This window comes from Delphinus delphis, chromosome 5 (assembly GCF_949987515.2).
Source record: "Delphinus delphis chromosome 5, mDelDel1.2, whole genome shotgun sequence".
In the NCBI taxonomy this organism is placed as follows: Eukaryota; Metazoa; Chordata; class Mammalia; order Artiodactyla; family Delphinidae; genus Delphinus; species Delphinus delphis.
Window position 1 is genome coordinate 125,068,360 of NC_082687.1, and position 72,089 is coordinate 125,140,448.

A 72,089-nucleotide genomic window follows, 5' to 3' on the forward strand; every position below is an offset into this window, starting at 1 on the left:
AGTATCCACTTACGAGAAAAAACTCTTAGCAAGGAAAAGAGGATAATATTAGCTTTTTTATATCAACGCAGAAGTATTTTCTTTAACGTTAAGCACAAGACAAGGATGCTCACCGCTATAGCTTATGTTCACCATTGTACTGAAGAGCTTAGGCAACATAATTAAGAAAAAAGAAGTAGTATTAAAAATGAAGAAAAAATTTGGTTATTTCCCAGGCCATATGGTTCTATATACAGAAAATCCAAGAAACTCTACAAATATTAGAATTTTTGAGAATACAGCAGGATTGATGGATACATTGATCAATATACATAAATCAACGTAATCCCTATGTTGTAGCAGCAGCTGGGCATACCTACCATGTATTGGCTTTTTTGGTTCCAGGCATTGTGGCTATGCTCACATTATTTAATAATAAAAACAGCCTCATAGGTGTATTTGTCGTCTTCCTTTTAACAGGTTTTGAACATGGGACTTGGATAGTTAAGTAACTTGCCGAAGGTCCTACTGCTAGTAACTTAGGTGAGGCTGGGACTACAACCCAAGTCTATGTGACCCCAAACCTAGCCAGGAGGTATTCTCATTTACTCCCAGTAAATGTAGAGAATGTAATGATAATAATCCCTTGCGCCTGATCCCAAATCTTTCTTTTTACTCTGATATTTTGTGTTTTTTTAATAGGAAAATTACTCTCACACCCTCAAGTTGTACACACAACATGGAGAAATAAATGGTCCTAGGAGAATTTCAGGATATTCTGGACAAAATCCGGACGGTGGCGGGCCTAAAAGGATGGTGGCCGCAGGGGCAACTGAGGAGAGCGGGGAGAAGCCGGGAGCCGCCCAGCAGCACTGGGGCCCGGGGTCTGTTGGGAGCAGCGGCACCCAGTCCCCTCGCTGCTCACGCACTGCCTGCTGGGAGGCGAGGCCGCGACACCCGCCGCGTCGGAGAGGACAGAGGACGGCGTCGACGGGTGTCACCAACTTCTCCGGTGTGCTTGTGAGACGGAAGAGCGGTGTGATTCTTTAACGTAGAAAGACCAGAGCCAAAACATTACATTGCGGTTTCCACAGTACCGCCCTTGAAAATGGATTTCACATTCCTCATAGCAACAGCAGCAGGAGCTATAGCCACCCTTGCTGCTGCGGCTGTTGCAGCATTGATAGTGGTAAGAAGTCTACGTTCTTTTAGAAAGTGGACAAATAAGGACAATGAGCGTACGGAAAAACCTCGTAAAAAAGTCTCTTTCATGAGACCAACCAACGGGAAACAGGAAAGACCTGAGGAATCGGGCGAGAAGCAACAGGAATCACACAAGAAATTGGACGAGAGTGTACAGGAAACCCGGGAAGAACTGAACGACAACGGACAGGACCACGAAGCACCGAATGACAAGGAACAGGAACCCCAGGAAGAAGTGAACAAGGAAGAAACTCACAAAGAAACGAATGAGAAGGAACAGGACAGCCAAACTTCAGGCAGACACAGATGCTGATCAAATGAAGAAAGCAGACAGCTGGGGCAGCGGAGGCTCCTTTTCTGCGGACGAAAGGGCAGAGGCTGGAGGCCACGCACAGGCTTGCTTGGTGTCACGGCGACACACAGGCGTAAGGTTGCTTTCCTGTAAAACTGGTTTTCAGAGGTAAGGGTTAGTGGATGAGACTGCACCTTTTAGGATATGAGGGAAGTTAAACGAAGGGAAAGTTGTCAGTGTGTTGTTTCTTGATATAAGTTTTTTTTGGTATTTCAAGCCCTGGTGAGGCGGGGAAAAAAAAAAAGTCCCATTGGCTTTCATACCAGACACCGTCACTTGTGAGGAGAAAAGGACTCCTTCCCCCACGCCCCCGCCCGGGATCGGCGGTGCCCCGTAGGGCGAGGCGAGGCCGCTGTCGGCCGCACAATGGGAGCCACCTCACAGGGGCGGGCGCGACGCGGCAGGGCTGCGGGCGGGCCGGCCGGCGGCACGTGGGCACTTCGGGGCGGCGAGGCCGGCGGGGGTTGGGGGGGGGGAGCCAAGGCTGCGGGCGGGCCCTCGGGGGAAAGAGCGAGGAGGTGGTTGCCGGGTCATCAACCGCCACGCTGCGCGCCCGACACCGGGCAGGCCTGGGCAGTGTCCTGCCCCTGCGACCGGCCGCCCCCGGTTGCCAAAACAATCGGAAGGGGTCCTTCCGAACACGTGGGCAAACCGCCGGCGGCCGCTCTCACCTATACCAGCCGCAGTGCGCCCCACTGCCGCGCGGTGGCGACCGAGCTAGCTAGTTCTGCTTACCCTCCTCCTCTCCTGCCCGATCCTCCCCGCTCCCCCTTCTCCTCCCTCCCACTCCCGGCGGCCTCAGCCGCCTCCATTTTCCAGATCTTTCTCGAACCCGCAGCTCCTCGGGCAGCCGTTGCCCGAGTGCTGACGGAAGCGGCCGAAGTCGAGGCCGGGAGCAGCCTCGGGCGCGGAGGGGGAGCCGGCGCGCCTCCCCAGCGACCGAACGCGCAGGCGCAGACCCAAGTAACTGCCGGTTGGAGGCGGCCGAACCGCAGTGGAGAGAGACCTGGCTGGAGGAGGCTGCGGCGCGGGCGGCCTCCACCTCCTCCAGGGTTCCCCGACGCGCTGCCCTCGTTTTAATGCGCAGCGACTTCGGGTCATCTCTCCTTTGCTTCTCGTAGGAGTCGCAGTTCCAGGAACAACAGCCTAGAAGAGGACGCGGTCCCCGCACAGAGGGCTTCAGCACCATCCCCCCGACCATTAGGCGGCGGGATGTCTGTGGTCGGCATTGACCTCGGCTTTCTCAACTGCTACATCGCGGTAGCGAGGAGTGGCGGCATCGAAACCATCGCCAATGAGTACAGCGACAGGTGTACCCCGTAAGTGCCTTGTCTGGTCATAACCCTAGGAAACGTCTCCTCCCGACCCTTACGCTTGTCCCGCCCGCTGGTTTCTTCTGATGCGCGGAACTCTGAGATGACAGGTGCAGTGCATCAACTGCGATCTCTAGGGACCGCGGGTTGGCGCGCCCAGGTGGGACTCGCTCCGCACAGCTGCTTTTCCTTCAAGGACAAGGGACTTAACTCGGAAAGCTGGCCCATCTCTCCTTTCTGTACCCACGCCCCCTCTCCCCGCCCCCCCCCCCACGCCACCCACCACGCCTCTGTCCGCCGGCGGCCCTGCTTTAGTTTTCGGGAAAGGGATTGGAGTGGTACCACCACGATGTCCGGAACACTGGAGAAAGATCTTTGGTTACCCCTAGTGGGGCTTGTGTGGGATTATTGGCCGCGGGCGGGCATCGCCGCTCGCTCAGTAGAAAAACTGTTTATTCTTTTTTCCCTTCCTGCTTTCCCCATCTGTCAGCGTGACAGCTTTCTCTCAAAAAAAGTAGGAAATGAAAGCTTAGACTGCAGATATCAGAAGATGAGTTGCAAGTTCATCTGACCCAGAAAACCTTTTTTGTTTGTTTTTAAAGAAGAGATTGAGATATTCACGTTTTTATCTCAGTGTCCTTGAGAATTCGAGGTAATCGGATCGGTTTCCAGGGGCGTAGGTTAATGGTACATTAATAGGGAGAGAATCAGGGATGGGAGTCGTTGGCCTCAAGTATTGGTAATGTTCATCCATTAAAGGAAAGTGGGGGAGTTAGAACCTACCAAAAGCATATTTCTACAGAATGAACCGTTGGAGAGTCAGAGGCCGCTGCCCTGTATAAGCATGACTGTGAAGTGATTCCATTACAACACTTAACGAAACACTTAGGAGGAGTGGCATTATGTCATGGAAACATGTTTCCATAGTTCCATTGTTTCTCTGATCTGGGAAGTTAGCAAAGAATAGAATTAAGTAAGACAGGGTATGAAAAACTAGCTTCTTATTGTAGACTCCTGTTACCGGTAATTTTATGAGGAAACCAACTGTCCATATCTTATTTCCTATGGAGAGGCAACTAAACATGTTAATTTGACCCTTCTGAATGGTCCAAAATACAATACTTTAAATATAAGACTAATCTTGTCAGTGTTAAGCTAAGCCTTTAAATAATTATATTACTACACTTTTATGAGTAATTTAAATTATGTCAAGGAGATGTTGACGATAGCTTACTTGAATCATTTTGTGCTTTGGTTTCTTTCCAAGAATATTCTATAAGGTTTTATACCACGTTTTTCTGGATTATATGCATTACATTTCTTTTACGGAAATTTTGGATCGTTGTATTCTCAAATGTGAGCATAGGTCAGTTAATTTTCATAGTACTGTTAGAACTCTTCTTTTTACATCTTTTTCTGGCTTTTATGCACAATGAGAAGGTGAAGTAGTAATTGTGAACTATTTATGACTTCATCTCTACAACGTTTTGTTTTAAGCCACAGCAGATATGGGCTTCTGCCAGAAAAGGACTAGGAAATTCCACTCTGCTCTTTCAGCAGAGTAAAGGTTAATGGGGGCAGTCTTTGGCTTCAGGGACTTAGCCTATGGAGAAAAAGTGAGAGGTAGGATGGACGTTCCCCTTATCTTTAAAGCCTTATCCTAAAAGGTCATAAACGAGAATTGTAAAATAGATACTGCATTTCCAGGCTCAGAAATCTTAGTAGTGGGTCCATGACTCTTTAAATTTAAAGAGCCTGGCCAAACTTTCAAAGAGAGTTATTTAGAAATTATGCTGCTTATTTAAGTCTTCTAAAAGTCTCTTAGTTAATATTCTTAAGCACACTGGCAAATTCTGTGTGGCTGAGAGTTAATGATCTTTCTGATTGTAAGAGAGTCACTTCTAATATCTAGATTTAATGAGCCTAATCCAAAGTAGAAAGTTCTAAAGGTGGAAGGACTGTATTCCTAGCTTGTATCAGCAACTCTTCCCTTCTTTCTGTGGCTGTGTACTGTCATTTATCTCAGAAATATGTCTTTTATTGTTACTGAACTAATACTTCACTGTAGTCCAGTGTTCTTATACTGTATATTTGCTTTGCAGGGCTTACATTTTTGAGTGAAAACATAGCCCTTTCTGATCCCTAGACATTTATTCGTTAAATGCCTGTCTTGCAAAAAGCATAACTATTAGAGGACCTGTAACTTTTCTAATACACCACAGTGTTTAATAATACACAAAAACTAGCATTTCAAAAAAAATTTTTTTCCATATTCCAGTTGCTGACATCAAGGTAATATGACACAGGTATTTCTGAGATGCAAATACATTATAAAAAGATCCTGTGAGGACTTCCTGGGTAGGCCAGTGTTTAAGACTCCGAGCTTCCACTGCTGGGGGCACGGGTTCGATCCCTGGTCAGGGAACTAATATCCCACGTGACCTGAGGCGAATAGAATAGAATAGATTAAAATAGGATAAAATATTGATAAAAAGGTCCTGTGGAAAAGAGGTAGGAAATGTTTGATTTAGTTGGTTTCAACATCCATACTTTTTCACATTTGTTTCATTCTTTAACAAACTTGATTATGGATTCATGGGAGAATCCCACGTATAAACAAAGAACAATTTAATGAAAAAGATAATTCCTTAAGTTTGGTGTACAATTAAGGGACCAAGGGCAAGTAGTTAAACCTGTTTTTCAGATTCACCTTCTGTAAAGTTGGGAGTGCTTGTACTAGCCTCTCTTATCTCGTGCATAAATTGAAGAGGAAGAAAGAAATTAACATGCATAAATTGAATAAAATATTAACTTATTTTTTCTGAATATTTTCTTATTTAAAATTATTATGCAAATAGTACATGTTTATTGTAGAAATATAGGCATGTTAAAAGATGAAAATGAAAATTATAATTTTTCCATCCAGAAATAAAACTTCCAGATGGTTTTCTCTGTTTGTATTTCAAGGGTAGATTATATTTTATATTCTATTTGGTGTCCTCTTTATATATAAAATATATTTCTATACTATTAGTTTTAGTGTCTGTATAATCATTCCTTAATTTAATTCATCCCTTATTGGATATTCAGGTTGTTTATATTTTCTTTTTATAAGCAGTGTTGCGATAACTATCTTTATAACTAAATTTTTGACCCTTAATTCCTTCAAATAAGTTCCTAGAAGTAGAATTACTGAGTGTGTACATTCTTAAGGCCTTAGATATGTTTGTATTGCTTGATTAGGTATAGATGTAGGGATTGGAATTTCCATGCTAGACTCAGTTATATCAAAGTGATTAGTTTCACACATGGGAAAAGAAAACTGCAGCCAGAAATCCTCATTCATTATCAGATTAAAGCATGTGGTCAGCTAAAACATGCTGCCTGCCTGTATTGATAATAGTGATGTCTAGGTGCTAAGCATTGTGTTTGCGCTGTCACACATATCACACCAGTTCTATGAGTTTGATAATACTAGCTATCTTTTTCCGTAAGAAGCCTTAAGCAAAGTTAAGTATCTTGGCCAAGAACTAGTAAGCCGTGAACTGGATTCAGTTTCAGGCTGCTTTGACCCCTGAACCCCAATGTCCTTACATTATCCATTGGCATATGGATGGTATCTATATATTGGGTTCATGGGGGTGTCATGGGACAAATTGTTTGGGCAGTTACTGTAGAGAGAAGGATCTTTAATATCAGTCAAGTCATCTATTTTTGGCTATTTTTTTAAGAAGTATTATCTTGTTTTAAAATGTTTTAATATGCTTTTAAGTTATTTTAAGAACATGTAAAAATCTTGTTTCAATTTAGAAATTCATTAAAAAATATGTACACAAAATAAGTTAGTGTAAACCTATGGAGGAAAGTATTGTGGAAAGACTATAAACTATTAACAATGGATATTTCTTGACAGTAGAATTATAGAGTGTGCTTTTAATACATAGTCTGTAATGTTTTGAATTTTTATGAACTTATTTTACAGTAAGGAAAATGGATCTTTTAATCAAACTATTATTTCAAGACATTTTTGTTAGGTGTACGTATTTGTTTTGTCATCAACATTCTGTAGGATCCGACTTACTGTTCAATTCTCTGTTTTTCTGTCTTCATTACTTTTTCCCTATTTCTTTTCCAGTGTATGTATAATCTGAAAATAGGCGAAAATATTATTTATACACTACACCTCAAATATGTGAGATGTCCTCTTCAATGCACAAAAGTAGAAATCACTTACCTTGGGGTATTGAAAATAAAAATTTTTGTACACAGAAAATGACAAAACTACAGACATTAACAGTGGCTCGTTGGGTAGGAGGACTTTTTATGATAATAGCAGTTTGGAGTAGGAGAATATTTTTGCAGTTTTTTTAATTAAATATTCTTTGTACTATATGAAATGGTTTTGTTTGTATGTTTTACTATTAGCTTACATTAACTTTGATTTAAAATATTTTAAATACTGAAGAATTACATAAAGTAAATCTCCTTTTTCTCTTCCCAGACACCTCCTAAACTTTAGTGTGTTTCTATACATTTGCAAGTATATGTATATAACTGGGATTTTTTTTTTAACATAGAATTACATTATACATATTTTGCAATTGCTTTTTTCAAAATATACTGTGGACATCTCAGACTTGCTCATATGACTCTAATTTATCTCATCTTTTTAATGGTTGTACAGCATTCCGTTTATCTATACACTACCATTAGTGTACATTTCAAAATAATTTGCTGTTGACAAACGAAGTTCAATGAACAGCTTTCCCACACCCTTCTTTTTTTAAAAAATGAAATTGTGCCTAAAGGAGTGGGTGGGCAGGTATCTCACACTTAAGCACGGCCAAAGCTAGAACTATAAAATCTTTTAGTATGAATATTATGCACGAAACAAAATGAATCTCCAGTCATTGCCTTGAATTTGTGGGTGACAAATTCTGAAAAGTTTCTAGAAGTCAAGGAATGATAGGTACAAATTACATAATATCTATTACGAGTTGAAGGTGTTTCATGTCATTGGTAGTCTTTTTAGTATGTGATCACTAAAATACAAATTAATGACCATAGCCATGTTCTAATAAAACTTAATTTGCAAAAATAAGTGGCAAGGGGTAATTTGCAAACCTCTGTTCTAGGCAGTCATAATCAAAAGACTTAAAATTACTGTGCATGGATATTTGTCTTTGAACTGATGAATTTTAAGTAAGATAGTCAGCTTTTAAAATAATATATCTAATCTAATAATTAATCTAAATAAACAATATGTCTCATTTAATGTATCTAATCAGCTTTTTAATTATTGTGTCTACCTATATAAATGTCTGTGATTTCTGTTAATGGGTTCAAGTTATAAACTAATTTGTGAATTATGCTTACTAGAAGCGTTTGGAAACTATTAAAGGAATTTTTATTATTTTTATCTGTTAAAATGTTTTATGCATTGTCCATATTGAAAGATTTAAAAGTTTATATTATTACTAAATCATATATGCCTAGAAGTTTTATACTTTTAAGTAGCAAGCTAAAAAGGAAATGGCAACAATCAGTCCTTTTGAGAACATTCCTCCCCCACCCCTTCTAGGGCAACTTTTTTCCAGATAGTTAATTTTGAGAAATAATAACTAGATGTTTTCTTTACTGTCAAACTCTCAGATCCCTTAATTTGTTTATAGGCATTGAAACACTCTAAGAATGTTGTCTCCAAGTTATTTGAACCACTAAGGAATCATTTTGTACAGAACACTATTTGGGAAATGATGCAGTAGTTCTCAGCTGGAGAAGATGTTGTCCGCTAGAGCGTATCTGACAATATCTGAAGATATTTTGGTTGTCACACGGGGAGGGGGAAAGGAGGAGTGCTACTGGCTTCCAGCAGGTAGAGGCCAGAGATGCTCCTGAAATCCTCTAGTGCACAAAATAGCCCCACTCCCTCAAAAAAAATTAGCCCAAAATGTCAGCAGTACCAAGGTTGAGAAACCCTGCTCTATAGACATCTTGGCAACCATATCAGCGGTTGACAATTTGATTCAGAGCCAAATTGGCCATGCAAGGAGCGGACCTTTTGATTTAAACTAATTGATTGTCCTCTCATATCATTAATTCAGCTATTGTATTTCTTAGCATCTACTCAATGATAGCCAAAGAGGCTATAAATAGTAATTATGGTCTCATGGGACTGGCAAGGGAAAGCAGAGATTTCTAAAAATAGGGCTATTTTTAAAGTGTAAATGGTAAGATCAGGAGGTTTTGAATCCTTTGCTTTATAAAGAAGCAAACAAATTTAGTGTTGCCCTCTTAGGTGAGAAGTTTCATAGTCTATTGGCAGTATGTGTTTTCTCCAACCTAACCATGCCTTGGCTTTATAAAAATAGGCTTTATAAGAGAGACAGAAAGTTAATCTTAGATTTTAAGGGAAAATACAAGTACATCTTTCTTAAAGTAATATCCTGTCATTTGATTTTTATGCCCCTCCTCTACTAAAAGTGATATAGGACATTCAGAAGCTTTGCTTATTTGTTTAGAGTTTTGTGGCATTCTTTGAGAATCTAAGACTACCACTGTGGTGGCAACATCAGACTGGATATAATATATTTAAGCTGCATTGTGAACTCTCCTTTTTTTTTTCTTTTAGGTATAAAATGGAATTTCTAAATAGTAGTTGAAATAATATATAAAAAGTATAATATAATTGGATTATGTGATACATAGTTGGATAAACTGTTGAGTATCCTTTTCTATAAGAACTTTTATATCAACCTAATATGTGTGTAATTTCCTTGGTATTACTAAAGGTCAGGTAAAAGTGTTGAAAGAGAATAGGTATTTAACTTATTTTGATTTTTCTGAGAATCCTTGATAGGTATTTATTTAATGGCTGTGTTCTAGAATCTTTTTGAAAAAAAAAATCGAAGGAAGGAATTCGAAGAACTTTAGTGTGTGAGGACAATTTTCTCTGTATTGAAACTGGGTATTTCCAAGTTATAACATTAAATTTTTAAACTTTAAAAGTTGTCTGCTTTTAACCTAAAAGAATATCTGATAATGATAACTGTTTAGCTTTCCTTGTGAAGTGATACAGGTGCAAAACGTATTTCAGTGAATACAGCACTTAATAAATGATAGTTGAATCAATCTTATTTGGAACTAAGTGTTCTAACAAGTTAAACTCTTGAGAATCAACCTAAGAATAAGATTTTCTGTGCATTGAAATGTTGGTAGCCTCGTATTGAAAAAAGTATTCAGAAGTGTATCCAAATAATGGAGTTGAGAGTAAGATGGACTATAAACAGGCTAAGAGATGGCAAGTCCATGTTTTCTCTGATGAGTTTTAGGGTGGAATGCCAACCATCCGCGTGGATTGCTATATCAGGTATGCAGATATCTACTCTGGCAAAGACTGTGTTGAATCAAGGAGTTATTTGCAAGAGAAATGAAGATGTCACCTGAACCACTGATTCTTACTATATCCTGTTTTGGCCAGATCACAATTAAAAGTAACTTCCATTTCGTTCATCTGTTCATCACATTTAACATTTTAGTCCTACATATATATCTGCTTGGATGTCTCAAAGGTACCTCAATCTCAACATGTCCAAAATAGAACTTGTGAAGGTCCATCCCCAAACGTGTCTCTCTTACAGTGTTTTCTGTCCCATTGCATGGCACCACTATCTACCCTCTTACACAAACTGGACTAGACATTATTCTTGATACCTCTTCCTATTATGTATTCCAGCACTGTTCAATAAAAATAAATATAATGTATGTGAGCCACATACATAATTTTAAATGTTCTAGTAGTTACATTAAAAAGCTAAGAAACAGGCAGAGTTTTAATATACTTGATTAAATCACTATATTCAGAATCTTATTTCAACATGTAATCAGTGTTTTAAAATTAATGGGATATTGTAACATTTCTTTTTAAATTTTAAATCTTCAAAATCCAGAGTGTATTTCACACTTAAAATAAATACATCCAATTCAGATTAACTGCGCTGGAGCTCCAGTGTCACAGTTGGTTAGCGCGAGGTACTTATACAGCCTAGCTGCGTTTCATGTGCCTGATAGCCACGTGTGTCTGGTGGCTGCCGGATTGCACCGCGAAGACCTAGTTCATCACAAAGTCCTTTGAGTTTTAGCTCCTAAAATCTCTTAATTCCTTTTCCTTCTGTCTCAGCTGCTACTGTACTGATAGAGATTATTGATAACTTCTAGCCTTCCTCCCATTCCTGTAGTCAAAATGATCTCCACCAGGGCTTCCCTGGTGGCACAGTGGTTGAGAGTCCGCCTGCCGATGCAGGGGACACGGGTTCGTGCCCTGGTCCGGGAAGATCCCACATGCTGTGGAGCAGCTAGGCCCGTGAGCCATGGCCACTGAGCCTGCGCGTCCGGAGCCTGTTCTCTGCAACGGGAGAGGCCACAACAGTGAGAGGCCTGCGAACCACCCCCCCCCAAAAAAAAAACGATCTCCACCAAACACTCCCCTAATTGAATCCATCATCATTTACTCTTCCTTCAAATCTCATCACTTTCTCCGATAAGCCATTCCCGATCCTCTTTTAGGTCAATTCGTGCTGTTGCACCATGTGTACCCGTTTTTGTACCACCTAGTTTACTTTCACCTGTGACTCTATAGCAATATAAGTTCCAAGGGAGCCAAACGATGTCTGACTTTTTTCCCCTTATTATTATAGCTTTAGTACCCAACAGAGTGCCAGGCATGTAGTAGTTACTCAGTATTCATCTGTTAAATTGACTGAATGAACTTAACTGCTTGCCTTCCCTGAAAAATCCTGTGTCCCCAGTATAACAATATCTTGTTCAGCCCTTGAAAAGCACTGTTCTGGGATCTTTTTTTTTTTTCCACTTTGTATTATACGTAAGCATGGAGTGTTCATTCTATTATTCAAAAGCCTTTAATGAACTCTCATAACCTACTGAAATATATTTCAAATTTATAATATATCATTTGAGACACTGTATAATCTGGCCCTCTGATGTATCTACCAAAATGTCCTATGAAACTAGCAAAGTTGTATTCTTCCTAGTCTCCAAGTGAGCATTAACCTTAGGAGTCATCTTCCCTTTCTTTCAGCAAGTACCTTGGTTATGTACCAGATGTCTAGACCAGTGCTATCCAGAACTTTCTATTCTACAGTGTATGTTCTATGTATTTTCTGTTCTCTGCATATCCAGTAGCCATATGTAGCTGTTAAGCACTTGGCTCTTGAGCCCTTGAAATGTGACTAATGCTGAGGAACTGAATTTTTAATTTTAGTCAATTTAAATTTTACTAGCTACATGTGGCTAGTGGCTACCATATTGGATAGTGCAGATCAAGGCAATGGGACATACATTATCTACCTACATGGCGTTCACATCCTACTGTGGAGATAGTAAAAAAATAAATTGTATCAGATGGTGATACATTATGGAGAAGAATAAAATTGGGGAAACAGGAGATGTATGTATTGGGGAGGAGCAAGAATGTTATTTATATAAGATAGAGAAGGTATCTCGGATAAGCTGACATTTGAGCCAGAGACATGAAAGAAGTGAGAGCTCATGGCATGTGTTCCAGAAAGAGAGAACAGTGTGTACAAAGCCCCTGATGCAGAAATGTGCTTGCCCTCTTCCAGAAATAGCAAGGAGACCTGTGTACCTAGATTGAAGTTCCAGAGTAGAGCAGCTAAGAACCAAACCATGAAGGGCTTTATTGGCTGTTGGGGAGATAGGACACCATTGAAGTGTTTTTAGCAGAGGAGTTTGTCTTTAAGAGGATCACTCAGGCTGTCATGTTGAAAATAGACATATACTGGGAATGTCCTTTTCCACAAAACAGATACATATTAAAATGTTTTCTTTCAAGTCTTAATTCAGAAATCACATCTTTCACCTGCTTTTCTAAACCTTATTATCTAGAAGTGATTATTCTCTTTTTTTGCTAGTATCATTCATAATTTTATTTTATATGTTGATTTTCTTTTGATAGACTATATTCTCCAAGCATAGTGATTGTAGCTAGTATACACACAATGCCTGTAAATATTTTTTGATTGAATGAATAATTACCTGTAATTACAACTGAAACCATGGAAACATTTTCTCGAATCACAACATGAAATTTTTTTTGAAAGTTTTTTTGATAAAAATGTTACTCTACACTTGTTTTTATAAGCCGAATTACATTTGCAGTAATAAAAGCAACAATCATATTGTTCAAAGCATTTACCTATACTCACTCACTTAATCTTCACACAACTCTGTGAGTAGGTATTATTATCAACACTATCTTGATGGGAAGCTGAGGCAAATAATGGTTAGGTAATTTCTACAAGGTTACTCAGCTGTTAATGGGCAGGGCCAGGATTTAGATCCAAGGAGCCTGGCCTTAACTAAATACAGTTAGTCTTTTTAGTAAGTCATAGACCAGTAGAATTTGAAAAACAATTTTGGGACCAATACAGTGTTGCCAAGTATTAGCACATTAAGAAAAATTCTAACCTTTATTCTGACCACTATTCTGTTACTCAAGAAAGTTTAAAAATATGTAAAATTCTGATTTCAGTAACCTATTTTTTTGAGTAATACATAATTATATTCATTCCTTTAATTCATTTTTATATAGAGAGAAGCAGAGTAATAGCACATTAGTATAAAAATACCTTGAGAACAAACTTTTTGTTTTTTTCCTGTTTAGAGCCTGTATATCTTTGGGATCAAGAACGCGAGCCATTGGAAATGCAGCTAAGAGCCAGGTAAATTGTTCCTGTAGATGTTTTGACTTACAGGCAGAGTTAACTTCATATTGGTAACTAAGCTCCCATTTTATGTACTTGAGAGTGAAAAAAGAGAATAAAGAAGATGACTGGTCCTTATATCTTTGTATCTTACTAAATATGTTTTGCTTTGGGTTGTAAAATATTTCTTGAATTTTATTTTAAAAAAATCTTAGTTGTGAAGTCAGAGTATGCTACCAAATGGCGTCAGTTTTTCCTTGTATGGTCACTTTCTATGAGGGATATCCTCCTATCTAGAATATATACTTCTACAACAAGTGAATGATGTCTTTGTAAAAGAAGGTGGGAAAAAATGGAGAAACTAATATGCAGAGTAATCCTCTGTGGCTACTATTTTACTACTACTTTACATGGAATCTGTTTAAGTATTTATATTTCTAGGCTCCTAAAATCCGTTTGCATAAAACATTCACTTTTAACATTCCATGCTATAGGTTCATCTTCCTTGGACTTTGTTTATTACCATGAACCAAAACCCTTAACAATTACTTCTTACATTTTAATATATACCTGAGTCTTCTTTATTACAAAATAAGTCTGTTTAATGGGGCATTTTTCCTCATGACTTTTTGTACTCAATTATTCAATTGACTCATTTATCCACGAATTTTTGCTTAAGATTTTTTTTATGAAGATTGTCTTACAGTTGGCCTGTGTATGAATGTATTTTTTTCTTTCTTTTCCATTTTCATATTACATATAAACAAATGTTGTTTGTGCCAAAAGGACCCCTTCACTAAAGTTTACATCTCGTATTCTGGCTGATCTTCTTCTTCTTCTTCTTTTTTAATTTTCCTTATTTTGGGGGGCTGCGTTGGGTCTTAGTTGCGGCACACAGGATCTTCGATGAGGCATGCGGGATCTTTTCGTTGCGGTGCTCAGGCTTCTCTCTAGTTGCAGCTTGCGGGCTTCTCTCTAGTTGTGGCATGCCAGCTTTCTCTCTCTAGTTGTTGTGCATGGGCTCTCTGGCTCCAGAGCGTCTGGGCTCTGTAGTTTGCGGCACATGGGCTCTCTCGTTGAGGCGCGCAAGTTCAACAGTTGTGGCGTGTAGGCTTAGTTGCCCCGTGGCATGTGGGATCTTAGTTTCCTGACCAGGGATCGAAGTTGTGTCCCCTGCATTGGAAGGCGGATTCTTTAACCACTGGACCACCAGGGAAGTCCGCTGGCTGATGTTCTAAGTGTATCGTAGACCTCAGACTCTCTGAAGAAAGCAAACTATGAGTTACTTCTCCAAAAAAGCTAAAGAGATCAACATGGTAATTCAGCATCCCAGTAGTTTTCATCTCATAATTGAAGATCAAGATCTACTTGACTTTAAAGATCACTGAGAGGGAAACAACTGGATCTCAATAATATTCTATAGTTTGAACTACATGTTCTAGTTAAAGAAAAAAATTACTTTGCCAAAATACAAGCTATTTACAAATTAAGACACTTTAACTTAGCATCATGTTACATGGAAGGAGTTTTAATTTACTAGCCTAGGAGCAGTTTTCAGCAGTGGAAGCAACATAGTACCACAAAGAATAAGATATTGAGAGTAAAAGAAGAACATGGCAATAAAAAACATAGTTTAAATAAAAACACAAATGAAAGTGGAAAGAAAGAAATCAAAGATACTAATTTATTAGCCCAAAAGTGTTGAAGAAAGCCAGAAATGAGTTGTAGATAGATTTTCATTGTATTATTTGAAAAGTTTTAAAGTTTTCTTTTTTGAATCTAACATTCCTAAGGTAGGAGCAGAGTTGGAGGGGCAATAGTGTAATTTTTCTATCAATTAGAAACCAGAAGAATGAATGATTGTGTGTGATTCTGAACTTGGATATGTAGGATAAGGAGACTTGGTGATTCTCAAGTATTAGCATAGTGTTTATTTTGCATTAATTAAGTAATTGATAAATAAAAGTGTTTACTGCCAACAGATAATCACGAATGTAAGAAATACAATTCATGGTTTCAAAAAGCTTCATGGGCGATCATTTGATGATCCTGTTGTGCAAACTGAAAGGATCAGGCTTCCCTATGAGCTGCAGAAGATGTCTAATGGAAGTGCAGGAGTTAAGGTAAGCTTATATTCCCAGAATGCAAACATATGTTCAAATTAAAGAAACCAAATATGATAATATTGCCTGTTTTTAAATATTTAAAAATTTTTTAATTTAACTCCTTTCCTCTGGATGCAGTACCTTTATACCAAAAATACAGGCAGTTTTCGTAATATGCTTTAGTGAATGCAAAAAACGAATCTGATTTAGAATAATAATCTTTTTAATCCAAATACTTTTATTGTCAAGAAAAAAGGATTATTATTTGGAGAACTTTCAGAGGTGAACCACTTTTAAGGAATAAAGGCAGATGTGATTTAGAAAAATAGACCCCAAAAGTATGTTAATTTCTATAATGAGCTTTCTCTAATTTAGAAGAATCTTATAACATATTACAGAAGTATTAAAGCAAACTCTTCTTCCAAGTAAGAGATGGATTCTGGATTTTTACTTCTACATCCTGAGACAGAAAGTTATAGATTGGTTAACAAAAACTAACAGAATACCCCAAACCACAGAGTTACTATATGGCTCAGCAATTCTACTCTTAGGTATATACACAAGAGAATTGAACCATATGTGCACACAAAAATTTGTACACTAATGTTCATAATAGCATTATTTATAATAGCCAGAAAGTGGAAACAACCCAAGCGTCCATCAGCTGATGAGTGGATAAACAAAATATGGTATAGTTATTCAATGGAATATATTATTTGGCCATAAAAAGGAGTGAAGTACTGATATGTGCTACAACATGGATGAACCTTGAAAACATGCTAACTGGAAATAAGGCAGATATAAAAGGCCGCATATTGTATGATTCCATTTTTATGGCTATCCAGAATCAGGCAAATCAATAGACATGGAAAACAGATGTGTGGTTGCTAGGAGTTAAGGGTAAGGGGGAATGGGTGAATCTACTACTACTACTGCTAATGGGTCACTCTTTTTAGGGTGATGAAAACGTACTACAGTTAATGGTAATCAGTGTACAGCTTTGAATAGACTAAAAACCACTGAATTATATACTTCAGAAGGATAAACTTTATGTGATATGAATTATATCTCAAAGTTAAAAATTTTAATAGCTGATTTTAAACTTGATATATATTTCCATGTTTAGAAGAGGGTTCTGACTACAGGATGGATGATGAGTTGTAGTAAGGAGACATGAGACTTACAGTAGTTCAAAAAAGACACCATGAGAGATTAAAGACAAGTTGAAAAATGGTGAAATTTGTGGATCAGGAGGTGAAATTTGTGGATCAGGAGTTTCTGACTAGGAAGCTGGATGGGTCATGATAGCAATAAATGAGATAAAAAATAATATTCACATGTCCTTTAGATATGATAACTTCTGGTTAATGACTCTTTGTGGAGCAGTTTTATTCTAAACTACTTAAATTCTTTTGCTTTTATTCTTTCAAAAGAAAATTAAAAATTATGCTTTGTGAGTAGTTTGATAAAAACAAAATAAATTATTTTTACAGAAAGCCAAAACCTAATTTTTTTGACATATAACATTGTATTAATTCAGGTGTACAACATAATGATTCAATATATGTATACATTCAGAATGATCACAGTAAGTCTAGTTAACATCCATCACTGCACAATTTTTTTCCCCTGTGATGAGAACTTTTACCGTCTACTCCATAACTTTCTCTATCTTTTTTTGCCCTCTAGTTTTGGTGGCCATGTCTTATGAAAGAATGCACTAGAAGTAAAGTCTTCTCTTGTTGCAGAGCACGAACTCTAGGCATGCGGGCTTCAGTAGTTGTGGCACGCAGCCTCAGTAGTTGTGGCACATGGGCTTAGTTGCTCCATGGCATGTGGGATCTTCCCGGACCAGGGCTCGAACCCGTGTCCCCTGCATTGGCAGGCAGATTCTTAACCACTATGTCACCAGAGAAGTCCGAAGTAAAGTTTTAACACCTTGTATGTCTTTTTTTTTTTTGGCCAGGCTGTGCAGCTTGCAGGATCTTAGTTCCCCAATCAGGGATTGAACCACGGCCCACAGCAGTGAAAGCGCCAAGTCCTAACTACCGGACCACTAGGCCAAAACCTAATTTTTAAGTGATACAATTTTTATACAGTCATAGTGAGTGCATGTAAGCTAGTTGAAGAGGCTTTGAAAACGTTAATCAGTCCTGTGTCAAACTAAGTTTCTTCATCTTTTGAAGACTGAAGATCTTTAGCATTCAACTTCTCAAGCATTTTATCCACTTATTTTTTCTGACATTTGTTTGAATAAACTTTGATGTTTATTTCATCTAACTTTTATATTATTTTTGAAAATACTGTACTGTTGTGCCTCCTATAATCAGACTAAGACACATGGGTACTTGATTCATTTTCCCTTGTTTCAATGTGCTTGATTTCTTCCCATGTTTAAAGACAGTAATTTCATGTAATGCTTGGTTTTGAACTTACTTGTAAATTGATATGGAAACAAATGACTATCAATTTTAAGTCTGTTTCAAAGTAAATTTTGTATAATTATTTATGCATACTTATACACTTATATACAAACATGCATTGTGCTGCTTGAGAAGTTCTTTAAAGCTCTTCCAAAGTTTAGTGTATTCACTCCATTGGGGTACAAAGTTAAAAGGCATAGCGTTTTCTTCTGTAAGTTGGATGTAGTTATCATATGGGTTCTAAGGTAACTTTGTATTGCTTATAAATATTGTGGTTGTCATTATGAAAGGGTTTGATTACTTGAATAAAGCACAGTATTCCTTGGTCAAGAAGCACTGTAAAGTTTCATTTTAGGTGCTTAAATTCAACCTAGTCTTAAACCTGTGTATGAGATGAAGTAGTTATTTTAAAAAATAATTTAAAAATTCCATGTATACATCTATATACAGTAATATATATTAAATTTCTTTTTTTTTAAATAAGGAATTTTTTTTGGCTGTGTTCTCATTTCCTTTTCACAAAACTGTATTACTAAAGTTTTCATTTTAAACCCAAGAAGAGTTCTAACTTCCAAAAGAAAGATTATTTGATCTTTTTCCCCTTATTTGTTTATAAGAGTAGTGAATGATAAAACTTGCTCTTCTGGGAGATGGGGATCTGGAGCATGTAAAGACACTCTTGATAATTTATTTGGTTGTAATACTATGTGTAAGGCACTGGAACTTCAGAGATGAGACATAATGATACGAGAGCAATCCTTTTGGTATATAACTTCATTGAGCAAGGACTTTGCCTTTTTCACTGTTGTGTATCGATCATGTATAAGGTAGGTGCTCATAAAATACTAGGTCAATAAATGACTCTTGATAAATATCTCCTCTTTTGGCTTTAGGCACGATACCTAGAAGAAGAGAGACCTTTTGCAATCGAGCAAGTTACTGGAATGCTGTTGGCTAAGCTTAAAGAGACTTCAGAAAATGCTTTGAAGAAACCAGTGGCTGACTGTGTGATTTCAGTAAGTTTTACCTCAGTAATGAACACTCTTGAATCTCATTTTCCAGTGTATTAATGTTGTAATGAAATATTTTTCTTCCCTTTTCTTTATTCCTTCTGCCCTTATCCAGTGAATAACCTAAATCCATTTTTACTTTTATGTTAAAAAATTATTTTATTTGATAAAGTTCAGGATTGAGTTTCCCATAAAGTTAACTGTGATAATCAGTGAATCTTAAAATAAAAACTAATGTATTTGATTAGTTGGTGACTGCTGTACCTGCCACTTATCCCTAAGAATCTTTCCAGGTAGCACTTAATGTCCCACCCCTAGGGACCGACCTTAGTAACATTTACGTCAAAGGTTGAAAATGCCCAGTTGGGAATTTGAGATTCTGTATATTCTGTATCAGAAATAAAAGATCCTTTTTTTAAAATGATAAATTAGATGTATTTAACGTCTATACTTCCAGAAGTTTTGACATACGCATACACCCGTGAAACCATCATCATCACAATCAGTATAATAAACACATTTATCACCCCTCAAAATCCACTTGAGGCTTTAAGATAAAAATTGTTTTTATATAAGATGAACAACATGATGCTTTGATATACATAGTGAAATGATCACTACAGTCAAGCAAATTAACGTATCCATCTCCTGTGGTTACTTTTTTTGTGTTTGTGTGGTGAGAATACCTGAGATCTACTTTCTTAGCACATTTCCAGTATATAATAGAGTATTGTTAAGTGTAGTCACCATGCTGTACATTAGATTTCTAGAACTTATTCATTCTACATAACTGACATTTTGTACCCTTTGGCCACTGTCTCCCCATTTCCCCGACTCCCTGCCCCTGTTAACCACCATTCTACTCTATCATATGAATTAGACTTTTTTAGATTCCACATATAGGTGAGATCATGCAGTACTTTTCAGAAAGAAAAGATCTGTCTTTTAAAGATTCTTAACAAAGCGTTTAATCTTTTACCCCCTGTTTTATCTCTTGAGATCCCATTATATATTGATAACTAGTTTTTAAGTTATATGTTGTCACCTAAATGTGAATATATTCTTAGTATTGTTAAACTTGACTACGTAAGTTCAGGAGTCTCATGTCATCAGAAAAATAGAATCGTATTATGAACTCTTCAATGAATTTAGTAATTAAAATTTGTCAGGTGTATTTATTTATTTTTTTAAATATTTATTTATTTGGTTGTGCTGGGTCTTAGTTGCGAAAGGCGGGCTCCTTAGTTCTGGCATGCGTGTGGGATCTAGCCTTGACCAGGGATCGAACCTGGGCCTCCTGTATTGGGAACATGGAGTCTTAACCACTGTGCCACCAGGGAAGTCCCTGTCAGGTGTATATAGAATTTTTAAATGAGAGAAAAATATTAGCTTAGTATTTTGTTTTCCAGTCATTTTGTTATAGTAAATGATAGAGTTTACCATTGTCCAGGCCCTATTAAAGGCATTTAACGTGTATTAACCCATTTAATCCTCAGAACCACTCTGTAGGTAGGATATTATTAACCTCAATTTCACAGATGAAAAAACTGAGACACAGAGAAGTTAAATAACTTGTGGTCATAACTCTTCCATTATACTGCTACTTGAAAGTATATGTCAGAATGGTGCACATTTTAAGAATGTATCTTAAATTCAAATCCATCCCTATTTATTTAGCCATACTTGATTTTACTTTCATGTCAGAAATTAGTATCAGAACATGGCATTGTGAACTTCTTGGGCATTATTAACTTTGTAATCAGTGCAGTAGACCCATGTGAGCTGTACAAAGGGAAGTATTTTCTGCTCTATGCACTGTCATATCCCTAATGGCTAGAAAAGTACTGGTACATAAGTGCTTAGTGAAAATTAAGTGAACCATACCTTATAATTTAGATTTTTGTCTGAAGGATAATACCAAAATCAGGATATACAAACTTATCAAAATTCAAGTTCTTTTTGTGTTATTATCTATTAAATGAAATTTCTAAATTCAAAAAGCACTAAGATTGGAGGAGACTACTTACTTAAAATTGGAAGAGCCCCAAGTTTTATACATGGATATACTTAATTAGCTTTTTAGAAATCTGTCTGTAGACCAAATGAAAGTGCTTCTTAGTTTGACAGTAATAAGTATATGTAATCTTAATTATTAGTTTTAAATTAAGAGTTTATTTTTTAATAGAAATATATTTAATGTTTTTTCGTGATTTATAAAGAAACACATGCTCATCATAAGTCCCCTGCAATATAGTTCCCCCTCCCTTTGAAATACAACCATTGTAAACATTTGGAAATATATTCTTCTAGTAGTACATACATACACAAAAATGAAATCATGCTCTACATGCCCCCTTTTTTTAATGTAATAAAGATACTATTCCATGACAATTCAGATCGATCTGATTCTAACATCTATGTAGGATTCCATTATGTGGATATAACATATTTAACCAATCTCATTTTAATAGACTCTTGGGTTTTTAGTGTTTCATTATTAAAGATTAACAAATAAGTATTTTTATAGACCAACATGAGAAGGATTTAACATATTTTTGAAATCCTACAATATTAATTCTGTTTTGCTAATTGCTTTAAATTTGTGTTCATACTTTAGGTCAAACTTTATGATGTAGAAATTGCCAACCTTAAAAAAGAAACTAGTATTTTTTCCTCATTTATTTTATTAGAACACCAGTCTTTGCCTTAAGCTGTACATAAGTTCATTTTTCAATTGATGAAATGTTTAAGTAAAATCTGTTACATTGAACTAATAACAATTATTGTTTTGCAACACCAGATTCCGAGCTTTTTCACTGATGCTGAGAGAAGATCTGTGATGGCTGCAGCCCAGGTTGCAGGCTTAAATTGTTTAAGGCTAATGAATGAAACTACTGCAGGTGAGCAGTTTGCAATTTGAAAATTACTGTCAGAAAAATATTATTATAGTCTTTTTTCTAATTAATACAAAGCATTTATTTTTTAACTCTATTATGTACTGATATAAGCTTGTCATTTTGGAGCACAACATTATGGCAGAGTTTAAACATGTCTTTCATTGGCTGTAAGAGTCATTAATATTATAGGGTTATAGATGGGTAGAGAAAAAAACATTAACCAATTTGTGAAAAGTGAATTTACTTTGAAACTAATAATTTGTATTACTCTACTGTGTGTTAAAATGTAGTATCAACATGACTTGCCTATTGTTTCCCAAGTGATTGCTAGGCTGGAATTAACCTAATTCTTTGTTCTTACATAGTTGCACTGGCATATGGAATTTATAAACAGGATCTTCCTCCATTAGATGAGAAACCAAGAAATGTAATATTTATTGATATGGGACATTCTGCCTACCAGATCTCAGTTTGTGCTTTTAACAAAGGAAAACTTAAAGTAAGTAAATAAATGATTTACTATATATTTAATTTTAATGTCTGAGAGCATATGAGACTATATAGAGAACCCTAATGCTTGGGTTTAAATCCTGGCTCTGCCACTTAAAAACTGTGACCTTGAGCAAGTTACTTAACCTCCCCAAATCTCAGGTTCCTCACCTGAGGATATTATCAGTAAGTACCTCATAGACTTGTTGAGGATAAAATGAGTTAATGATTATAAGATGCTTGGAATGCCATATAGCAGATATTATGTGTTAGCTATTTTTACTATTGTTGAGGTTTTCAGTCACCTATCAGGGAGCATAAATTACATATTTATAAATGTACATAGGAAACATTTCTAAAATGATTCCCATTGTCTTTAGAAACCTTTCTATCCTGGAGTCCTAATCAAAATTTTCTACAGTGTGGTATTATTTACCTCTATATGCTTATCTTCTTACAGCCTTTGTTTGGTTTTGTATTCATTTCTACATTGATTATCTTACCCAGACTTAACACACACTCTCTCTCTCCCCCCATTACACACATGTATAGATTAGCTCAGAAGAGTAAATGCTTTGGGTTATCCAGCACCTTTTAGAGCCTTTCGTCTTGCCATTTATAGTACTATGTTAACATCCTTGTAATCAGAAAATTAAAGGGAAATGACTCATAGTGAATGTAGAATAGTTTCTTGCAAATTGATTTAATCCTTGGTATTTAGTGTTGAATTTTAACTTAATTAAAAAAGAACATTTTCCTTTCTTCCTTTTTAGTGAATACCCTAGAGTATAGAGCTATAATTTTTTAGATCACAGGCCCCTTTGGAAGTTTGATAAAAGCTATGGCCCTTCTCTCAGAATGATGCACATTTGCACTAGTCACATACCTACACAATTTTACATCTAATTTTGGGTAATACTGGACCTCATGAGAAGTCTGTCCATGGATTCTTCGTGCTAATCTGGGATAACATCCCAATCAGTCTGTGCTCACATCCTACTGTGATGTTTACCACTATTCCACCACCCATCCTTGTGAAAAAGAAGTTGATGAACCACACCAACAGTGGGATTCTACTTTTTTAGTCATGACTATTATAAGTAGTTATTTTTGCCCTCTACCTCAGGGAGAGAGACTAGATGTCTTGGTCCTGTTTTCAAGAACTATATCGTTGAAGTGCTGTGACTCGTCTATTCCTTTTCCACTCGACTGCTAACTGGGGCCTATTGCTCAACAAGCTTATTAAATTTTTGTCTCTCCTCTTCATTTTTTTTGTTTTCTTTTTTGTTCCCTCGCGTGCTTTTTTGTTCCTTCTACATATTTATGAGGGATGGGGGCACTAATTCCTGATTTGTAAGTTGACCAATTACAATATTTTAGATTTAATCTTTGGATTGGCTCTTCTTGGCTGTTTTGTTTTTGGTTACTTACTTAGGACCCTTTCTTTGCTCTCTTAAACTTGGTTTTTGGCCCACCTGTTCAGTGTTGTTATAGAACCATGGGTTGTGAGATAATGAAGTTTTAGTCATTGTAACTCAGTTATTTCAGAATTAGAATTATTCTTTCACGTAGGTATATAGATCTATAACTTAAAGCAGATAATTCAGAGTGGTTAGATATGTTGGCTAAATGTAAGTAATAATTAATATAACTGGTTCCAAATTTGGTACCCCTGTGATTTTTGTCAAGTTCTTTGGTTTTGATTTTAATTTTAAAAGGTATTTTGGAGGGGGTGCTGAAAACATCTAGTATTTCTGAAAATTCAGTTCTGGTTTTTCAATTAAACAGGTCTTGGCTACTACCTTTGATCCATATTTGGGTGGCAGGAACTTTGATGAGGTTTTAGTAGACTACTTCTGTGATGAGTTCAAGACAAAATATAAGATAAATGTAAAAGAAAACTCTCGGGCCTTGTTGCGCTTATATCAGGAATGTGAAAAACTAAAGAAGCTAATGAGTGCAAATGCATCAGACCTTCCACTGAACATTGAGTGTTTCATCAATGACCTTGATGTTTCTAGTAAAATGAACAGGTACCATGCATGCTTTCAGTTTGAAAAATGTTTCCTTATTTTATGTTTAGTTCATGTCTGATTTTTCTTCGTTCTGTTATTTTAGAAGATATGCTCAATTTTTATATCCCCAAATAATGAATTTTATTTCATTTTCCCATAGGGCTCAGTTTGAACAATTATGTGCTTCCCTCTTAGCCAGAGTTGACCCACCATTAAAAGCAGTAATGGAACAAGCTAGTAAGTGGAAGTTACTGAACTAACCATCAAAACTGTACCATGGTGTTACTTGAATGGGGTAGAAAATGGTAAAAACAATAAAAAATTCATGTGCTTTTTGAAGACTTATATTTCTTGTTTTAGAGAAGGAGATTATAACTCATTGTTTATTCATAAGAGCAGGGCCACTAGAAATCAAAGTTTATGAGAACTCCTTCTGACTCATATTGTTTACATCATAAAACTAATGCTAGTTATATTTGAAGATGTCTATATGTAAGATTTTAAAGATTGATTGAAAGTTGAAATGAGGACATGACTGCTTTTTGTTAGAGTTTTTTGTAATCAATTAAAATTACCTTCTGTGGCAATTTGTGAGGTGGAAGTTAAAACTGAAGGACTCTGAAGTCCATGAGGTGCATGTCTGTTCTTGTGGTCACTGCATCATCTAGACCAAGTACAGTGCCTGATAAGTAGATAATTAATATCTATTAAATTTTGCTTTTTTCCAAAATTTATTTTTAACTTCTTTCCATTTTACCTCATTTTGAGCAAATAAAAAAATACATTTTTTTAAAAAAGTACTTTCTGGGGTCTACTGTTCACATTTTTATAAAGACTGTCTTATTTTTCTCAATTAAACCTTTCATTTTCCAGACTTACAATGTGAAGACATAAGTAGTATAGAAATTGTAGGGGGAGCAACACGAATTCCTGCTGTGAAGGAACAAATCACTAAATTCTTTCTTAAAGACATAAGTACCACATTAAATGCTGATGAAGCTGTTGCAAGAGGGTGTGCATTACAGGTATGATTATTAGTCTTTTTTTTAATTTTAGAATGTATATTTTGCCAGAAATATGGTGATAGGCCTCAAAGAACTTTTTAATATTATCTTGTCCAACCAGTTATCAATAAGCTAAAATTAAATTGAAATTATTCCTAAAATATAAGGGTTGTGTCTGTCCCATTTGTCTTTAAACTATCATAGGACAGTATGTCTGTAATTATACCGAAAAAGCATTTGTTTTATTAATTCTTATAATTATTCCTATTTAAAATTCTTTTTTTGAGATTTAAACATATTTTACATCAGTTTTTGTAAAGTCACAGAAAGAGTGCTCTGACACTTTAAAATTTTAACTAGTTATTACCAAAAACCCAGAAATTTTTAAAATGTAACTATTTTATTATAAGAACTTTATTAAGCAGTTCAATCATGGTAACCTAGGATATGTTTGGTGTTTGTTGATTTAAATATGGTATACATCTTATTTTCAGTGTGCGATTCTCTCACCAGCATTTAAAGTGCGTGAATTTTCCATAACAGACCTTGTTCCCTATTCAATCACATTAAGTTGGAAGACCTCTTTTGAAGATGGGACTGGGTAAGTTACTTCTAAAGCCTTGGTTAGAGCTTGTCATAAATAATCAATTGAACCTACTATTCTAAATTAGAGGAATTTATACTTCTTAAACTTGTCAAACACTTTAGAATACTATCTTAGAAACAAGGAGAATATGAAAATGATATATTATCTGTAAACCATTATGGCATATTTTTTAATTAGTATTTTATTACAAAAGTAAAACATTCTATTTTCAAATAAAAATCACAGTATAGAAATATAAAAACTTAAAAATTTGCATTTGCCATATCCCAACTCCCTTAGCCCATTTTATTGAGGTAACTAACTATTGTTAACAGCTGGGTATATATCTATCCAGTCATTTTCTTTGAATATCCAAATAAAAGCATCACTTTTAAATCGTACTTTATTATTAAATTTGCATTTCTGACTGTTGTGAGCTGCAAGTCTTTTCTTGCTTTGACATTAACATTTCCTTTTCCATGAACTGCCCAGGATATAAATTGTTTACTTTCCTACTAAAATAAAAATCTGTATTTCAAATATTATATTTGACTGCTTTTCAGAAGTGTAGTTGGTATAATAAAATAAACCTGTATTTAGGTTTTGAAGTTGCTTTTAAGATTTTGTTCTGTGTTCTATACATCTGCACCCCCAAGAAATTGAAATTTTTGCACAAATTTCAAAAATATCGATAGAATTTGGTCCTCAGATGTGAGCAAAAACATCCTTATATATTGCCTTAAAATATACCTATTCTCAGGGCTTCCCTGGTGGTGCAGTGGTTGAGAGTCTGCCTGCCGATGCAGGGAACACGGGTTCGTGCCCTGGTCCGGGAAGATCCCACATACCGCGGAGCGGCTGGGCCCGTGAGCCATGGCCGATGAGCCTGCACGTCCGGAGCCTCTGCTTCGCAACGGGAGAGGCCACAACAGTGAGAGGCCCACGTACCGCCAAAACAAACAAACAAACAAACAAACAAAATATACCTATTCTCAGATAATTTTTCTCAGTAGGATAGAATTGTCTGTTACTATGTCAAACGTTCTAGAACTTTGAGCCCTAAACCTGTCAAAAGGCATGTTTATTTATAGCAAAACCAGTAATGCTTTTTCTTAAAATTTGTGCACAGAGGCCTTTAAAATTGCTGCTTATCATGAATTAAAAATGAGATGGATTCTGTAATTAGGTTCATAGGCAACTTTCTATTTATTTTAAACTGTTTTCCCGCTCCATTTTAGGGAATGTGAAGTATTCTGTAAGAACCATCCTGCCCCATTCTCAAAAGTCATTACTTTCCACAAGAAAGAACCATTTGAACTAGAAGCATTTTATACTAATTTACATGAAGTGCCTTATCCAGATCCAAGAATTGGTAAGAGAACTCCAAAACTTTTTTTTCATAAATTTTAGCCTCTTACAAATATGTTAATATTTGAATCAAGGAAACAAAGTAACATTTCAGCTAAGCCAGCACTGGATTTTTAAAGAAAAATAATCATACTTTTTTCTAAATGTGCACTTTTTAGTGCTCAGAGTTTATTTCTGGAATAACAGCAAGTTTGAATCTTTTTAATTCATTTTGAAATGTATATTTAAAATGCTCTGTAATTGACCTGAAAAGTTTGGGTGAGGGTTATTTTTTAATGGAAGAACTCTTTAATCGGTAAACTGAAATTGTGCTGCCAGACTACATATTCTGATTTTAAACTTACGTTCACTGGCAACAACTAGAAGCCAGTTAATCATTAGATTAATACAAAAGTGGAAATAGGAGACTGTAATATCTATTTTAGCTGAGTAATCTTTTAGAAGATATAAAACAAAGTATGATTTACATCATTTAAAAGAAAAGGAATATTAAATTAAAAAATTTTCTATATGTGCTACTTTTATTGATAGACTAAAAAAGGAGACAATATTAATTTTTCATGTACATTATTTAAAGCAGTAGAAGTACATTATTGAAAATGGTATTAGTTTTCAAGGGCTTCGGGAACAAAGTACCACAAACTAGGTGGTTTCAACAATAGAAATTTATCATCTCACAGTTCTGGAGTCTAGAAGTTCAAAATTAAGTTGTTGGCAGGATTGGTTCCTTCTTAGGGCTGTGGGGGAAGGATCCATTCCAGGTGTTTGTTCTTGGTTCATAAATGGCTCTCTTCATGTTCACATGACGTTCTCCTGTGTATGTATCTGTCTCCAAATAAGGACGCCAAGTCATTTGATTAGAACCCACCTGATGACTTCACTTTAACTTGATTACCTGTAAAGACCCTATCTCCAAATAAGGTCATCTTCTGAGGTTACTGGAGAGTAGGGCTTCAATATATGAATTGGGGCCAGAGGGAGGTCATAATTCAACCTCTAATATAGGTCAGCCAGATTTTTTATATACAGTTTTTCTGCCTGGTAGTGTCTCTTTACTATGGATAACATTATATATTTGAGATTTTTTTTTTCTGAAAAATAAAACATCAGATTTCTTAAAGTGAAAAATTAAAGTGACCTCAGTAGGTAGTAGTGATTGGATAACTTAGCAATTTTGCTATAGGAAAAATCCAGAAAAAATTTTAAATTGCTTTATTTATGAATTACCAAGATGATTATGATTTGCAAAGTTTATAGCAAAAAGGTAATATCTGTTTGGTTTTCAAACTCAGAAATTGTGTTTTGTTATTTTGGTTTTAGTGTAGCAACATTGTAAAACTTAAAAGTGATATTGCCTTCAGTCAGATTGTCCTTGGTTAAGATCCCAACTCTCCTTTTTCCTGTTGTTGATGATTTTGGGCAGGTTGCTTAACCTGTCTGAGTGTTTATACCAGGTTTATTAGTATATTAAAAAGGTAATCTGGGGGAAATGCATGTCCCACAGAAATTAATCAGCATATGATAATTTATGATTTTCTTTTGCCAGCATCTGAAAGATCATAGTAAAACTATTGAATGAATGAATTGAATGAGTTAATCTGAGGCCTATGTACTGATCAAAGCTCTTTTTTCCTTAAGGGAGCTTCACTATTCAGAATGTTTTCCCACAGTCTGATGGTGATAGTTCCAAAGTTAAGGTTAAAGTTCGTATTAACATCCATGGAATCTTCAGTGTGGCTAGTGCATCAGTAATTGAGAAGCAGAATATAGAAGGGGATCACAGTGATGTTCCTATGGAGACAGAAACTTCTTTTAAGAATGAAAGCAAAGATGATGTGGTATGTAGAAATTCTGTTTCAAAAAGGTTCCTCTAATATATGCAGTATCTTAATTCTACCTGGTACTTTTAATAGTTGAAAATATTAATATCTGAGGTTTTGCTCTGAAGTTCTGCTATAGGAATAAGTATATAAACTTTTAAAAATAAAATCATTAAAGAATAATTCTATTTTAAATGCTCTACATCTTTTCACATTGTAACATGCTTTTCGGAGGTTTGTGTATTTCATAGCATTATATGGAAAATATGCATATGTGTGTCTGGAGTCATTGTTCCTAAATTCTTTATTTCTATTAAAAACATTTATTATAGCTAGCTTTTTAGCTTACACATAAATCCAATTCAGAATGATAAATTCTGAACTGTATACATATGTGTTTTTAGATTGAGAATACATGCTTAATAAAGAAATTTTCAGAGCTTAGTTAGGAGATATCTGTGGCAGTTGAGCAGAAGAATGTGCTGTACATTCAGTAACATTAAAACAGATTTTTGACAGTTTCTTTATGAAAGAGTTATATGACTCTAACATTGTATTTACTCTTGGCATACTGTGAATGAAGGAATCTTAGGAGAAAGTTATTATATTCCATTACATAAAGTTTTCGTCTTTTTATGTATACTATTTGTAAGTTATTTTTAATGGCTTTTGTTGGATTTTTTTCAAATCATAATTGGAGGTCTGCCCTAGATTTTTCATATATTTCTGCATGTTAAGAATGGATTTTAAGATTTTAAATTTCAAGACAGTTTCTCCCTTTTGTGAAAGTTGTCTTTTTGTCTGTTTGTACTAACAGCTACTATAAAATCTTTTCTTCCAGATTGATCAGAATTCTACCACTACTCCTTAAAGTACTTCATTTAAGGACCATGGCATTTTCTTTCATTCTTCTTCCCGTGTGTTATTTTCCTATTATATCCTCCCTTCCTTGAATTGAGGAGAAGGAAATACTGTCCTAATATGTTAGTGAAGATACAATGTTTCATAAATAAACATAAGAGTAATAGGTGAAAAGTTAATTTTCCTAATTGTAGTTCACAACAATGTATGGCAGACATTTAATCCATTTAATATTTTTTTTTTTTTTTGCTAAAATTGAAAGCATTCTGTATGCCTTTTATTTTAACATCTTTATTGGAGTATAATTGCTTTACAATGGTGTGTTAGTTTCTGCTTTATAACAAAGTGAATCAGCTATACATATACATATATCCCCCATCTCCTCCCTCTTGCATCTCCCTATCCCACCCCTCTAGGTGGTCACAAAGCACCGAGCTGATCTCCCTGTGCTATGCGGCTGCTTCCCACTAGCTATCTACCTTACATTTGGTAGTGTATATATGTCCATGCCACTCTCTCACTTTGTCCCAGCTTACCCTTCCCCCTCCCCCTGTGCTCAAGTCCATTCTCTACATCTGCATCTTTATTCCTGTCCTGCCCCTCAGTTCTTCAGAACCTTTTTTTTCTAAGATTCCTTATATATTTCTTAGCACATGGTATTTGTTTTCCTCCTTCTGACTTACTTCACTCTGTATGGCAGACTCTAGGTCCATCCACCTCACTACAGATAACTCAATTTCATTTCTTTTTATGGCTGAGTAATATTCCATTGTATATATGTGCCACATCTTCTTTATCCATTCATCTGTCAATGGACACTTAGGTTACTTCCATGTCCTGGCTATTGTAAATAGAGCTGCAATGAACATTGTGGTACATGACTCTTTCTGAATTATGGTTTTCTCAGGGTATATGCCCAGTAGTGGGATTGCTGGGTCGTATGGTAGTTCTGTTTGTAGTTTTTTAAGGAACCTCCATACTGTTCTCCATAGTGGCTGTATCAATTTACATTCCCACCAGCAGGGCCTTTTAGAGTGAGTTCTTTAAAAGCTGTTTCACTTTCTTCACCTCTTTTTCTTCAAAGTCTCTGTGTAATGTCTTAGACCTTTAGTTTTCTCTGTGTAATGTTAGTGAATCCTGGGCACTAAAAACAAGGAGAGTATGGCACCCATTTTCTACCTCTCCTGGCATTTCTTATTTGCTGCTTCTATTTGTCTGTGGGCTTGAAATCCAGTTAGCCAGTTCTTTAGTATGATCTCTTGAATGTGGACTTAAAAAACTCACTTGTGAATAAAATGTATGAATTTATAACATCTGCTTTGGCCATTCATAGATTGATTTGCTTACAAGAGTGTTTTCGGCTTACTAGAACCCAGGTAGTTGGTGTCCCATATAAGGTATTTCTTCTTCTTAAGTGAGATGTTCCTATTTCTTTTATAATTTATATAATCAAGAGCCAAAAAAAAGGTAACTAACATTATGGATCATATACTTAGCATTGTTGGTGAGCACATTCACATATATTAATCTCCTTTTAAATCCCTACCTTAGCTGATACAATAGGTGTTGAATAAATTGTAGTTTATTTCCTTATTCTTGCTAATAACGTAAATTATTTCCTTGTCATTGCTTTTAACATAAGGGGTGATGTTGAGTACCCTACTGTGTAGAAAACATCCTGTGTACTGTATTGCTTAATGGTTCTCTCTAGGACTTTTCTCTTTAATTCTGTATCCAGAAGTTTAAAAGCTTAAGGCTTGGGCTTCCCTGGTGGCACAGTGGTTGAGAGTCCGCCTGCCAATGCAGGGGACACGGGTTCATGCCCCGGTCCGGGAAGATCCTACATGCCATGGAGCGGCTGGGCCCGTGAGCCATGGCCACTGAGCCTGTGCGTCCGGAGCCTGTGCTCCACAACGGGAGAGGCCACAACAGTGAGAGGCCCGCGTACCGCAAAAAAAAAAAAAAAAAAAAAAAAGCTTAAGGCTTAAATACCATTATAAAGCAGTCTCTCCCTTACCTGCTCCCAAAATGTGAACAAATTCAAAGTAGACTCTGGAAGCTAATTGTTTTAAGCTTTACAGCAGAAGGTAAGAAGATAATAAGTTCTTTTTTACTGTTCCCTATTTGCTGACATTGCTGGCTCTTAGGTCGATGAAACCCAGACATATATCAGTGAGCAACAGTAGGAGTTCTTTGTTTTTGTCTTTCTTTGCATGAGAGTCAATTTATGAGAGATTATTTTATGGGCCTCATTTTTTCATTAAAAATTAAGATGGCTTCGATTTTCCTGAAAAACCATAACATAGATTGCCAACTTTTCTTCAATATAGTATAAGGATATCTCAGAAAATGGACACTTTTCTTCTAGGTATTTATTAATATCTGGACATATTAGGAAGGTATTACAACTTAGGCTTCATGGCACAGTGAAGGATCAAAGAGACTATCGTACTAATGTACCACAATTTATTCCCCAGTTGTTGACAATTTGGGTTGTTTATCTTTCTATTTTTTAATTCAAAACATCTGATTACTTATATGTACCAGGTTCTGTTCCAGGCACTGAGGATACAGTGGTAATAAGCAAGATAAAGAAGGTCCCCACCCATCTGTAACTTACATTCTAATGGAAGAGGATAGGCTAGAAGCAACAAGATACCATATAAATATAAAGGAAATTAAAAGCAGGGGATGCATAGTGGAAATTAAGTGATGAGGAAAGCCACCTGTGAGGAAGGAAAAGGAACGCTAGCCTGAAAGATGAAAAGGCAGTTTGAGAGTAAGGATCAGGTAGGTAGTTGTCCAGACAGAGAGAATAACAAAGGCCCTGATGGCAGGATATCCTTTTTTATTGTTACAGATACTAAGGTAGCTGATAATATAAAATACAGAAAAGGGGAGAGTGACAAAAAAAAAAGAAATTGAGAAGGTAGATCAAGGGACAGATTAGATAATTATTCTGGATTTTATTCTTAAGTGCTTTTTCATTTATTCAGCAAATAACTAGAAGTATCTAAATTGTGTGTTTGGATATAGCAGTGAATAGAAAGACAGTCTCAGCCCTCGTGGAGTTTAAAATCAATTAGAGAAGCCAGCCTAGAGGCACGTCCATTAACTTACCCACTAGTGATAATATTCCTATGAACCTTCTTAAAATTATTTTAAAAGACTAACAAATTACTCTCATATCAATTGTAAGATGTACAGTTTTCCACTTAATATATCTGAAATTGGGATGGGTCATGCAAATGATAATATCTTATATTCACTGTTGCCTATGGCAGTAATCATGAGACGTTCTCATCATCTGTACATGTGTGAACTTGGTTGTTATTCCTAATGGCATGAGTAGGCAATTGCAACCCCTTGACATTAAACAACTTAAGGACCATTCAAGGAAGGAATATCAGTCCTGGTTGTTGTCCGAAAATAATCTATTGACTCCTTCTGGTAAGACAGAGAAAAAAACATCATAAAACTTGTAGAATAGGGGACTTCCTTTGGCGGTCCAGTGGTTAAGACTCCACTGCAGGGGGCACGGGTTCAATCCCTGGTCGGGGAACTAATGTCCCGCCTGCCACATGGCGCGGCCAAAAAAAAAAAAAAAACTTGTAGAAGATGTGTCAGTGGCTTATAAAAAAACATTAGAGACCATACAGGAGCAATTTTTAAACAAATGGCTGGGTCACTAATGCTCTTGATGGCACAGAGAACAATATTGTGTAAAAAAATTCAGACATCAACAACGTAAGTGATTTAGAAGAGTTGGATTCTTAATGTGGAGTCGTTTTAGAAATACCTTAACCATATTATTTGGTTTATTTCTTTTAGAGATATGAATATATACACAATAGAAGAGCTTTTTCAATAAGTATAAAATAAAAATGCCAAGTGATAAAGTATTTTGGCCTTAATTGGCAGCATTGTTTTCTTAGTATTACATGAAATAGAGTTATTAATGTATTTGTGTCTTTCTGCATTACCACAACTCACCACTATAACACATTTTCCACTGCTTTTCCATCATAGGGTTGGGAAAATTGTAGAGTTGGAAGGTGGTAGGGCAGGGAGGATGGGGGGTGGAATTTCAGTAGCTGACCTTTTAATTACGAAGAACAGTGGTGTAAATTATCTTCTAACTTGTTTTTCTCTTTGGCACAAATAAGCATTTATTCAAGATAGCCTTCTGGACATTATTTGTATACTTAACTATATATATATATATATATATATATATATATATATATATATATATATATATATATATATGAAGACCTAAATTATCCTGATTCCTGAATTCCAAGCTTTCTCCTTTTTAGGAGGATGGTGGTGGGTAAGATTAAGAAAGACCAGAAAAACTTAATACTTGTGATTGTTTGCCAAGCGGAGAGTCCATCTTGGCAATCTTATGGGTTGAAAGTTTGTCTTTTAGACATTAAGAAAAATATTAAAAGTTTAAATTGTAATAATTCAGAGACATCTACTTAGACAGTTTCGATACATTTCGTTTGAGTATTTTCCTACATTTAAAAAATGTAATTGAATTTATGTTAATACTTAAATTTTGTATCTTTTTCTCTTTATTTTCCCACATTAAGTTCTTTATAAACATTTTTCATGTCAAGTTTAATGTTCTCTTTTTTTGTGAATCTTCGTTTGTGAATTTGACTTGAGAACAATTTTCCATTTATTTTGCAGTTATTTGGCCACAGGTAAATGAAACAAGATTTATTCATATAGCATCAAATAGATCTTTTCATTTTACTTACTACCTGTTAATATAGTTATTTATAGTTACTCTCAAAAACAGCTTCTACTTCACTGTGTTCACATATTTGAAAACAGGCTTGAACTCTAAGATGCTGTTCATTACCAAACAAATAGAAGAAAGAAAGAAAGAAAAAGACTACAGATATTGTCAATTACATATTTTCTTTGCAGGATAAAATGCAGGTTGACCAGGAAGAAGAGGGTCATCAAAAATGTCATGCTGAACACACTCCAGAAGAAGAAATTGATCATACAGGAACCAAAACAAAGGTTTGTTATACTATTACTGTGGTTGTGTCTTTTTGAGATTGATATTTTGAGTTAATACATTTGCTGTGTAATGCATGCTTTTAATACACCTGGTGTTTTAAATTTCGTATTATGAAAGCATATAACCAGAATAAATACACTTCAGTGACTCACTATAGAAGATTTTTAAAAGAATGAACTCTAATATGAGTAAAATTATTTTTTTGGCGGGGAAAAAAGATGTTTTTCATTACTTTTTTTTTCCTCACTAAAAATCATGTAATCTCAGAAAATAGAAACCAGAATAGGACAAATGAAGAAAACTTAAATTAGCAATAATGCTGCATCTGAATATTAACCACTCTAAGCATTTTGCTGCATGTCATAAAGCTGTTTTTTTGTGCAAAATAATATTTTGGAAGTAAAATTTTAAAGGATAAATGACTCTCTTATTAAGAGTCATTATTTTATTAAGAAAATGATTGCTGATAGAAGAGAAGGGAGAAACACCCTGCCCCAGTCACCCCGATGAATGTGGCTACAGCTCTAAACTATCATCTTTGACAGATTTTTCTAACCTGAGCAGAATTTAATCTGTGATGGTTAGCTGTATAGATTTTTTCCAAAGGCTATAAAGATTCAGTTATAAATCCTAGTTGCTCAAGTAATATAAAACCTGAAACTAATTTTTCTAATTTTTTTATTTTATTCAATATGTTTGCCTTTAATTATTCAACAGCTCTATTGAGATATAATTTACATACCATGCAATTCTCCCATTTAAAAGTACAATTCAAAGGTTTTTAATATACTCACAGAGTTATGCAATCATTATCACAATTTTACGTTTTCATCACTCCAAAAAGAAGCCCTGTACCCATTAGCAGTAACTCTTTATTTTCCTCCCAACCCTCCCCTTGCCAGCTCTAGGCACCCACTAGTCTTTTTGTCTCATTGACTTGCCTGTTCTGGACATTTCATATAAAAACAGTCATACAATATGTAGTCCTTTAATGACTGCCTTCTTTCACTAAGCGTGTTTTCAGGGTTCATCCAGGTTGTAGGATATATCAGTACTTCATTCCCTTTTATGGCTGAGTAATGTATCATACGGATGCATACCACATGTATTCATTCATCAGCTGATGGACACTTAGATTGTTTCTACTTTTTGACTATTACGAATAATGCTATTATGAACATATACAGGTTTTGTGTGGATGGATATTTTCATTTTTCTTGGGCGTGTACCTAGGAATGGAATTGCTGGGTCATATGGTATCTGTGTGTTTAACAATTTGAGGAACTGCCCAACTGTTTTCCAAAATGGCTGCAATATTTTACTATGTTGTCAAAAATGTATGAGGGTTTCCATTTCTCTATATCCTCACCAACTCTTCCTCTTTTTTTTTTTTTATTATAGTCATCCTAGTGGGTATGAAATGGCACCTCATTGTGGTTTTTATTTTATTTATTTTTGGCTGGGTTGGGTCTTCGTTGCGGTGCGCGGGCTTCTCATTGTGGTGGCTTCTCTTGTTGCGGAGCACGGGCTCTAGGCATGCGGGCTTCAGTAGTTGTGGCATGCGGGCTCTAGAGTGCAGGCTCAGTAGTTGTGGTGCACGGGCTTAGTTGCTCCACTGCATGTGGGATCTTCTCGGACCGGGGCTCGAACCCATGTCCCCTGCATTGGCAGGCGGATTCTTAACCACTGTGCCACCAGGGAAGCCCTCATTGTGGTTTTAATTTGCATTTCCAGCACAATATTTAGTGTATACAGGGTGTAAAATACTATCAATAGTAAAATAATGTTTTTAATTAAAGTATAGTAGATGATAATAGTTTTGTTTGATTTTACTTTGTTTCATCAGAAATCAGTCTCTTAAATATATTTTTAAGCTAGTTTTAGAAATTTATACTTTTCTTGCATTTCTTTTGCAGTCTGTACCCTCAGATAAACAAGAGCGATTAAACCAGACCATTAAAAAAGGAAGAATCAAGAGTATTGATCTACCTATCCAGAGTAGCCTGTGTAGGCAATTGGGCCAAGATCTTCTCAACATCTACATTGAAAATGAGGTATATAAATCAGAATTGATGTTGAAATAGGTGGTAGCGTGTTCTGAAATTTTTGTAGAAGTAAATGATTATCCGTCAAATTTGTGGAAGTAGGCTATAACTCATAAGGAATTATTAAATAGATTATTGAACTATTTTATTTTGGACAAAATGCTGAGCTGTATTTGTGTCATGTACAGTGTAACTTTCACCTTAGTTACATGAAAAACATGGATTGTCTCCACTATAGAGAAAGGCCTTTCCAATACTAGTAATTCTTACCCCCTTTTATTATGTCTTAACAGTAGCACACCCAGCAGACATTGTATAGGAAAGTATTACCAGCTCCCCTCTTCTAATGTGTTGTCCTTAAAGATTAACGTTCAATTCAGAATGTTTTCTGACTTCCATTTAATACTTTTTAGAATCTGTTGTCATTCTTGAAATTTTCTTTACGTATTTACATGCTTCATTTTACAGTCTCTTGAGGAAAAGAGTTTGGTTTCTTTACCAATAGTTGTGTGTAAAAGTAATTTTTTTATATTAAAATTTACACTTAAGTGGTAGTTACTAATTTCTACAGGCTTGACTGGCATTAAAGAAGGTCAGTTTTCTTTGAAGTGCCACATATTCTCCACTTGCTGCATGTTATTCTGGGAATTTCCTAAAGAGATTTTTGACTTTACAATGCTGCTCTTTCTAGTACCTAAGTATATCACCTATTCATTAGTTAGTAAAGGCTACACTTTATGTGAAGCATTTCTATCTCTAGAAATAATTCTGAGATAATCCTGAATAATTCTGAATTTGTATGATTTGAGACTAATTTTCTCAAAGGAATGAATTGTGGGGAAGTGCAGCTAATGATAAATTTTGTGTATAAGATTTTTTCTTAAATTTTTAAATGGCTCACTATTTTTTAAATTTTAAAATAAAATTATTTTATTTATTTATTTTTGGCTGTGTTGGGTCTTTGTTGCTGTGGTGAGCGGGGGCTACTCTTCATTGCAGTGCGCGGGCTTCTCAAAGCGGTGGCTTCTCGTTGTGGAGCATGGGCTCTAGGTGTACGGGCTTCACTAGTTGCAGCATGCGGGCTCAGTAGTTGTGGCTCGCAGGCTCTGGAGCACAGGCTCAGTAGTTGTGGCGTACGGGCTTAGTTGCTCTGGGGCATGTGAGATCTTCCCAGAACAGGGATTGAACCTGTGTCCCCTGCATTGGCAGGTGGATTCTTAACCACTGTGCCACCAGGGAAGTCCATGTCTCACTATTTTTTTTTCAAATTGGAATATAGTTACTTTACAATGTTGTGTTAGTTTCTGCTGTACAGCAAAGTGAATCAGTTATACCTATACATATATCCACTCTTTCTTAGATTTCCTGTCTCACTATTTTAAATTCACAAATATCAGTGCATTGTAGTATTACGTTTAAAATACTATGTTTTTGTTAAAGTACAAATTTTGTTTTTTATTAGTCTTCAGATTCTTTCTTTGCTTTTGATTTGACAATATGATTTTTGCTAACATCTTTAAATACTTTGATATCTTATTTAATCCTCAAACCTACGAAGTGTAAGTACTGTTAGAGATCTACATTTAATAGATGAGGAAACAGGCAGAGGTAGACTGAATCACCGAAGTTCAAAGAGTAACCTTTTGTTTTGGAGCCAGGTAGTCTGTCTCCAAAGCTCAAGATCACAGCCACTGTACTGTGTCACTTACCAAAACCAACATTTATTCAGTACCAGTTATGTGTCAGGCACTGTACTAAATATTTTATGTGAATTACGTCAATCTTATTAACAGCCATACGAGACAGATAGAAGTTAGCGCTCTAGAATAAGAAAACTGAGGCTTAGGTTAGGTGACTTCGCTGCAATTTCAAAGGTAGTAAGTGGGAAAGCTGGGATTTGAACACCAATATGTACAATGACATAGTCTATGGGGTTTTTTTTTTTGCTTTTTTTGGTTTTTTTTGCGGTACGCGGGCCTCTCACTGTTGTGGCCTCTCCCGTTGCGGAGCACAGGCTCCGGAGGCGCAGGCTTCGCGGCATGTGGGATCTTCCTGGACCGGGGCACGAACCCGTGTACCCTGCTTCGGCAGGTGGACGCTCAAACACTGCGCCACCAGGGAAGCCCTATGGTTTTTTTTTAAAGAAGCTTTTATTGAGGTATAATTCACATACCATACAATTCACTAATTTAAAGTGTACAGTTCAGTGGCTTTTGGTATTATTAATTTTTTAAATTGTAAAATATATATAACGTGAAATTTGCCATTTTGACCATTTTAAGCATACAATTCAGTGACATTAATTATATTCACAGTTATATAACCATTGCCACTATCTTTTTTAAATATTTATTTATTATTCATTTATTTTATTTATTTTTGGCTGCATTGAGTCTTAGTTGCGGCACACAGGATCTTAGTTGAGGCATGCAGGATCTTTCGTTGCAGCGCATGGGCTTCTTTCTCGTTGTGGTGTGTGGGTTTTCTCTTCTCTAGTTGTGGTGCATGGGCTCTGTAGTTTGCGGCACGCAGGCTGTAGGTGAGGCACGTGAGCTCAATAGCGGTGGCACATGGGATCTTAGTTCCCTGACCAGGGATCGAACCCGTGTCCCCTGCATTCTAAGGCAGATTCTTTACCACTGGACCACCAGGGGAGTCCCACCATTGCCACTATCTTTTCCAAAACCTTTTCATCACCCCAAATCGAAACTGTAACCATTAAGTAATAACTCTCATTCCTCCCTTCCCCCAATCCCCAGTAAACCAATCTATCGATACTTTGTCTCTATGAATTTGGTAGATAACTCATATAAATGTAATCATAGAATATTTGTCCTTTTGTGTCTGGCTTATTTCACTTAGCATAATGTTTTCAAGGTTTATCCACTTTGTAACATGTATCAGAACTTTATTTCTTTTTATAGTAGAGTAATATTCCATTTTGTATATATACATTTTACTTATCCATTCATCTGTTACAGATCAAGTGAGTTATTTCCACCTTTTGGCTATTGTGAATAATGCTGCAGGAACATTGGCATACGAATAATTGTTTGAGTTCCTGCTTTCAATTTTTTGGTTATATACCTAGGAGTGAAATTGCTGGGTCATAGTGTCATTCTTATTTTTTTTTTTTAGAATTTATTTATTTATTATTTATTTTTGGCTGTGTTGGGTCTTTGTTGCTGCACGCAGGCCTTCTCCAGTTGCGGTGAGTGGGGAACCACTCCTTGCCACGGTGCGGGGGCCCCTCACTGCAGTGTCTTCTCCTGCTGCGAAGCACGGGCTCCAGGTGCACGGGCTTCAGCAGTTGTGGCACATGTGGCACATGTGGCACAACTCAGTAGTTGTGGCTTGGGGGCTCTAGAGCACAGGCCCAGTAGTTGTGGCACACAGGCCCAGCTGCTCCACGGCATGTGGGATCTTCCCAGACCAGGGCTTGAACCCGTGTCCCCTGCATTGGCAGGCAGACTTGCAACCACTATGCCACCAGGGAAGCCCCATATTGTAAATCTTTGTTTAGCTTCTTTAGGAGCCACCATACTGTTTTTTCCTAAGCTGCAGTATTTTACATTCCCAACAGCAATGTACAAGGGTTTCAAATTCTCCAAATCATCACCAACACTTATTATGTTCCATTTCTTCGATTATAGTCATCCTAGTAGGTGTGAAGTAGTATTTCATTGCAGTTTTGGTTTGTATTTCCCTAGTGTTTTCATGGCAGCTAATCTGAAACTTTTTGAATAGGGGAAGATGATAATGCAGGACAAATTAGAGAAAGAAAGAAATGATGCGAAGAATGCTGTTGAAGAATATGTATATGATTTTAGGGACAAGCTTGGCACTGTCTATGAAAAATTCATCACTCTAGAAGTAAGTCTAAATTTTGTAGTTTTTTATGAGAACTATTTAAATGTTTACTTGAGAATGCTAATACGAATTATGTAAATAAATGTACCAAATGTGTTATTGTTGTCAATCTTTTTGAGCACACTTAGGAATGGTTCTTAGTTATTTTTCCATATTACAGAAGGCTGGTGAGAAAGATGTTTATAAATAAAAAGTCAGAAAAAAATAATTTTTTACACTTGAAAAACATTTTGTGCTTCCTTGATGACTTTTATTTCTAAGGAGAGCATTTTCAATCAGTATCTCTTAAATGTATAACTAGGACTTGAGAAAACTGTCTGCAATATTGGAAGACACAGAAAATTGGCTTTATGAAGAAGGAGAGGACCAAGCTAAACAGATTTATGTGGATAAGCTTCAAGAACTAAAGGTAAACTTTTTAAAGTCCATGTTAGTGTTGAACAGAACATTAAGTTGTCCTAAAAATTATGGTGTAAGAGCACAGTGTATGTGTTTAATAAATATATAAGAAATTACTAAGGCAGGTATGTGTAAGAGGAAGTGTTCTCTGAATTTGAGGTGAGTAATGCTACATGATAACTGAAATTAAATAATGTATAATCATATTTGTCTATCATGATACTCAGATATAAAAATTTAGCAGATGACCAGAGTGTTAATATTACTTTCATACAAGCCATATGTTTCTGAGATGTCATTAATAAGTGATTTGTCAGCCTGACCCCTTATCCATTAAAGGAGTTACCCTTGCTCTGCTTCTTTCCCCCTTGACTGCTCTGAGTTTGAGGAGTAATACACTGCCCTTTCCTATTTTCACATTATAACTAATGTGAAATTAGTGGGACACCAGGCCAGCAAAGAACTTCAGAAATAGTACCCCTGCTCTTCAGTGTCCTTTTACAAAGAAATAAGGAGATGTGTCCACCAGCTGCCCTTCTTCTACTAGGTCAGTGGTCTGACTTTAAGAAAAGACCACTATTACTCTTTTCCTCCTGCTTGCTACCCAGCGCTCCCCCCACGCAGAAAAAAAAAATGCTTTAAAAGATTAGAAGTTCAGATTGGAAGGATGACAGGAAATTTTCCTTCTTAGTGTGAATCATAGCAGTCCTTTAATGTGCACATGAATTACCAGGGGCCCTTACTGAAAAGCAAATTATGGTTCAGTATATCCGAGTTGGGCCCATGATTCTGCACTGTTTTTTTTTTTTTTTTTTTTGCGGTACACGGGCCTCACACTGTTGTGGCCTCTCTCCGGACGCACAGGCTCAGCGGCCATGGCTCACGGGCCCAGCCGCTCCGCGGCATGTGGGATCTTCCCGGACCAGGGCACAAACCCGTGTCCTCTGCATCGGCAGGCGGACTCTCAACCACTGCGCCACCAGGGAAGCCCGATTCTGCACTTTTTAATAAGCTTCTGGGAGATTCTGATGCTGCTGGTCCCTGAACCATTCTTTGAGTAGCAAGTGAATACACAGATGCTAGGTGATGACATTAATAAGGACTTCTAGCGTATGGGAAAAGGAAGCCCTTTAGGGATTGGCGGGGGTGGTGTGTGCAAAAGAAGTTACTTAACTTAAAAGCAAAAGAAGTTAATACCTTGCAAAAATTACCTTCATGCCAATAAATTACTTTCAAAGGGAATAATTAAAAAGCAACTTGAAAACCTAAGCTTATGAATGCAAAACTAGCTTTACTGTATTTTATCTTGGTGGTTTTTACTCCCCATCTCCCTAAAATATATATACTTGGGGCTGGAGGCGCAAACCAGGCAGCTGAGGCTAATAGAAATAACTGAAAAGCCCAGCAGCTCCCAGAATGGATTATTTCACTTCAAGTATATAAGTAACCATAGAAATGAATGTTATAGATGTTTTCATAGGCTTTACTGTTTTTTTTGAGATGGCTTTTAGGAATTAAAATGCTTTCAAAAACATTAACAATAAAAAGTATGATGTGTAAAGAGGCTAAATGCAATATGGTATCCTGGAACAGAAAAAGATGAAATCCACATAATCTGGAGTTCAGTTAATAGTAATACACCAGTGTTGGTTTCTTATTTTTGACAAATGTACCACGAGGAATAAGATGTTAACATTAGAGAAAAGGTGCTTGGCTCTTATTGTTTCCTTTGTAACTTTTCTGAAAACCTAAAATTGCTCTAAAATAAGCTGATTTTTATTTAAATATGTAAAGGATTTGAAAGAAAATATTTGTCTTTCTAATGCATTCCCCTCCTCAAAGTTATAGGAGGCTGTTTTAAAATTTAGAAACTCCCTCCTACCAGGCACCTGGGGCAAGGGGCTGAATGGGTTTTTTTGTTTTTAAGCACTATACTTAAAATACACATCTTAATCTAATGAATAAATATAACAAATAATATTCAATAGGTATTAAATATCAGGAAATCCCAGTAATCATGTTGCTTTTAGAGAGTTATATGCATTATAAATATTTGAAACCAAGTTTCAAATACATGAGTCCTGCACACAGTATATAGTCCTTATGGTTTTCTTAATGGTTTTATAGACTTTTAACATGTAACTTTAAAGTAATTAAAGTTTTTCTTTGGATTTGAGAGGAATCAAGAGGTAATCTTAATGAATGAGAGAAGATAGGCATTCCTGTGTAGGATTCAGTAAGCAAATAACAACTGGAACTCATCTCCATGTAGGAAAACAAGAGGGGACATATTTTAATCTGACCAGCTTTCTTTCCTATTCATCATTCTGTAAGGGCCCAATAGAAGTTGTTTTCTGTTAATAACTTTTTCTTTTTAAAAAACTTGTGTTAACAGAAATATGGCCAGCCAATTCAAATGAGGTACGTGGAACATGAAGAGAGACCAAAAGCTTTAAACGACTTGGGAAAAAAGATCCAACTTGTCATGAAAGTTATAGAAGCATACAGAAACAAGGTATTGAATTCATAAAGTAAACTGGTGTGTATTACGCAGAGAGGGTGGGGTAAATCTAAAAATTCTCAACTACAAAGCTATAGCAGTTGTTGCTACCAAATTCCAGAGACATTGTGCACCAAACTTAAACTTTTTTTTCTTTATTGTAAAATTATCAGTAAAGGATACTGATAATTTCAAATACAGTGCAGATATGTGGCTTTAATCTTTTAAAATTCCCTAAAACGATATTATAAATTTAATCCAGTGACCAAATTCATTGTTTTCTTCTTAGGTGTTTCATTATAGTGCAGAAGGTTTTTTTGGACCTTTTTTAATTTACAGGCCTCTTTGAAACTGGACTCCGCTAGCATTCATTTTGTCCCTTGGCCTCTTTTTCTTTTGGTTGCACTTTGTCTTCCGGTCTTTCAGTCATCTGTAACTCCCGTATCATTTATTGTTTTATATATGTGCCCAAATCTATCTTACTACCCTTAACCTTTCCACTGTTTTTCAGCCTGAAATATTTAGTTGTATAGATAATATCTCCATTTGGATGTAACAGTAAGATTTGACAAAATTAAGCTGATGATTTTTGCCCTCTAAATCAGAGGTTAGTAGGCTTTTTCTTTAAATGAACAAATAATAAATATTTTAGGCTCTGTAGGCCTACCATCTCTATACAACTACCCAACTTTGCCATTGTAGCGCAAGAGCAAGCACACAATGTGTAAATGAATGGGCATTGCTGTGTTCCAGAATAACTTTATTTAAAAATTCAGCAAGTTGGATTTGGCCTGCAGGACAAGTTTGCTGACTCCTGTTTTAAACAGATATCCACTATAATTCCCCCAGGTTTTACCACTGATGTTAAAATTGCATCAGTGGGCTGCAGAGGCCAGCACCAGAAAGATTTAGGCAGGGTATTATCATAGCTTACATTTATCAAGCACTTACTAAATTTTAGGCACTTTGCATGAATTATCTCACTTTATTCTCACAAGAATGTATTATGTAAGAGAATTGCAGTGCTTAAGCAAACTTGTCAAGGATTTCACAGGTAGGTTAAGAGAAGCAGTCAGGATAAAACCTAAGCAATCTGAAACATGCAGACCCTTAACAACTATACTGCTTTTCACTACACAATGTGGAGGGTGATTACTTATTTTAGAAATAAAGATTTGTAAATTCTGTAAAATAAAGAGTGCAATCCAGCCTGCCTAAAAGAATAACCCAGGTACTGATTGTGAATGTGCCTGCCAATATCAGTGTCCATATAAGTACAAATAGAATGTAAGGATAATGGAAAAGTAAGAAGGAACAAGCAGACAAATAAAAACACCAAGAGTATTTCACATCTGGTATTGGAAGATCTGTATACAACTACTATAACCTAGTGTTCGCCAGGCTGTAGCAGTCTTCTTGAGGATGTAGGTTTAAAATATTATTCAAAGCAAGGCAAGATTTCACTTATGCTCAAGAATTTTGAGTTACTACCTTCTAGGCTCTCTTCAAGGTTCTGGAACTACAGCATCAAACAAAACACTGAACTTGTTTCTAATATGCTTCAGTGGGAAGAGATAGACAATAAATGAGTTACTATGAAGTAGTCAGATGGTGATAAGGGCTATGGGAAAAGTAAGGGACTGCCATAGGTGGAGGAGATTTGTCAGAAATATAGACTAATAAGATGACATCATGTGAGGGGAGAATTAAAGGACGTGAGGGTTCAAGACGTATGATAACTATAAAAAGAATGTCCTTAACAAAGGAGGAATAGCAGTTGCAAAGGGGAGAATGTGTTGGAGTAACAGTAAGGAAGCCAGTGTGGCTCAGAACATTGGGGGGTGGGATTATCAGCTGCCAGATCATGAAGGGCCTAGTGGGCCATTATAAAAGTTTGGATTTTACACTAAGATAGGAATCCACTGGAGGCTTTTCAGCATAGAATTTTAAATTTTGACTTTTCTTTTAAAGGCTACGGAAGCAGAGAGACTAGTTAAAACATTAGAATAACACAAGCAAGCAGTGACCGGAGCCCTGAACCCGGAGAGTGGAGGGGGAAGAAGTGGTTGGATTTCTGCTGCATATATTTTGAAGGCAGAGCCAATAAGATTCACTGATAGATTTTATGTAAATATAACAGAAAGAGGAGTCAAATGACTCCAAGGATTTTTGGTCTGCAAGGGTGAAGTTGCCATTTACTGAGACGGGGAGAACTTGGAAGAGTAGGTGGGGAGGTAATCATGAGTTTGAAACATAGGTAAGTCGTTTCAAACATTACAAATAAGAATTCAAGTTGGAAGTTGGCTATAGAGTAGGGAGTTCAGGGAAGAGGTTCAGGCTAGAGATTTTTTTAAAAGCATGCAGGGGGCTTCCCTGGTGGCGCAGTGGTTGAGAGTCCGCCTGCCGATGCAGGGGACACGGGTTCGTGCCCCGGTCCGGGAAGATCCCACATGCCGCGGAGCGGCTGGGCCCGTGAGCCTGCGCTGAGCCTGCATGTCCGGAGCCTGTGCTCCGCAACGAGAGAGGCCACAACAGTGAGAGGGCTGCGTACCGCAAAAAATAAAAAAAATAAAATAAAAAATAAATTAAAAAAGCATGCAGATAGAGGGATGAATGGGGAGGAGATCCTCTTTCTATATGTTGCATTGTCATTTCTTTCTGGTTTTGAGACTGCCAGTCTAAATCATCACATCTTAGATCGCTGCCTACATGTGACAGCTGCAGTTGTCTCTTTCAGACAAAATTTTATTATGTATTGGGTTGGCCAAAAGGTTCATTCGGTTTTTTTGTAAGATGGCTCTACTAGCACTTAGTTGTCTTAAACTTCATTCAAAACAATTTTATTAGATTGTATTTTGACAGCTGTCATATCAGCATGCATTTTAAAAACAACATCAAAATTGGTGGATTTTTGTGTAGCCATTTTAATAATGAAGATGGAAGAAAAAAGCAACATTTTCGGCATATTATGCTTTATTATTTCAAGCAAAGTAAAAATGCAACTGAAAAACAAGATTTGTGCAGTGTATGGAGAAGGTGCTGTGACCGAACAGACGTGTCAAAAGTGGTTTGTGAAGTTTAATGGTGGACATTTCTCGCTGGATGATGCTCCACAATCAGGTAGACCAGTTAAAGTTGATAGCGATCAAATCGAGACATTGAGAACAATCAATGTTATACCACGCGGGATATAGCCGACATACTCAAAATATACAAATCAAGTGTTGAAAATCATTTGCACCAGCTTGGTTATGTTAATCACTTTGATGTTTGGGTTCCACATAGGTTAAGCGAGAAAAACCTTGATCATATTTCCAAACGTGATTCTCTACTTAAATGTAATGAAAACGTTTCGTTTTTAAAACAAATTGTGAGGGGCAAAGAAAAGTGGATACTGTACAATAATTTGGAACGGAAGAGATCATGGGGCAAGCGAAATGAACCACCACCACCACCACGAAAGGCCGGGCTTCATCCAAAGAAAGTGATGTTGCATATATGGTGGGATTGGGAGGGAGTCCTCTATTATGAGCTCCTTCTGGAAAACGAAAAGATTAATTCCAACAAGTACTGCCCCCAGTTGGACCAACTGAAAGCAGCACTCGATGGAAAGCGTCCGGAATTAGTCTACAGAAAACGCATAATCTTCCATCAGGATAACCACGTGTTTCTTTGATGACCAGGCAAAAATTGTTACAGCTTGGCTGGGAGGTTCTAATTGATCTGCCATATTCACCAGATATTGCACCTTCGGATTTCCACTTATTTTGGTCTTTACGAAATTCTCTTAATGGAAAAAATTACAGTTCCCTGGAAGACTGTAAAAGGCCTGGAACGGTTCTTTGCTTATAAAGAAAAAGTTTTGGGAAGATGGAATTATGACGTTGCCTGAAAAATGGCAGAAGGTAGTGGAACAAAAGGGTGAATGCGTTGTTCAGTGAAGTTCTTGGTGAACATGGAAAATGTGTCTTTTATTTTTACTTAAAAACCAAAGGCACTTTTTGGCCAACCCAGTAATTCTTGTCAACAACTTAAACATATTCTGTTGTACAGTCAGAATTTTCTGTCTAGCTTGCTATGTGCCTGCTTAACTTATTTTTCTTTACTCCCTGACAAATTTAAGTCCATGCAGCTTCTTTCTTGGCTAAATACTACTTTTTCCTCTAATACTCTTCACCATTCTTTTCCAAACCTGACTTCTTCAGAAGGCCTTTCCTTTTAAAACCCCATACTGATTTTTCTTTCTCCCAGTTTCTTCAGTTCTGTGTAGTCTGTAAATGGCTTCTTCACATGCGTATGTGTGAGGTGTACACTCAATAAAAGTCTTAACTCTTTTAAGCAGAAATTATCAATAAATTGGTGCTTATTGAAAAACCTGTTACATTAAGTAAAGTTTTTTTTTTCCCTAATAGGATGAAAGATACGATCATTTGGATCCTGCTGAAATGGAAAAAGTTGAAAAATATATCAGTGAAGCCATGAGTTGGCTGAACAGTAAGATGAATGCACAGAACAAACTAAGTCTCACTCAAGATCCTGTGGTCAAAGTTTCAGAAATAGTCGCAAAGTCAAAGGTAAGAAACTATAAACGTCGCTTTTTCATGGGTTCAGTCACTAAACATTGTTAGTAGGAGCCATACTTTGAGAAGTAATCAGCTTGGCAGAAGAATATAGAAAAACAGGAATTTGAGGCTAATCTTTAATTTGGGGGAAAAAAAACATTCTAGGTGGGACATCTCTGTTCCTTGATTTAATTAGTCATATACACAAAGCTGTTTTTTAGATTTTAAGTGTAATACAGAATGAAGTAAAGCAATGTGACAACTCCAAATATGTCCGATTTTTCTAGGCTGTATAATACTTCTGAGCCTCCATTGTAAAACTGCAATATATGTTTGTCTTTGACGTAGTTTGAAACGTGTAAAATTCCATGGTAAAATCTTACTTATGAGATTAAACTTTCCAGTTTAAAAAACATTACTACTGAAAATGTCAAAGGTTATAGAAAACACTATGAAAAACACGGGGACAAACATGATAATAAAGATCAGCATCTAAGTAGAAAAATGAGTAAAGACATTGGTAAAACATCTGACAAAGAAAGAAATACATATCCAATAAACATGAAAAGGTGTTCATCTTCATTACTAATCTAAGAAATGCGAATCTCTTCTCTCTGATTTGGTTGTGTGTTTACATTCACAATCTTTGCCATAATTGCCAAGGGTGTGAAGAAATGGACGCTCTTCCTGAGCAACTTGGTTAAATTTGTTACCGTTTTTCTGGGACATCATTTCAGAATATGTATAGAAATTTAAAATGAGTTTACCCTTTAATGCAGAAATCACAATTCTAGGAATTCACCTTAATTTGACTGTTGCATAAGTATATGCAGATAAATACCCTTGCTTATGATAGCAAAAAACTGGCAACAACCTAAATACCTATCAGTAAGAAACTAGATAAATAAATTGATGCATATTTCAATATTAAAACACATTTCAACAATTAAATATAGTATTTAAGATATCAGAGGTAAATCTATTTAGATATATAGATTTATACAACATATTCAGTGAAAAAGGAAAGATAACTTTATTTAGATTCTGTAATCTCACTGTATCAATTAGCATGTTCATAGATTTGTATGTTTGGAGATGTGTGTGTGCATGGACATACATCTAGGATGTTCACCAAAAGGTTAGTTATGTTAATCTATAGGAGATGGAATTTCAGGTGATTCTTTTTAATCTAGTTCAGTATGTCTGTAGGTATTTGATTCATTTTTAAAACAAAAACAGGTTTTAGGGTGTTTTTAATTGGAGTGTATTTGATTTACAAGATTAGTTTCAAGTGTACACACAGTGATTAATGTTTTATAGATTATACTTCAAAGTTATTATAAAATATTGGCTGTATTCCCTATGTTGTACAATATATCCTTGTAGCTTATTTATTTTATACATATTAGTTTGTACCTCTTAATCCTCTACCCGTATCTTTCCCCTCCCCAGTTCCCTCTCCCCACTGGTAACCTCTAGTTTGTTTATATCTGTGAATCTATTTCTTTTTTGTTATATTCACTCATTTGCTTTATTTTTAAAATTCCACATGTAAGTAATAACATACAGTATTTGTCTTTTTCTATAAGCATAATACCCTTCATGTTGTTGCAAGCGGCAAATTGTCATTCTTTTTTTATGGCTGAGTAGTAATATTCCATTGTATATACGTGCCACATCTTCTTTGTCCATTCATCTGTTGATGGACACTTAGGTTGCTTCTTATCTTGGCTATTGTAAATAATGCTGCTTAGGAACATTAGGGTGCATGTATCTTTTCAAATTAGTAGTTTCATTTTTTCTGGATATTTACCCAGAAGTAGAATTGCTGAATCATATGGTAATTCTATTTTTAGCTTTTTGAGGAACCCCCATACTGTTTTCTATAATGGCTGTACCAATTTGCATTTCCACCAGACGTGTACCTAAAGTTCCCTTTTCCCTATATCCTTGCCAAAATTTGTTATTTGTATTCTTTTTGATGATAGCCATTCTGACATGTGTGAGATATGTCATTGTGATTTTGATTTGCATTTTTCTGATGATTAGTGATGTTGAGCAACTTTTCCTGTACCAAAATGGGTATTTTTTTAAAATCATAAAATAAGAGTATTTTCCTTTTGAGAAAGTTTGACAAAGAATCTATAGTAATTTACTCCTAATCAGATGAGATGCAGAGTGTGATAAGAACAGTTTGCACTAAAGCACTCTCCAAGGATGTTACTTTCTATGTTTCCGTCCCTATCCCAATATCTGTGACACTGGTCTTGAAAGAACTTAAAGTGTTTTCAGTAGCTTTATCTGAAATGGTCTTTTATTTCTGTGTAGAAAAAGCAAGGATATGGAAAATATATCTCTTTTAAATTATTAAGTTGAATTTACTTCCGTGGCTTATTTTTCCTTCAACAGAAAAGGCTACTGAGCTGTTTTCAGAAAGTAAATGAAGTCAGTGTGTATATTTATATAATTCCATTTATTAAAACTGTTTTTTGTAAATGTTGAGAAATTTTAATTTATGCAATAGGTATTACATGATGTAATTTTCATAACAGAGCTCTCGGCATAATTTAAAGGAATGAATTAAAATTTATTCCTGGGAATTCCCTGGCGGACCAGTGGTGAGGACTCCGCGCTCTCACTGCCAAGAGCCCAGGTTCAATCCCTGGTCGGGAAGCTAAGATGTCGCATGCTGCACAGTGCAGCCAAAAAAATAAATAAAATAAAAACGATTCCTGCCAAAATACACTGTATTCAAATTATGAGGAAAAAATTTTAGGAACAGTAAATACAGAATATATTATTAAAGACTGAATAGTTTCTTATCACCCCTGACAAACACTAGGTGAGAAGGTAAATCGGTAGTTTAAGAATTAGTTGGTTATCTAGCTGAGCCAACAGCTATTCAGGAATGTGGAATTATGTGGAAATTTAGAAAGTTAATGTGGACTTTAGAATGTTAATGGTAACTTGTTACATAATATTTTTAATATAATCAATTTTCTTCATGTCTTTAGGAACTGGATCATTTCTGTAACCCCATCATTTATAAGCCCAAACCAAAAGTAGAGGTTGCTGAAGACAAGGCAAAAGCTAATAGTGAACACAACGGACCAGTGGATGGACAGAGTGGGACTGAAACTAAACCAGATACAACAAAAGACAGCACACAGCATACTAAATCTTCTGGAGAGATGGAAGTGGACTAAGTCTTAATTTCACCTTCACGTAATTCAAACAGTGCAAGTAACCACAGGGTCCATTCTTCTTTTACATCTGGTACACACAACAGACATTTAGTTGTTCTTAACCACTTTTTGTCATTTGTTTTTTGGAGTAGTTTTGAAAAGTGTTTTATATTGAGTGCACCTCTTGTTCATTTCCATTGCTGCTTAATGTGAAGATTTAGCTGAATATACATTAACAAGTCAGTTTAAGCTTTCCTAATATATTTTATGTCAAACATGCAAGATTGATAAGTAGCTGGCAACCTTATTTAAAGCTTCTACTTGGATAAACCTCAGCTCCTTTATTCAGGAAAGGATACTGTATTGTGCTACTGTTGCAGAAGCATAGATTTAATTGCATCATTATTTTGAAAAACAAATATTGACACTGATGTGGTTTAAAGCCACCAAGTCACTGACCTTTTTCTAGTTATGGTATTGTTATAATTTAAATATTAAAACAAATAAGAGGTTCCTTGACAAATTAGTCCATCTCGTTGGTGTGCCATGAGAACTTCAAAACTTTGTTTTCATCATATAAATGAACTAAATCACACATTGAAAAGGAAAATGCACAATTTTATGTTAAGGTGACACCAGCAGTTAGCTTCTTTTCATTAGTCATGTGGATTGATGTTTCTTAGAGTAATTCAGTGTCTTTAGCACTTGAAACTTCTGATCTACTTGTCCTGAAGACCAGTTGCTGCTAAAGTGATGCTGGCCCAAAAATGATGAAGCATTTTTGATGAAAATACCTTCATGTTAAGGGGGAAATGCTGTTGACCTACTCAGACATGCATCTGTGATGTTGATAACCTTGTTTTAGTTTTAATAGTTGTTTTGGTCTTCTTAGTTGATTTTGTTAATATGTTAACAGAGGGCAGGGAGAAACGGCACAATGTGTATTGCATTGTATACATTTATCACTGATTTACTTAATGTTAACATATAAACACTAAATAAGCAGTAATACTTGAAAAGAAGCACTTATACCATAGGTCTTAGGAAATACTGCTTGTAATAAACTTAACTGTGTTACACATCAACAGGCAAAATATAGAATGTTACATAGTGTAATATGATATGATGTGATTAAATTATAGTTCCTGCTGTTACAATACCTGTTCAGACCTTGGCTCCAGTTTTGGTGCTTCATATATAAATTATATGTGTTGAAGGGCTGTGAAATTAAGATATTTTAAAGACTTAATCTGTGCTTCATCACCAGACTTGTTCACACTGTTCAGTTCTGTGCAGAAGCCTGATATGGGAGCAGAATGAAATGACTTTTCAACCTACAAGAAAAAGAAGCATAGACAATGCATGGGCACTTGTGTTCTTAATGCCAATCAACTAGATTGACATAGGTTAAAATTTTGAAAGGCTCAGTTTTCCCCAAAGCTACATCATCTTTATATTAAGGATTAAAAAAAAATTAATATGGACTTTTCTTAAGTAATAAAAATTGAGAGTTTAATATCTTTAGGGATAGTCGTTACTTCTCACAGCTAGTTCTCTAAGAGAGATTCTGTTTCTACAGTGTAGTCTGCACTGAAAGGAAAGTATGGAGCAGTGCATTTTGCAGGGATTTTTATTCATCATTTTTGAGGGAGATGTCCCTTTTTTGCATTAAAAAATCATACAGACCCAATATATTTTTTAATGTTTTCAAACTAATGAAGTAATTATATACATTAGTAATGATGAAATAATACATTTTTTTAAAAGCATGTTTGTTACTTTTCGTTTGTATGTTGAATATATAGGTTCACTTCAGTAAGAGCATAAAAGTTATGAAAGGGAATATATAACAGTACACATAGGGCATTCACAGCTTTTTAAGAAGAAAATCTCCACCCACTTTGTTAGGAGCTGTACCTCCAAAACTAATTGGGAATATATGGGAACAAAGCTTTCTGCATCTGAATTGTGTAGTACATCCTGACATTTTCCAGTTCCATAAGTCAGTTTATATAGTTCTGTGTTTTAGTCAGAATTATAACATTCCAATTCCTGCAGTTATGTAACACTTCATTTAATAAGAAGTTAAATATATCCAAAGATAATATGTATACTTTTCCTACCCATTTATTCAACTTAAATGATTTTCAAAAGCCCTTAACCTTATATTTATTTATTGAATACAGTAATAAAAGAGAAAATGTTCTCAATATAGTTTTGGGTAGAAGGCATGGGTTCAGTTTAATTTTAATCTGTATGAAATATGCAGTGCTTAGATGAAAAATTAAAGATCTTTTTTCAAAATAAAAAGCCACTATTTTAGAAGTTATTTTTAAAAATACATTGCAAAATAGGATGTATTCCTGTAGTAAACAAATAAGAACTAAGTATGTAGGAAATGATTAATAGGATTAATAGGAAATGATTAATTTAATGTATTAATCTAATACACTACGACTCTGGAAAAGTATAAATTATTTGGTTTTAGAAATCAACTCCTGATAGCCAATCGCATGGTGATTTTAAAAACAGATTGCTAAATAATGTAACAAAAGAAAGTCTGTGATGTTTTAATTCCTTAGCAATATACAGAATACTTAAGTTTTAAAACAACTATCAATACAAACAGCACACCAAAGAATGAGGCTATTGGAATAACAGATAATCTCAATTTTAAAAAGGTAAAAATTAGACTTTAAGAAGCAATAAAGATTTCTTAGACTTTGGGGGGTCAATTTTTAGTATACTTATGATTATATTTCCTAGCTAGAAGTCTTTAAAGTGAATTTTGGGGATCAATTATCAATATAATAAAGTGATATGTTAAAACAGTTTATCCAAATTAGCACAGATGCAACTGTTTTGAAAGACTATATTTAAAGATAATAGACATTTGAATACAGTGATCAATTGACCCAAAACAGATTTAACCATCCCTCTGTTTTCATAAATTTGAATTGTAATACTAAGCCTACAAACATTCCCATTAGGATTTTGTTTTGTTTTTAATAGTTGGTATTTGGTAGTCCACAACAATTAAAGTCTTGGCATTAACTTTACATGTCATAGATTTAGAAGTGATAGACAAATATAACTTCATCTTTCTCAACTTTTAGAATCTGACAACAAAAAAACTTCAGTTCTAAAGTAGATGTTATTTTGTGGTTAGACTTCAGAACTTCTAAGTGGAATTTGGTTTTGTGATAGTGGATTCTGTAAAACTTAATGAGAGGCATATCTGATTGTATTGATACCTCAGTATTTAAAATCTGATGGCATTGATTAAAGTCAGCCACTGATATCTTTTCAAATGACACAGGTGTCAGGATGCTTATAAAGTCTGATTCTAATGTTTTATTATCCTCTTAACTACAGTATGTTTTATAACTATCAGTCATTTACCAAACTAATCTTCTTAGTCAATTTCAGAAGAGACAGACTTTTTGATCAAAAAAGAGAAAACAGTTTTAAAACTACCTTTTTTTTTTTTGTCAAGGTTAAGCCAAAGTATAATTTTAAGACAACTTCCAGGAAGCACATAATCTTTTCTTTTGATAAAAAGTAGTAAGATTTAATGCAGATCAAGACCAGGTCTTTAACCAAAACAAAAGCTTTAGTTATTTTACTTTCACATCTCTAATACACAATAAACTAAAATTAATATTCTTCCATGTTTCTTAACCAGACAGCTCTGGGTTTATAATATAGCCAGATGTCTTAAGTTTTTTTCCCTTGTTAAATTCAAGGGTGATTGTTTCATACAATAACAGGGTACCTGGAATTTTTAGAATATTAACAAACTGCTTAGAAGAAAAACCCCTAAATGTCTATGGCAGTAGTCAGTACCTATAAGTGGTAATGGCTCTTTCACCTTCCAGATCTCTAGGGGTACCTCTAGCATATTGTTCGAGTAAGCATTAAAACAAAAGGCATGTCTGTTCAGATACATTATGAAATAACTTGGAGCTTTCAAGTCCAAGAAAGAAAACTAATAATTGAATCACGAACATTTGACTTAGTCTGTCAGGCAGGTCAAAATCCATATCAACAACAGCAACAAAAATAAATGGTAATGATCTTTGCTTTGGAATCTCTAATTTACTGTCATGTCCTAGGTCACATGATGAGTATTAGGGAAGTGTATTGATTACCCATCCTATAAAGAGATTAGTGAACTTCAACATGTTTTAGATAGTTTAATTGCATTATAGTATATTACACTATAAGTGGAAATTATCTTAGTCTTTCCAGTTACCTTGTTTTATCTCTCAGTTCTGGACTCTTAAATAATCATTATATTTCTCTCAATTACATTTTGTTTTATTTTGGATTATTCTTTAAGCCTTTTATTTCATGGATTTAAAAAAATACTTTTACGATCACTTTGATGGCTAATTTTATTACCTGTCTTTTTACTTTAAAACCAAATCTTACTGTTAAGAATTTTTTGACTCTTAAATTTATACTTGAAAAGCCATGTTATAAGTTTCCATATGTAATTTCTCTAAAATTTAATAAGGCTTAATAGATTTTTCATATTCTGGCCTTTGAATACTTTTAAGTAGTTCTAGACCAAAAGAGGTCAATTTTGTGAGTACTGTGTATTAAGTAACCAACGTCCCTCGTTTTTAATCCAGATATCAATGTAACAAAAAGGGTCAGAAATTCAAAACAGTTGTTAAAGATCAGACAACTTCAATTCTTTGCTGCTTTCTGATTACGTACATGTGTTGTGCATCCTTCTTGCTTTTTTTCAGAATTTCTTAAATTTTTTGCTTCCAAGACCTTGAGTTAACATGCTCTTGAAATCTTATGGACCCACCCAGAATGTAGATGTAAAAATGTAATTAGAAATGGAGAGTTAAGCAAAGGAAACATTAAAGTGTTGTGGTTTCTTCACCTGAAATAATACTTTTATGGCTTAGTGTCTTGGAAGGAGACTCACATTAAAAGTAAAAAATGTTATATTTGGCAGGATGAAGCCATTGTTGTTTAATATAGAAGCAAATTTTTAATGAAGTTACTGAATTGTTTAGTACTAAAATGGCATCCAAGTCATTTTTCCTTTCTCCAACCATTATTAAAATAATTTATACACATAGTGACTCCGACTCCAGTCATTAGTATAAAATACCTTCTGGCAGTTTAGTACCTACTAGCTTTTTTTTTTTTTTTAAAGAAAACTACTGCATTTGATTTCTCAATTTCCCAGTTTGTTTTTAGCACAGATTGACCAGTGCAAAGCAGAAAATCATAATGAAGTGTGATGTGTCTATAAACTGCATATAACAGACCCTTAGTTTCAATAAGCAGACTTGAGAATGGTTTGTAATGTTAAGTCGGTAATGTTATTATATATGATGCTAATATATATGTGGCATACAATTTTGGTTCACATTTAAAATGTTTACATTTCACAGAATCAAAGTATATAAAACATTATATATATAAAATGGCATCTTCATACTAGTGAACAAACAGCAATTGATAAATGCATTTCAGTTTTGGATGGCAAGTGCACATTGTCAAGAAGTTATGTAATTATAAATATATTTATCTACTTACTCTTTGAACCATGAGTTTTACACACCTGAGGCTTAATGTTCACATACTGAACTTCACTGACTTGGTGGTTTGTGGACAGGTCATCAGAGTCATTTACATAAATTTGCTTGGCAGTGAGGGTTCTGAGTAAATTGACAAACTTTTTAAACCATCAAATGATATCGATTCTGAAAACTACAATAGTAGTTTGCTAATACTGTGTTGTCAGCGAATAACTTAACTTTATATTAGAAGAGAAAATCTAGCGATAAATGAACTAGACTTCAGAAATTTTCAGTACACAAAGAGGAGCTCCCTGCCCAAGTTTCTCCTGACCTCTTTTTGAGAATTGCTATTCCAGTTGAACATGTGTCAAATAGCATGTTGGGATAAGGAAACAACTGAGGTCCCCTGGTCTAGATTACAGCATTTGGTGCTTAATCTTCTAGTGCTTGAACAATTTGTGAGAATAAGAAGGATAATAAATCCTCAACTCAGAAAAATATTTATACCCCCATTTAACTTTCCAATGAAATGGAAATGGGTACTTTCAAAGTCTAGAAGGCTGAACAGTTGGCAGTTCATTCCTGTTCATCTTATCCTGATTTGGGGAAGAACTGGAGAGGATTTTGCTCTTTTTTTTTTTTAACCCACAATCCCTAGTGATTAAACAGCAAAGAGTTGATAACCTTCCCGAGGTGAAGAAGGAATGTCCGTTGACTGTAAGTACCTCCTAATACTTTATCCTCAAGCTCTCCCCTCTGCTGAAAGGTAAAGAAATCGGTTCAGGATGGTTCATGCATCCTGCAAATGCCAAAAGGCAATTTGAAGCAGTTCTGTTGAGCAGCATTTCCTTACTTTTCTTCACAATTATATTTGGTCTCCTGTTTAACCTCACTGAAAAGGATTTGTGTATTCGTTTTAGACATAACAAGATTCACGTTAAATTAAGAACAAATAACTAGGAATTTGTAGTAAAGAAAACTAACCCTGTTGAAGGCAACGAGAAGCAAAGAACAAAGAGAAATAAAATAGAAGTCCAAATATCACTAGTTATGACAACGTAAGTACCATAAACTTAGCAGTTTAAGAACTACATGTAGTGTTTACAAATACACTTCTTAAACATAATGATGTAATAGTTGAAAGTAAATTAATGAAAAAATGCCAATCAAAAGAAACTTATTAATCAGATTAAGTTGCCTTTACAGTGGGGAAAAAAAAGGGGGAGTATTGGTATACAGAGTTTTAATAATGGTAGAGCAATTCACCAGAAATGTAACTCTGAAACAACAGCCTCTAAATATATAAAGCAATTTGACAACTACGAAAAGAAGTTTAGGCCCACAGTATCAGTGATAACTGGTAGTAGGCTATAAGTATAAACAGAAATGAATAGAACTTTAAAACCTAGATCTAATATAATTATATGAACTGTCACTCAGCTATCAGGTAAAACTATTTTACATAAATATGTAATATTTAGTAAACATGACACCATAGCCAAAAGAAATTCCATATGCTTGAATTGAAAAAAAATGAACTTATAGAAAAGTCAAATCCTGTTGAAAATCAGAACATACTTCTACTTGAATGACAATATAAACTGCTTTAAATGGCAGCTGTACCCCTTAAACCTCAATCTCTTTTGGACCTACTCTTTCTCTCATTGCAGTACATGAGCATGCACATAATAAGCACTCAGCAATCTTTAAGTCAATGAACCTACATATGAAATGCAACTTGGTAACTTGCAGCTGAAGCACTAATTTAGAATTTTATACAGGCATACCTCATTTTACTGTTTTTTTTTTTACAAATTGAAGCTTTATGGCAACCGTGTGTTGTCACAGGATGGTAGGTATTTTTTAGCAATCAAGTACTTTTTACGTAAGGTATGTATGTATTTTTTTGACTTAATGGTATTGCACACTTAACAGACTACAGTATAGGCTAAACATAACTTTATTTTTATTTATTCATTTATTTAATTTATTTATTTTATTTCTGCACCAAGCATGGCATTCAGGATCTTAGTTCCCTGACCAGGGATCAAACCTGTGCCCCCTGCAGTGGACGCATGAGTCTTAACCACTGAACTGCTGGGGAGGTCCCAAAGATAACTTATAGGCACTGGAAAATCAAAAAATGTGTGAAACTCGCTTTGTCATATTCACTTTATTACCATGGTGTGGAACTGAACCTGCAACATCTCTGAGGTATGCCTGTATGCTTTAATGCATATACTTAAAATGATGTAAAAGATGTAATGGCTTAAGAATACCAGTAAAAAGGTAGATAACAGCAAAATGAACCTGAAGAAAATTAAAAGGTAAAGAAGGAAATAAGAGCTGAAATCAATAGTAAATGGAATAAAGAATGAAAACATGTATCTGAAAGTAATATATATATTATTTTATATATATATATAATTATATATATAATATATATAGAGAGAGGCGGTACGTGGGCCTCTCACTGTTGTGGCCTCTCCCGTTGCGGAGCACAGGCTCCGGACGCACAGGCTCAGTGGCCATGGCTCACGGGCCCAGCCGCTCGGCGGCATGTGGGATCTTCCCGGACCGGGGCATGAACCCATGTCCCTTGCATCAGCAGGCGGACTCTCAACCACTGTGCTACCAGGGAAGCCCTGAAAATCATATTTTTAAAAACAGACAAGCCTCTGCCAAAGTTAATCAAGGAAAACAAACATAAGCATTAAAGAGATTGATTGAGTTAAAAATTTACCCATAATCCCACTTACAATCCCATCAGAAAGAATACAATACCTGGGAATAAAACCTACCTAAGGTAGTAAAAGACCTGAACTCAGAAAACTATAAAACACTGATGAAATAAACTGAGGACAAAACAAACAGATGGAAAGGGATAATGTGTTCATGGACTGGAAGAATTAATATAATTTAAGCGACCATACTACTCAAGGTAATCTACAGATTCAATGCCATCCATATCAAATAGCAAGGGCATTTTTCACAGAACTAGAACAAATAATTTTCAAATTTATATGGAAACACAAAAGACCCCGAATAGCCAAAGCAATCTTGAGACAGAAGAACAAACTTGGAGGTAGCACAGTCACTGATTTCAAACTGTACCACAAAGCTACAGTAATCAATGGAACAGAGTAGAGAGCCCAGGAAAGAACCAATATTGTAAAAATGACTATACTACCCAAAGCAATCTACAGATTCAGTGAAATCCCTATCAAATTACCAATGGCATTTTTTCACAGAATTAGAACAAAAAATTTTACAATTTGTATGGAAACACAAAAGACCCTGAATAGCCAAAGCAGTCTTGAGAAAGAAAAATGGAGCTGGAGGAATCAGGCTCCCTGACTTCAGGCTATATTACAAAGCTACAGTAATCAAGACAGTATGGTACTCGTACAAAAACAAATATAGATCAATGGAACACGATAGAAAGCCCAGAGATAAACCCATGCACCTATGGTCACCTAATCTATAACAAAGGAGGCAAGAATATACAATGGAGAAAAGTTTCTTCAATAAGTGGTGCTGGGAAAACTGGATAGCTACATGTAAAAGAATGAAATCAGAATACTCCCTAATGCCATATACAAAAATAAACTCAAAATGGATTAAAGACCTAAATGTAAGGCTGGACACTATAAAGCCCTTAGAGGAAAACATAGGCGGAACACTCTTTGACATAAATAGCAGCAAGATCTTTTTTGACCCACCTCCTAGAGAAATGAAAATAACAAAAGTAAACAAGTGGGACCTAATGAAACTTAAAAGCTTTTGCACAGCAAAGAAAACCATGAACAAGACACACAACCCTCAGAATGGGAGAACCCTCAGAATGGGAGAAAATATTTGTAAACGAAGCAACTGACAAGGGATTAATCTCCAAAACATACAAACAGCTCATACAGCTCAATATCAAAAAACAAACAACCCAATCAAAAAATGGGCAGAAGATCTAAATACACATTTCTCCAAAGAAGACATACAGATGGCCGATAGGCACATGAAAAAGATGCTCAACATCACAAATTATTAGAGAAATGCAAATCAAAACTACAATAAGGTAGCAACCTCACACCAGTCAGAATGGCCATCATAAAAAAACTCTACAAATAACAAATGCTAGAGAGGGTGTGGAGAACAGTTGCACTGTTGGTGGGAATGTAAATTGGTATAGCCACTATGGAAAACAGTATAGAGGTTCCTTAAAAAACTTAGAGTTACCATATAATCCAGCAATGCCACACTGGGTATATAAATGAAAAATATGAAAACATTAATTTGAACAGATACATGCACCCCAGTGTTCATAACAGCATTATTTACAATTGCCAAGATATGGAAACAACCTGAATGTCCATTAACAGATGAATGGGTAAAGAAGATGTGGTGTAGATATACAATGGAAAACTACTCAGCCATAAAAAAGAAATGTTGCATTTGCAACAACCTGGATGGACTTGGAGGGTATCATGCTAAGTGAAATAGCTGAGAAAAAGACAAATACTGTATGATATCACTTATAAGTAGAATCTAAAAACTAAACTAGTGAATGTAACAAAAAAGAAACAGACTCACAAATATAGAGAACGACCTAGTAGTTATCATGAAGAGACTGAAGGGCGGAGGGGCAAGTTATGGGTTGGGGATTAAGAGGTACAAACTAACTACTATGGATAAAATAAATAAACTACAGGGACATATTGTGTAACACAGGAAATATAGCCAATATTTTATAATAACTATAAATGGAGTATAACCTTTAAAATTATGAATCACTGTTGTATATCTCAAACATAGAATATTGGACAGCAACTATACCTCAAATAAATAAATAAAAATTTTAAAAGGTAACATACTCATTGTAAAAATACTGTAAAAACAGGAAAATACAAAGATTAAAAGATAAATCAACGTTTCAGGGGGAAAAAAAAGGACCTCTATATAGAGGTCTCTATATAATCTACATAGATAGAAAAAATTATAAAACATTACTGAGACATTATAGTAGACCTAAATGAAGAAAAATACCATGTTCAAAGATTGGAAGACTTGATCTTGTTAATGACAGTTCTCCCAAAATTGCTACATAGACTCAATACAGTTCCAATTGCAATGCAATGCAAGTCTAGTCAAAATCTCAGCAGGTGTCTTTTGGAGAATGACAAGCTAATATTTATATTGAAATGCAAAAGGCCAAGAACTGCAGACACTTTTAAAGAAAAATAAAAACAGGGTATTGGCTACAGCATTATACATATAAAGCTATTAAGCTTTAGTTAAAGTAGCGTAATATTGGTGCAGGAATGCAGTGGAACAGAATAGAGGGCCCACAAAAAGACCATTCATTTGGTGACAATATAGAACATTGGACAAAGGTCAGACTCTCACTAAAAGGTACAGGGGAAAGTTGTCATCCACATGGGGGAAAACACAACTAAGTACTATGTCACAGTATAAAGAAGAATCAAATCCAAGTAGACTATAAAGACTTAGCTGTGAAAGTCAAAACTACAGGTTTGTTCATTTAACCGAGGTATAATTAAAATGCAACACTGTATTCGTTTCCAGTGTACAACTTCATGATTCAATATTTGTATCAAAACTTTTTAGAAGGCAGAGATCACCTTCCTCCCACAGATACACCAGAAATACATCTACACGTGGAACAACTCCTACAGAACACCTACTGAATGCTGGCAGAAGACCTCAGACCTCCCAAAAGGCAAGAAACCCCCCACGTACCTGGGTAGGGTAAAAGAAAAAAGAATAAACAGAGACAAAAGGATAGGGATGGGACCTGCACCTCTGGGAGGGAGCCGTGAAGGAGGAAAGGTTTCCACACACTAGGAAGCCCCTTCGCGGGCGGAGACTGCGGGTGGCAGAGCAGGAAAGCTTCGGAGCCGCAAAGGAGAGCACAGCAACAGGGGTGCGGAGGGCAAAGCAGTGAGATTCCCGCACAGAGTATCGGTGCCGACTGGCACTCACCAGCCCGAGAGGCTTGTCTGCTCACCCTCCGGGACGCGCGGGGCTGGGAGCTGAGGCTCGGGCTTCAGTCGGAGCGCCGAGAGAGGACTGGGGTTGGCAGCGTGAACACGGCCTGCAGGGGGTTAGTGTGCCACGGCTGGCCGGGAGGGAGTCCGGGAAAAAGTCTGGACCTGCCGAAGAGGCAAGAGACTTTTTCTTTCCTCTTTGTTTCCTGGTGCGTGAGGAGAAGGGATTACGAAGGCTACTTAAAGGAGCTCCAGAGACGGGCGCGAGCCACGGCTAAAAGTGCGGACCCCAGAGACAGGCAAGAGACGCTAAGGCTGCTGCTGCTGCCACCAAGAAGCCTGTGTGCGAGCACAGGTCACTATCTACACCCCCCTTCCGGGGAGCCTGTGCAGCCCGCCACTGCCAGGGTCCCGGGATCCAGGGACAACTCCCCGGGGGGAACACACAGCGCGCCTCAGGCTGGTGCAACATCACACCGGCCTCTGCACACCGGAAAGGAAATAGTTAATCAAGTCCAGGAAGCACAGAAAGTCCCATACAGGATAAATCCAAGGAGAAACACGCTGAGACACATATTAATCAAATACTCAAAAATTAAATACAAAGAAAACATATTAAAAGCAGCAAGGGAAAAACAACAAATACCACACAAGGGAATCCCCATAAGGTTAACACCTGATCTTTCAGCAGAAACTCTGCAAGCCAGAAGGGACTGGCAGGACATATTGAAAGTGATGAAGGAGAAAAACCTGCAACCTAGATTACTCTACCCAGCAAGGATCTCATTCAGATTTGATGGAGAAATTAAAACCTCTACAGACAAGCAAAGGCTGAGAGAGTTCAGCACCACCAAACTGCTAAAGGACCTTCTCTAGGCAAGAAACATAAGAGAAGGAAAAGACCTACAATAACGAACCCAAAACAATTAAGAAAATGGGAGTAGGAACATACATATCGATAATTACCTTAAATGTAAATGGACTAAATGCTCCCACCAAAAGACACAGATTAGCTGAATGGATACAAAAACAAGACCCATATATATGCTGTCTACAAGAGACCCACTTCAGACCTAGAGACACATACAGACTGAAAGTAAGGGGATGGAAAAAGATATTCCATGCAAATGGAAACCAAAAGAAAGCTGGAGTAGCAATTCTCGTATCAGACAAAATAGACTTTAAAAGAAGACTATTAGAAGAGAGAAAGAAGGACACTACATAATGATCAAGGGATCGATCCAAGAAGAAGATATAACAATTGTAAATATTTATGCACCCAACACAGGAGCACCTCAATACATAAGGCAAATACTAACAGCCATAAAAGGGGAAATCAACAGTAACACATTCATAGTAAGGGACATCAACACCCCACTTTCACCAATGCACAGATCATCCAAAATGAAAATAAATAAGGAAACACAAGCTTTAAATGATACATTAAACAAGATAAACTTAATTGATATTTATAGGACATTCCATCCAAAAACAACAGAATACACATTTTTCTCAAGTTCTCATGGAACATTCTCCAGGATAGATCATATCTTGGGTCAGAAATCAACCCTTGGTAAATTTGAGAAAACTGAAATTGTATCAAGTATCTTTTCTGACCACAATGCTATGAGACTAGATATCAATTACAGGAAAAGACCTATAAAAAATACAAACACATGGAGGCTAAACAATACACTACTTAATAACAAAGTAATCACTGAAGAAATCAAAGAGGAAATAAAAAAATACCTAGAAACAAATGACAATGGAGACATGACGACCCAAAACCTATGGGATGCAGCAAAAGCAGTTCTAAGAGGGAAGTTTACAGCAATACAATCCTACCTTAAGAAACAGGATACATCTCGAATAAACAACCTAACCTTGCCCCTAAAGCAATTAGAGAAATAAGAACAAAAAATGCCCAAAGTTAGTAGAAGGAAAGAAATCATAAAAATCAGATCAGAAATAAATGAAAAAGAAATGAAGGAAACGATAGCAAAGATCAATAAAACTAGAAACTGGTTCTTTGAGAAGATAAACAAAATTGATAAGCCATTAGCCAGACTCATCAAGGAAAAAAGGGAGAAGACTCAAATCAATAGAATTAGAAATGAAAAAGGAGAAGTAACAACTGACACTGCAGAAACACAAAAGATCATGAGAGATTACTACAAGCAACTCTATGCCAATAAAATGGACAACCTGGAAGAAATGGACAAATTCTTAGAAAAGCACAACCTGCCAAGACTGAATCAGGAAAAAATAGAAAATATGAACAGACAAATCACAAGCACTGAAATCGAGACTGTGATTAAAAATCTTCCAAGCAACAAAAGCCCGGGACCAGATGGCTTCACAGGCGAATTCTATCAAACTTTTAGAGAAGAGCTAACACCTATCCTTCTCAAACTCTTCCAAAATATAGCAGAGGGAGGAACACTCCCAAACTCATTCTACAAGGCCACCATCACCCTGATACCAAAACCAGACAAGGATGTCACAAAGAAAGAAAACCACAGGCCAATATCACTGATGAACATAGATGCAAAAATCCTCAACAGAATACTAGCAAACAGAATCCAACAAACAGCACGTTAAAAGGATCATACACCATGATCAAGTGGAGTTTATTCCAGAAATGCAAGGATTCTTCAATATACACAAATCAACCAACGTGATACACATTCTTAACAAACTGAAGGAGAAAAACCATATGATCATCTCAATAGATGCAGACAAAGCTTTCGACAAAATTCAACACCCATTTATGATAAAAACCCTGCAGGAAGTAGGCATAGAGGGAACTTTCCTCAACATAATAAAGGCCATATATGACAAACCCACAGCCAAGATCGTCCTCATGGTGAAACACTGAAAGCATTTCCACTAAGATCAGGAACAAGACAAGGTTGCCCACTCTCACCACTCTTATTCAACATAGTTTTGGAAGTTTTAGCCAGAGCAATCAGAGAAGAAAAGGAAATAAAAGGAATCCAAATCGGAAAAGAAGAAGTAAAGCTGTCACTGTTTGAAGATGACATGACACTATACATAGAGGATCCTAAAGATGCTACCAGAAAACTACTAGAGCTAATCAATGAATTTGGTAAAGTAGCAGGATACAAAACTAATGCACAGAAATCTCTGGCAGTCCTATACACTAATGATGAAACATCTGAAAGTGAAATGAAGAAAACACTCCCATCTACCACTGCAACAAAAAGAATAAAATATCTAGGAATAAACCTACCTAAGGAGACAAAAAACCTGTATGCAGAAAATTATGACACTGATGAAAGAAATTAAAGATGATACAAATAGATGGAGAAATATATACCATGTTCTTGGATTGGAAGAATCAACATTGTGAAAATGAGTCTACTACCCAAAGCAATCTACAGATTCAATGCAATCCCTATGAAACTACCACTGGCATTTTTTCACAAAATTAGAACAAAAAATTTTACAATTTGTATGGAAACACAAAAGACCCCGAATAGCCAAAGCAATCTTGAGAACGAAAAATGGAGCTGGAGGAATCAAGCTCCCTGACTTCAGACTATACTACAAAGCTACAGTAATCAAGACAGTATGGTCCTGGCACAAAAACAGAAAAATAGATCAATGGAACAGGATAGAAAGCCCAGAGATAAACCCACACACATATGGTCATCTTATCTTTGATAAAGGAGGCAGGAATGTACAGTGGAGAAAGGACAGCCTCTTCAATAAGTGGTGCTGGGAAAACTGGACAGGTACATGTAAAAGTATGAGATTAGATCACTCCCTAACACCATACACAAAAATAAGCTCAAAACGGATTAAAGACCTAAATGTAAGGCCAGAAACTATCAAACTCTTAGAGGAAAACATAGGCAGAACACTCTATGACATAAATCACAGCAAGATCCTTTTTGACCCACCTCCTAGAGAAATGGAAATAAAAACAAAAATAAACAAATGGGACCTAATGAAACTTCAAAGCTTTTGCACAGCAAAGGAAACCATAAACAAGACCAAAAGACAACCATCAGAATGGGAGATAATATTTGCAAATGAGGCAACTGACAAAGGATTAATCTCCAAAATTTATAAGCAGCTCATGCAGCTCAATAACAAAAAAACAAACAACCCAATCCAAAAATGGGCAGAAGACCTAAACAGACATTTCTCCAAAGAAGATACACAGACTGCCAGCAAACACATGAAAGAATGCTCAACATCATTAATCGTTAGAGAAATGCAAATCAAAATGAGATATCATCTCACACCAGTCAGAATGGCCATCATCAAAAAATCTAGAAACAATAAATGCTGGAGAGGGTGTGGAGAAAAGGGAACGCTCTTGCACTGCTGGTGGGAAAGTGAATTGGTACAGCCACTATGGAGAACAGTATGGAGGTTCCTTAAAAAAATGCAAATAGAACTACCATATGACCCAGCAAACCCACTACTGGGCATATACCCTGAGAAAACCATAATTCAAAGAGTCATGTACCAAAATGTTCATTGCAGCTCTATTTACAATAGTCCAGAAATGGAAACAACCTAAGTGTCCATCATCAGATGAATGGGTAAAGAAGATGTGGCACATATATACAATGGAATATTACTCAGCCATAAAAAGAAACAAAATTGAGCTATTTGTAATGAGGTGGATGGACCTTCACTCTGTCTGTCATACAGAGTGAAGTAAGAAAGAGTAAGACAAATACCGTATGCTAACACATATATATGGAATTTAAGGGAAAAAAATGTCATGAAGAACCTAGGGGTAAGACAGGAATAAAGACACAGACCTACTAGAGAATGGACTTGAGGATATAGGGAGGAGGAAGGGTAAGCTGTGACAAAGCGAGAGTGTGACATGGACATATATACACTACCAAACGTAAAATAGATAGCTAGTGGGAAGCAGCCGCATAGCACAGGGAGATCACCTCGGTGCTCTGGGACCACCTAGAGGGGTGGGAGGGTGGAAGGGAGGGAGACGCAAGAGGGAAGAGATATGGGAACAATATGTATATGTATAACTAATTCACTTTGTTATAAAGCAGAAACTAACACACCATTGTAAACCAATTATACTCCAATAAAGATGTAAAAAAAAAAAAATTTAGGGAAGATGGAATTATGAAGTTGCGTGAAAAATGGCAGAAGGTAGTAGAACAAAATGGTGAATATGTTGTTCAATAACGTTCCTGGTGAAAATAAAAAATGTCTTTTATTTTTACCTAAAAACTGAAGGAATGGGATTTCCCTGGTGGCACAGTGGTTGGGAGTCCGCCTGCCAATGCAGGAGACACGGGTTCGGTCCCTGGTCCGGGAATATCCCACATGCCCTGGAGCAACAAAGCCCTTGTGCCACAACTGCTGAGCCTGTGCTCTAGAGCCCAAGAGCCACAGCTACTGAAGCCCGTGCGCCTGGTGCCTGTGCTCCGCAGCAAGAGAGACCATAGGTGATGAGAAGCCTGTGCACCACAATGAGGAGTAGCTCCCACTCGCTGCAGCTAGAGAAAGCCTGCGTGCAGCAACGAAGACCCAATGCAGCCAAAAATAAAATAACTAAAATAAATTTATTTAAAAAGAAAAAGAACAAAGGAACTTTTTGGTCAGCCCAATAATATGCTTAAGATCCTTTCTTTTTGTGAATCTATTGTAAGGTTTTGATTGGTGATTACTCTGGATTTCAAGAATGCCGACCCATAACAATATCTGCTTGCTTTAAGCTGATAGTCATACAAGTTAAACACATTCTAAAATATCTACATTTTTGTACTCCCCTCCCTCATATTTTTTTATTTTAATGTCCTATTTTACGTTTTCATGATTATCTTTTAGTGCTACTTGTAGTTATAATGTTTTACAAAAATTATTTGAGGGCTTCCCTGGTGGTGCAGTGGTTGAGAGTCCGCCTGTCAATGCAGGGGACACGGGTTCGTGCCCCGGTCCGGGAAGATCCCACATGCCATGGAGCAGCTAGGCCCGTGAGCCATGGACGCTGAACCTGCGCGTCCAGAGCCTGTGCTCCTCAACGGGAGAGGCCACAACAGTGAGAGGCCCGTGTACCGCAAAAAAAAAAAAAAAAAAAAAAAAAAAAAATTTGATTTTTTTAAATCTTACAAGCAACTCTATGCCAATAAAATGGACAACCTGGAAGAAATGGACAAATTCTTAAAAATGCATAACCTGCCAAGACTGAATCAGGAAAAAATAGAAAATATGAACAGACAAATCACAAGCACTGAAATTGAAACTGTGATTAAAAATCTTCCAAGCAACAAAAGCCCGGGACCAGACGGCTTCACAGGCGAATTCTATCAAACTTTTAGAGAAGAGCTAACATCTATCCTTCTCAAACTCTTCCAAAATATAGCAGAGGGAGGAACACTCCCAAACTCATTCTACAAGGCCACCATCACCCTGATACCAAAACCAGACAAGGATGTCACAAAGAAAGAAAACTACAGGCCAATATCACTGATGAACATAGATGCAAAAATCCTCAACGGAATACTAGCAAGATCACTTAATGGCTTAAGTGATCTTCAACCATATATTTGCCTTTCCTACTGGGATTTCCCCCTTTTCTTTAGATTCTTGTTTCTTTTTTAGAGATCGTTCAATATTTCTTTTAGGGTAGGTTTAGCATTGTTGAATTCTTTGTTTTTGCTTGTCTTAGAAATTATTTTCCCTTCTATTCTAAATGATAATCTTGCTGAGCAGAGTATCCTAGGTTGCATGTTTTTCCCTTTCAGTAATTTGAATATATCATGCCACTTCCTTCTGGCCTGCAATGTTTCTGCAAAAGATTCACCTGATAGGGGAACTGGGGGTTTCCTTGTAACTCCTTGTTTTTCTCTTGCTGCCTTTAGAATCCTCTCTTTCAAGGAATTTCTCTTGTCCTTTAATTGGGAGTAGTTCCTCTGTTTTTTCATTTTACTTAACTTTCTCTGTCTCTATTAATTTAGGAGAAACAGTTACCCACTACGGTTCTGAAGGGGTGTTTTTATGTAGGAGAGTCCCTGTGTAGACTGTGTGTGTCCAATATTTTTGATGCAAGGGCTGGTTTTGGTATGGATGCCAGCCATGTCTTTTTCAATGTGTGCTGGTCATTATCTCCTTGAGAGGGGGTGTGACTGCTGTTGTGGTGTTCAAAGCTTGCGCTGGATGTGAGGCAGGGCCTCCTCTTTGTTCTGTGGCTGTCACCACCCTGCTGGGGGCAGGGTCTACTCCCCAGTTGTTGAAGTAGAAGCCCTGAGGGTTGGGTTTAATCAGGCTCCGTCCTCTTGAGTGTGTGCCCTACCCCAAAGGAGGTGATTGCTGAAGCAGACGAGGCCCCTGTGGTCACAGTGACCCTATGCGCTGCCTGTGCAGGCATCCATGGTTCTGCTCAGCAGCCCAAGGTAGCATCTTTTTCCATTGTGTTCATCCCAGATGTAGTGAAAGCCTGTGGTGTGGAATAGGCTGTGGCTGGGGATTGAGGCACTGCAGCTATGCTGCCACCTGAGACCTGGGTTGCCTCTGGCCGACCTCTCCCAAAACCCATCTGCCCCAGATCTGGCATGAAGCTGTGGTATAGAGTGGGCAGAACTGGGGCACTCCTGCTGGGAAACTAATTGCCACATGCTACTGCACAGAGCCTGACTACCCGAGATTCAGCACCTAGCTGCTGCACATTCTTGTGGTGCTGCTCGGGGCATGTGCTGACAATGTGTGCTGTGGCTGGGCCCACCATCATGCACAGGCTGACAAAGAGCTCCTCAGCACCCCGTGAATCACACCCCAGGCCCTCCAGGCTGTCTCTGCGTGGCTAGATGAGTCCTCTGCCAGGGCCTGTCTGCCTGAGATTCGGCACTTAGCTGCTCTGTGTCCTTGTGGTACCACCCCATGTGCACACTGACAGCGTCTGCCTGGCTTGCCCAACCACCCCGCTAGGTGCACTGACAATGTTCTCTGTGGTTCCACCGAGATCACACCCCAGGCACCCTGGTCTGTCTCTACGCAGAGACACTGAATCTTTGCCCTGATCTGTGCCAGGCTGTGGTGTGAAATGAGGGGGATGGGGGTGTTCACCCCTTCAGATTGGGAAATGCAGCAAGGCGGCAGCTGACAGTGTTAAGTCTATTTCCACCCTGATTGTTAGCAAGCCAGCACGTGTGACACTGCTCCTGAGTAGAGTCTAGGCTTCTCCAGCCCTTCTATCTGCCTCAGTGGATTTACCAGTAGGCAAGGGGGCTCCCTAGTCTGAGGAACTATCCATGTGGACCTCCTTTTCCTTCCAGACCCCTCCCAGGGGCACCAGTCCCAACCTGAGGCCCTTTTTTTTTTTCTTTTGTCCTACCCAGTTACATGGAGATCTTTCTTGCAACTTTGGTTGTATAGGAGATCTGCCAGTTTCCAGTTAGTTTTCTGTGAGAGTTGTGTCACATATAGATGTATTTTTGATGTTTGCGAGGTAGGTGAGCTCCAGGTTCTCCTACTGTGCCAACTTGATCCCCCTTCCTCCTATAACTACAGACATAGACTTAAAGTCTATGTCATCTCATATTAGTATAGCCACTCACCTTTCTTTTGGTTACTGTTTGCATGGAATATCTTCTCATCTTTCCACTTTTAACCTATTTGTTTCCTTCAATCCAAAGTGAGTCTCTTATAGACAGTATATACTTGATTATCTTTTAAAATCCTTTCAGCTTCATTTGCATTCAAAACAATTACTGATATGGAAGGACTTCTGCCATTTTGCTATTTGTTTGCTGTATG

At 36.4% G+C, this 72,089-nt stretch overlaps 1 protein-coding gene across 1 annotated transcript; it reads left to right on the forward strand.

The window, feature by feature from the left end:
- The first annotated feature begins 2,521 nt into the window (after nt 1–2,521).
- Nucleotides 2,522–51,790, forward strand: HSPA4L (heat shock protein family A (Hsp70) member 4 like). The gene is made up of 19 exons (XM_060012962.1): nt 2,522–2,853; nt 13,550–13,607; nt 15,572–15,712; nt 19,011–19,133; nt 21,928–22,027; nt 22,390–22,523; nt 24,302–24,546; nt 24,689–24,765; nt 25,402–25,553; nt 26,027–26,133; nt 27,357–27,490; nt 29,125–29,324; nt 35,109–35,207; nt 37,125–37,262; nt 41,001–41,126; nt 41,425–41,532; nt 43,918–44,037; nt 48,435–48,596; nt 51,599–51,790. Exons 1-19 carry the CDS (start codon nt 2,747–2,749, stop codon nt 51,788–51,790), a joined length of 2,523 nt encoding a protein of 840 aa, XP_059868945.1. The 5' UTR covers nt 2,522–2,746.
- The last annotated feature ends 20,299 nt before the right edge of the window (nt 51,791–72,089 follow it).

Excerpts from the sequence above, each read along its gene's own strand:
- HSPA4L (XM_060012962.1), top strand. The coding sequence starts at position 2,747 with ATGTCTGTGGTCGGCATTGACCTCGGCTTTCTCAACTGCTACATCGCG. Across the intron at positions 13,608-15,571 it reads GAAATGCAGCTAAGAGCCAG|ATAATCACGAATGTAAGAAA; the intron begins GTAAATTGTTCC and ends TACTGCCAACAG. Across the intron at positions 48,597-51,598 it reads AAATAGTCGCAAAGTCAAAG|GAACTGGATCATTTCTGTAA; the intron begins GTAAGAAACTAT and ends TCATGTCTTTAG.